General features: G+C 53.6%; 5 protein-coding genes and 1 non-coding gene across 10 annotated transcripts in view; all 6 read left to right on the top strand.

The window, feature by feature from the left end:
• LRRC23 (leucine rich repeat containing 23) overlaps positions 1 to 3,872 on the top strand; it is a 7,040-nt gene extending 3,168 nt beyond the window's left edge. Inside the window, exons 5-7 of one of the 2 annotated variants that reach the window (XM_074592269.1) lie at positions 2,264 to 2,400; positions 2,991 to 3,210; positions 3,497 to 3,872. In XM_074592269.1, the coding sequence (XP_074448370.1) occupies positions 2,264 to 2,400; positions 2,991 to 3,210; positions 3,497 to 3,535 (396 nt within the window). In that variant the 3' untranslated portion in view covers positions 3,536 to 3,872. The remainder of the gene's footprint in view (positions 1 to 2,263; positions 2,401 to 2,990; positions 3,211 to 3,496) is intronic. The other variant, XM_074592262.1, reaches the window with a different exon arrangement.
• A 63-nt stretch (positions 3,873 to 3,935) lies between these two features.
• Positions 3,936 to 14,001, top strand: ENO2 (enolase 2). Of its 2 annotated transcripts, XM_074592245.1 has the most exons (12): positions 3,936 to 4,208; positions 7,344 to 7,435; positions 8,387 to 8,482; positions 8,772 to 8,830; positions 9,881 to 9,950; positions 10,140 to 10,273; positions 10,965 to 11,187; positions 11,645 to 11,842; positions 11,974 to 12,175; positions 12,387 to 12,495; positions 12,633 to 12,691; positions 13,031 to 14,001. In XM_074592245.1, exons 2-12 carry the CDS (start codon positions 7,351 to 7,353, stop codon positions 13,098 to 13,100), a joined length of 1,305 nt encoding a protein of 434 aa, XP_074448346.1. In that variant the 5' UTR covers positions 3,936 to 4,208; positions 7,344 to 7,350; the 3' UTR covers positions 13,101 to 14,001. The 2 variants fall into 2 exon arrangements, with proteins under 2 accessions (XP_074448346.1, XP_074448352.1); XM_074592251.1 differs by lacking the exons at positions 3,936 to 4,208; positions 8,772 to 8,830 and having other exon boundaries at positions 7,348 to 7,435.
• A 7,572-nt stretch (positions 14,002 to 21,573) lies between these two features.
• Positions 21,574 to 49,084, top strand: ATN1 (atrophin 1). Of its 3 annotated transcripts, none has more exons than XM_074592186.1 (10): positions 21,574 to 21,968; positions 39,695 to 39,888; positions 40,089 to 40,226; positions 40,611 to 40,724; positions 42,031 to 44,057; positions 44,257 to 44,479; positions 44,588 to 45,305; positions 46,585 to 46,728; positions 46,976 to 47,156; positions 47,725 to 49,084. In XM_074592186.1, exons 2-10 carry the CDS (start codon positions 39,811 to 39,813, stop codon positions 47,756 to 47,758), a joined length of 3,657 nt encoding a protein of 1,218 aa, XP_074448287.1. In that variant the 5' UTR covers positions 21,574 to 21,968; positions 39,695 to 39,810; the 3' UTR covers positions 47,759 to 49,084. The 3 variants fall into 3 exon arrangements, with proteins under 3 accessions (XP_074448287.1, XP_074448296.1, XP_074448306.1); XM_074592195.1 differs by lacking the exon at positions 21,574 to 21,968 and adding an exon at positions 22,684 to 22,878; XM_074592205.1 differs by lacking the exon at positions 21,574 to 21,968 and having other exon boundaries at positions 39,847 to 39,888.
• Positions 49,085 to 49,657: 573 nt separating this feature from the next.
• Positions 49,658 to 49,717, top strand: LOC141738130 (U7 small nuclear RNA). Its single transcript, XR_012585309.1, has one exon. It is a non-coding gene; the product is annotated as a U7 small nuclear RNA (small nuclear RNA).
• A 4-nt stretch (positions 49,718 to 49,721) lies between these two features.
• Positions 49,722 to 50,561, top strand: C1H12orf57 (chromosome 1 C12orf57 homolog). The gene is made up of 3 exons (XM_074592337.1): positions 49,722 to 49,873; positions 49,949 to 50,125; positions 50,230 to 50,561. Exons 1-3 carry the CDS (start codon positions 49,816 to 49,818, stop codon positions 50,376 to 50,378), a joined length of 384 nt encoding a protein of 127 aa, XP_074448438.1. The 5' UTR covers positions 49,722 to 49,815; the 3' UTR covers positions 50,379 to 50,561.
• A 5,402-nt stretch (positions 50,562 to 55,963) lies between these two features.
• Positions 55,964 to 66,216, top strand: PTPN6 (protein tyrosine phosphatase non-receptor type 6). Its single transcript, XM_074592217.1, has 15 exons — positions 55,964 to 56,973; positions 57,248 to 57,370; positions 57,669 to 57,863; positions 60,709 to 60,931; positions 61,652 to 61,768; positions 61,936 to 62,049; positions 62,458 to 62,554; positions 62,964 to 63,043; positions 63,141 to 63,290; positions 63,410 to 63,541; positions 63,825 to 63,979; positions 64,261 to 64,328; positions 64,730 to 64,881; positions 65,630 to 65,727; positions 65,848 to 66,216. Exons 1-15 carry the CDS (start codon positions 56,966 to 56,968, stop codon positions 65,954 to 65,956), a joined length of 1,821 nt encoding a protein of 606 aa, XP_074448318.1. The 5' UTR covers positions 55,964 to 56,965; the 3' UTR covers positions 65,957 to 66,216.
• The last annotated feature ends 592 nt before the right edge of the window (positions 66,217 to 66,808 follow it).

The raw sequence follows: 66,808 nt of genomic DNA, 5'->3' as shown, positions 1-66,808 counted from the left end.
ATTGTCTGCTATTTTCTGGTAGAAAACAGATTTTAGGGTGAGAGGTGCTGAAAGAAGTGACGAAGTGGATAAGTCACTCAATACAATACAGAATTTCAAACTAAAATCAGTGACTTTAGTGAATGATTACAGAAGAGCAAGCACTGCATTTGCGTTTAAAGAAGGTTCCTGGCATGACTGAGGAATTTCTGAGCTGCACATATGAAGTGGGCAAATTGCACGACGTGATTATTAAAACTGGAACTGACTCATTTCTCAGGAATCTTTGGGGCTTGAATTTGTCTCCCATGTCTGCCTGCGCACTAAATCATCTCTCCCAGTACTGCTTTGCTTTCTGTGTAAAGATTCTGGTATTACTTGAGCCATGGGTAGATGAAGCTGATGCCCTCAAGGACAGGGTTCAAGACAAAGGGCTAAATTGAAAGGACCTGAACTAAATTTGGTTAATGTATGACATAGTTGCAGATGAAATTTAGCATTAAAAAAGTTATACCAACTAGCAGGAAGACTATGAGCTGGCTCCGTACCACGTGGCACTTGTATCAGTTTGAGGATCACTGCTGTCAGTAGGGCTGTGTTGGTTCCTGGTCATTGTGCAGCAGTGGTGCCGAAGACTAGCTAGAGCAAGGTCAGGTATGCAGGAAGGGGTGAGGGAATTGTGAGGAGCATAGTTATAGTAGCTGTCCATAAGAAATGGTGGCATCACGTCTACGTGAAGGTATCTAAGGTAGGGTGATGATGTGAGCATTTAATTAAAACAGTCATGTGGAATGTTCTTTGATTTAGGGGAAAAAAAACAACCCTGAAAAAAATCCATTCTGTATTTGTCCTGTTAGTGCTTGCAGCTGTTAAAACTGTTCACACTGAAGTAATGAAGAAAGTGAGAGTGATGGGAGGTTACTATTCATTTTACAGACCAGTGGCCTGTGAGCTCCCCACCCTATTTCCCACACCAGCTCCTGATTTCCTCTGAGGTACTACTCCTTCCTGGTTGTTAAAACTGTTTGCACGGCTTTCGCTACATCTCCGACTTTCCTTTTTTTGTCCTTGTGTTACCCTCTTTACTTGGCCCAGCTGGTCCAGACTCTTCCTTGTCCAGTTTCCATGAGAGTCCACCTTTTCTACAAAACGTCCTTTTCCTCTTACCTCACCAGTTCAGCCTGTGCCCCTTTCATTAGTCTCAGGCATTGGCCACATCACTGCCTGGGTTCCAACAAGGAAAAGAGAGCACAACGGTAGCTCTCTCCCCATTTCCCGTGCAGGTATCTGCACCCTTAGAGACTGCAGCCCAGAGCCACGATCCCAAGTGGAGCCCTGCGCAGCTCCGGGCTGGAGAACGTGGCGTGGAGGTTGTAGTTACCAGGGATGTTCCAAACTCGGCTGCAGAAGGCGATGAGCGGCCTGACCTCTCCTTGGTGCGGGCACTGCGTTGAGCCCGGCCTTGGGCAGGAGACATCTAGTGGTCTTTTGCAGCCGAAATCCTGCTGTGAAACTATGGCTGAAATTCAGGGCTTCGTTTTTCCCCATCTAATAACTCACATCAGAGTGAAGTGAATGAAATTCAGTGATGGGGAATTTTGAACTGATAGGACACATTCTTCCTGCTGTACAATTGTCAGGTTTGTTGCGAGAAGGTGCACCTATGGATGGAAAACAGCAATTATATCTGGAAAAGCTTAAAATTAAACCAGCCAACAAGCCCCACGCCCCCCGGCAACCTCTCTTAGGAGCACACAGCCTGCGTCTGCTCCTAGAGGAGTAAAAGAGGAGAGTAGTATATTTCCCCCACAACAGAAGCTGCGGACAGTGGAAGATGCCTGGACTTACATGGACTACGTGACTAAGAGGGGCTGGTTATTCATCCTTTAAATACACTTGTTTCAGGCTCAGGCCGCCGCTTTCCCCTCCACACTGTCGCTCTCTGAGGCCTTAGGGACTCAGATTCGGCACTGCCATGGAAGGGGGTGCTGTGCTGGCAGCTGAGTATTCATCTGGGGTGGTTTTGTCCCAGTCACCAAGTGATGCTACTTTGGTCCTTCAATCTGAAGTTTTTGGTGCAGCAAACTTTTGGTCCCTGAATCTGAATACTTAGAACCCATTTGGCCAAGCCGATGAGCAACCTGATCTAGCTTCAGAGAAGGCTGCGTTATGAGTGGTAGGGAGTCTGAAGGGTAGAAAGAGCTTTAAAGGCCAGAAATAACTGCTGTTCCCTCTCTTGTGCGTCCCCTTTTCCCTTCTGTCTTCCTGCCTCCCTGGTGCTCAGGCCCAGAATGCCATTCGGAGCCTTGAAGGCCTTGAGGGGCTAGGACAGCTGACAACTCTGCACCTGCGTGACAACCAGCTTGAGACCCTGGATGGATTCTGTAGTAGCATGAAGTGCCTGCAGTACCTCAATCTACGGTGGGTCCTCCTTGCTCTGTGTTGGGACCAGAGACCCCTTCATCAGGCTGTACTCACATTTAGATCTTTAGGATTTTTCTGGTTTCTTTGGAACTTGAAGACCCGATGGGGATGTGTTGATCTTTATCATTCTTAACTGGTGTTCAGCAGTCAGCTGTCTAAGAGTATAACAGCCAGCGTCTTTGCTGGGCTTCTCAGAAAAGATCTGCTCCTCCAGTTACTCTCACATCCCACCTCATACTTTTTATTCCTTGCCATAACTCCTTTGGATCCCTCTAAGTGTATTCTCTGTGTCCTGGACGTGACTGCAAGTGCCCTTTACTTCTCAGCATTTGCCATACAGGGTGATGGCGATATCACACAATACTGTTTTGAGGACAGAGAAATCCAGAGGACATGTTCTTTTTGTCCCTTAGTCTGGGGAGCTGCAGGCAGCTCTGGACCTTAGATCACAGGTCTGCGGTCTAAGGTCTACGGTCTATCACGCTGCTACATTTTGCTTTGTCTGTCTTGTCAGCTTACTGTTCCAAAACGACCTCACTACTTGCATGTGTCACTTTCCCCTGCTCTCTGTCCTTCCTCTTCTTCAGGAGCAATGGGATCAGTAGCCTTCAGGAGGTGGCAAAACTGCAGGTCCTCCCCATGCTGCAGGCACTGGTGCTGTTGGACAATCCGTGCTCTGATGAACCCAATTACCGGCTGGAGGTCCTGGTCCTGCTGCCACACCTGCAACGCCTCGACAAGGAATTAGTTGAGCAAGATGAGCGGGCAGAGGCAAATGAAATCCGTCAGAAAAGGCAGGAAGAAAAGGTGAGAACAGCACAGCATAGGGAGAAGAAGGAAGTGAAGGGAAAGAGAGAGGATCAAACATGCTGACCAAGCCTCTCCTCCTCTAGATTACATGAGGAGAAGGCTAAGGGAGGTCAGTCCCAAGGGCAGAGGAGCCTGCAACAGAGGCTGGGCCTCGCAACATGATTGGGATGGCCAGCATCGCAACCCTACTGCCATTCCCAACCCCACCAGCAGAATTCAGCGGTGAAAGGGGAAAAGAAGCCAGGCATGGAGTCATTTAAATTCTCCCTCTTTCCTTCTTCAGGAAACAGTAGGATTTCTCCAGGCTGATGCAACTGAGTGACCGCTGGTTTTAATACCTGTTCCCAGAACCAGTCAGGATTTGGAGATGCCTTCCTTCCCTCACAAGTGCAGCTGGAGAAGTGAGAACTGCAGGTATCGGAGCTACCTTCACCTCATTTTACCCCTGGAGAAAAGAGGAGGGCTACCCACCCTGGTCCTGGAAGTTGCCCTGAGGTACTGCAGTGTTTTTGCAGTCACTGCACTCATACGCTCTATTCTCAGTAGGCCCAAGAGGGAAAAGGGGAAAGGGGAGAGTTACAGGTTCTGCGGTTCGATTTATGGCTCCCCAAAACCCTACAAGAATTTCTGATTTGAATAAAAATAATTAATGAGCCTGGAGTGAGTAGAATTGTTTATCCTGCACACCCACTCCTATTCCCTGGCTCTCTCAACCCTCGTCTGTGTACGTCTATCCCCTGTCTGCCTCTCTCTCTTTCTCTCTCCATCCTCTACGTGCTGTTTGCAAAGCTTTGCTAAATCCTGACTCATCGCAGCTCTGGGTCACATGCTGCTGTCCCGGCCCTATCAGGGGCGTCTCCATCCTGCTGCTGCCGCCGCCGTTGGCTTAGAGGACACATCATCTCCCCTTGAGGTCCTGCATCCTTCCTCAGCTTCGTCCTCTCTCCTTCCTACCAGCACTTTCTCAATCTCTCGTTCACCCCTGCCCTAGGAAGGTAAGTCTCTCCCCACGGCCAGCACACCACCACCCCCCGCCTCCCCGCATGCATGTTTCTGCTCCCCACCCTGTGCCCTCCAAACCCCACACGCACTTTGGGGTCCCCGCGGAGAAGGACCACGGTGAGCGGCATTAAAAACTAAACTCCCCTCGCTTCCTCCCCCTGCTCCTCCCACCTCTTTCTCCTGACATTCTCACCCCCCCCCCCCGCCGCCTCTCCCCCACTTCTCACTTTTCTTTCGTATTTTAATTTCAGGTACTCCCTCCTTCCCTACCCCCCCGGCAAGCATCATGTCAGATGTGAATCTAGGGAATTGCAGGAGGGGGGCAACCCACAAGGATAGGTGGTGCTCCCCAAGGGCATTGCCGGGAGCTGCTGCGGGATGGAGCTTTACGTGGCCGGGTGGGGGGGTGGGTAGCGGGGAGGAAGGAAAGCTCAGTTTGGGCACTGCTGGGGAAAGGACTCAACCTCAGTGCAGAGTGCCCCCCCCCCAAGTCTCCCGAGGTGTTGACATAAACACGGGCGCTCAGCCGGGTCCCAGGGAGAGGGAGGGAGGAGAAGGGGATGTTTTCTTATCTGCCACAAACGGGGCGGAGGGGGGGGCAGCAGGGAGAGGAGGTGACAGTCAAGCGAGCAATAGCTGCATCAGCCACGACACTGCAGCAGTGCGGGCTTCCTGGGAGCAGTGCCCAGCTCGGGGGAATCGCAGCAGCACGGGGGGCTGGTGGCGGTGGCTCGGGGGGCAAAGGTGTTCTCCACGCTGGCCTGCCCGGCGGGGAGGGGGAATCTCTGCGGCGCGAACTCCAGTGAGACGATGCCCTGGCGACACGCAGTGCCACGAAGCAGTGCCCACGGGAAGGCACTGCAGCAGTGACAGTCTCCCCAGGTGCCCTGCCCAGCCTCCAGCCTGGCTCCTCTTCTCTTCTTCGCTGTGGTCTATGGGCTGCCGGCTGTGGCTCCATCCCAATCCCTTATCCCGGCTTATCCGCCTCTGACCTCCTTTCAGGACAGTGCAGCTGATGCCAGGGATTTCAGGGTGGTTCTTTGCGCCATTCAAAGGAGGGCAAACGCGGGGAGACATGGGGCAGCAACACAAGTGGAGAAAAGGGTGCGAAGGACTAGAGAGGAGAAGAGGCCAAGCGAGTGATGGGGTGGGACATGCACGGCTGGATTCGGGCTTGTCACTGGGCTTCCTCGCAGATGGCCCCCAACCAGGGGCAGGTGGATGTGGGCAGAGGGATGTGACCGTGGGCAACACGACCACATTAAGCAGAGAGGCACCGCAGCCGGCACGGTGTCTTGCTGTCAAAGATCACATTAATGGGGTCCTGTTCCTCTCTCCCCCGTGGAGGCTGCTCAGGCATGGCCAGGGCACTGCTGCAAAGGAAGATCGCAGCCGTGCGGGCACGGCTCTGGAGGAAGCTCCCGCAGCGTGTGCCAGATGGCGTGAGGAGCCCTGCCAGAGCGGCTGATGGGGGATCCCAGCCCAGATGGACATGGTGGAGGGCCCTGCGCAGGCTCCAGAGAGCCCCGGTGTCGCGGACTGAAACACCCCAGTACGGGAAGCTCTTGCCGAAAACTTCAGAGCAGCGCCACCTCCTCACGCTTCTGCCATTTCCACCCACCCGAGGCAACGGGGTCCAGAGCTGACCCCGGCTTCCCCCAACCTGCTTCTCAGCTCCCCTCTGCGCCGTGATGTGCTTTTGCAGCATCCCACCCCCGCCCCTGCCCCGCACGCAACCCCCGTGCTGAGCCCCTGTGGTGGCCGTACCTCTGCAAGGTGCCACCACGGCCTGGTTCTGGCTGGGGCCCAGCCTCTGCGCCGAGTTCTGCGTGTGGGGTTGAGGGAATGAATCATCCGTGGCAGCCAGGGGAGGAAAAGCTGCCGGGGGCGTGGGGGTGACACACACCTCCCTGCTGCTCCCTCTTTTTGGGGGGACGCAGCTCCCCGGCATCGCACGGCCCCGCGGCCGGGGGGAATAAGAAGGTGGGATGGGGCGGGGGGGACATGTTGTTTTGGACCCCATAGGGAGCAAACTTCATGTCTTTCAAGCAGCCGCCCTCAACCCCCAGCCTGTTTTCCACTTCAGGTTTAACCAAAACGCCAGGTTTCCTCACCCGACAAGAGACGCCCCCCGGCCTCATCCGCTTCCCCGTCTCAGGGGCAGGCGCGGGTCCCCCCTCCCTTCAGAGCCCTCTCTCCCACGGCCGAGGCACCGCGGCCTTCAGCAAGATGGCTCCCCTGGGCTGCCGGCCTCCGCCACGCTCCCGTCGCCTCAGCACTGCCTGACGCTGCAGGGTGACAGGGGAGAGGGGAAGGCTGAGACAGGCTCTCAGATGGGGGGACGCGGCGGCTGGGGGTCTGTGAGACCCGGGCTGGGGCAGCCCCCCCCCGCCATGGGCCAGAGAGGGGCTGAGGGTCCCGGAAGGCCGGCCACCCCCCTGCCTTGCCCGGCTCTGCCCCAGGCAGCCATTGCGCCGGGCTGGCTCCCTGCCCGCCGCGCAGGGACACGGCGGCCGCTCGCTGTCTGGCCCTGGCGGGGACCGTCCTTGCCTCCCGGCAAGGGGAAGGGGGACGCCGGGAGCCTGTGCCTCGTCCTTGGTGCCGGAGCCGGGGGCACCTCCTGGCTGCGCCAGCTGCAGCACTCGGCCATGGTGCAGGCAGAGAGGGAGAGAGCTCCCAGTTTGTCATCTGCAGCAAAGGGACAGGATAAATTCAAATGGATAACCAGTTCCTGGACAAAATGTGGGTGCATTCCTACCATCTGGGATTTAATAGCAATTTCTAAATTTTCTTGAGCCAATAGTTTTAGCTCCAGCTCCAAAGGACGCTATTCCTTGAGCTCCCTTCTCTCTGTCGGTGTCTTGTGTAGATATTAGAAAGGTGAACACCGCATCCTGGGGCCTCTCAGAGCTGAAAATCTCTCCTCTCCTCTCCTCTCCTCTCCTCTCCTCTCCTCTCCTCTCCTCTCCTCTCCTCTCCTCTCCTCTCCTCTCCTCTCCTCTCCTCTCCTCTCCTCTCCTCTCCTCTCCTCTCCTCTCCTCTCCTCTCCTCTCCTCTCCTCTCCCTCTCCCTCTCCCTCTCCCTCTCCCTCTCCCTCTCCCTCTCCCTCTCCCTCTCCCTCTCCACAGACTCACCATGGCAGTCGAGAGGATCCATGCCCGCGAGATCCTGGACTCCCGTGGGAACCCCACCGTTGAGGTGGACCTGTACACGCACAAAGGTACGGGGGTGACAAGAAGAGATGGAAGGGAAGTCCTACCCACCCCGGCGGAGCTGGTGCTGCACGGCAGCCTGGCACGCTCCGCCGAGAGCACGGAGGGTCTTCTCAGGTGAACCCCCGGTGGACAGCAAGCTGGGGGAAGAGGCAGAGACCAAAACTCTGCTTGTGCGTGAGCCACAAGCTCAGCGACTCCACGCATGTGCTGGGCAAATCACGACGAGACAGCTGGCTGCCATGTGTGTGACTTGAGCCATGTGTCTGCTAGTAGCAGGGACGGAAGGTTTCATTAACATAAATATATTTACCTTCTCGCATCCCTGCGATGCCCTGCTGCAGCTATGCTTTTAGTCACACAATACAAGTTTGGAAACACATCCATGGTCATGCATGTGAGGCAGGGGAAGGTTTGTCCCCGAGATCGCTGTGCCGGCATGTACATCCACACGTGCCTCAACTGGAAGAGCTGCATCTGAGCTGGGCCCAAAGCGGGGTGGGATGAGGAATGAGGAGCAGTGAGGGGCCAGAGCAGGCATACGACCAATCTTTTCCTTCTTCACGGAGGCAGAAACCCAGCCCCAGTCTGAGGGGGAGGAAGCCCCTGGAGGCTGTGGGTCAGGCTGCCTCTGGAACCAGGAGGAGGGCTGAGGAGCCAGACTTCCACCCATCATCTGTAGTTCTGGGATCAGTGGGGACCTCTGGGTGCCTGAAATCCAGGTTTCTCAGTCTGGAAGCCCTGGGTACATTTATTTCTTGCCACCCTGGTGCTCCACCTCCAAGAGGTGCTCTACCTCTGCGAAGACCTGCCACAAGCAGCCAGCCAGCGGGGCCATCCATTTGCACAAGTGGTTGCCACATCGTGTCCCACGAAGGCAGGACAGAAGCGGGTACACGAGGGTTTTCTCTCTGTTTCCCCCTCTGCTCGTCTCACACTCATGTTTTGCTGTTTCCCAGGCATGTTTCGAGCAGCGGTCCCCAGCGGCGCGTCCACTGGTATCTATGAAGCGCTGGAGCTGCGAGACAACGACAAGTCGCGTTTCCTTGGGAAAGGTGGGGAGATGCCTGCTCTGCACCCCGTCCCCGGGGCTGCCTATGCGTGGGGCTCCGCTGGAGGGTACCGCTCATCCACTGGCGTGATGTGGATGTGTCCCACTGCCCTCAGGGAGACCACGGAGGCACAGACCTAGCGTAAAGTGAAAGATCGGGCCTCCATCTTCCCTTGCTGTCTCCCTCTCAGTCTGTCTATCAGTCCTCTCCCTCCCTCTTTCCACTCTCCTCTTTGCCTCACTCTCTCTTTCTCTCTCTCTCTCTCTCTTTCTCTGTCTCTTCCCTTCTTTAGGGGTCCTGCAGGCCGTGGATCATATCAACAGCACTGTCGCCCCAGCTCTCGTGGGCTCTGTAAGGATTTCTCTTTGTTCTCCCTTGTCCAACGCTTACTCTGGTCCGTCTCTGTCCCCCGATCTCTGTTTCTGCCTCTCTTCATCTCACTGGGTTAACAGCCATAGTGATGCTCTCTGTGAACCTTGGGCACACCCCTCCTGCCCTCCATGCCTGTACGTGTCCACAGCGATCTTTTCTCTGGGCGGAAAGGATTTAACGCTACCTGGTCCACCGCAGCACCTGTACCACCTAGCTAGTCCCCTTGATGCTCCCTGTAGAGCGCTCTCCCTCTTTCAGCTGTGCTCCTCCTCAAGCACTGAACCTCATCCACATGCCTGTGGCCTCACGCCCGTTCGTCCCACCCAGCACTCATGGTGTGGTGAGCAATGACCGTACCGTGCAAGGTCTGGCAGCTCCCCCAGCACAACCTTGCGGAGCGGTGGTGTCACTGTCACATCTTCAACCCGTTCACACCTGAAGACCTGGAGCCTGCTCCGACGAGAGCTGAGCTGAAGCCACATGTTGCAGCCCGTGCAGCCTGTGGTGGGGTCTGGCTGAGAGCCCAGCTCTCTCCACCCCTGAAAAACACCCGGCCTGGTGAAGGGCTGCCTGTGTTGGGTCTAATCCTGCTCTCCACCTTGCTCCCGGGGACGGCTCTATGCAGTCTACATTCGCTTGCTTGGGGTTGAGCATGTACTGTTGTTCTGCCTAGCTTCTGTGTGGCCACAGCACCACAAAGCTCCTTGGAAGATGCCAAAAGGCTGGGTAAATCCCCAAGGGAGTCCTGTATCCCCAGCAATGCGTGGCCTTGCCTGGGCTGCAGCTGATCCCCTCTCCAGCGTGGGTACATCTACACTGCACTGCAGCAACGTCATCGTGGTTACCTAACTTGACTAAGGCACTAATTTCCAAGGCACTAACTCCCAGAGCTTTGTGTGTATATGTTCCCCCATGAGCTAAAAAGGTCCCTGTAACCCCCAGCTTCTCCATCAACGCCTCCTTTCTCGCACGCCGGAGCCAACAGCTCTTACCAGCCTCCCCTCCTGAGGAGCTGTTTCTTTCTTGCAGGGCCTCTCTGTTGTGGATCAAGAGAAGATAGACAATCTGATGCTTGAGATGGACGGCACAGAGAACAAATGTAATTCATTCTTCTTTTTTTTTTTTTTTTTTTTTTGGCCTGGGAAGTAAAGAGCATGGGAGGCTGCAGGGCTGGAGAGTAGGGGGGCACTGTCAGAGCTGTGGTGAGCCCAAGGCTGGGCTTGCAAGGGTTACCCGCTGGAGAGAAGGTTGTTGCCTGAGAAGCCTAATTCCTTGGTTTTGCCCACAGCCAAGTTTGGTGCCAATGCTATCCTGGGAGTTTCGCTGGCCGTGTGCAAGGCGGGAGCTGCAGAGAAGGACGTCCCCCTGTACCGGCACATTGCTGACCTGGCTGGCAACTCCGATCTCATCCTTCCTGTGCCTGTAAGACTCCTTTGTCCTTGACATCCACCTTCATAAATTCCAAACGAAACTTCAAAGGGTGTGTTGGGAGGTAGAGAAGGAAGGGATATAGGACTGAAACATCATCTGAGTGCACTGTACTTGTCAAGGAAGCAAACCAAGGCGTGAGATTTGTCAGGTTTCAACACAGAAAAGAGGGGCCTGAGGAGGATATGGCAGAGGTTGTGGTGGGGATCGGTGAGGATCTCCCTCTTGGCACAAGAACCAGAGGGCATCATGTGAACCCTCTGGGGCATGGTTCAGAACAAGGGCATATGGGCCTTCACACCAGGGGTAGCTGCCCTGTGAAACTCCTTCACAAAGGGTATTATGGATGCTAAAATTTTCTCAGCGTCAAGGAGAAAGGTCCTGGAAGAGAGACTGATGTAGCATTGCTGACAAATGCATACAGATAAACACAGCACAGATAAACACATATAGCTCGGGAGATGTCTGAGAGGGAAACAGGTGGGAAAGTCTTCGCCAACCATTTGTGTTGAGCCACTATTGGAACGAAGACCCTGGGCTTATGTGCCGTTGGCCTTTGTAGTTGATGTGTTACGCTACCCTGTGGGATGTGGCATGAATGGGCATGGTGACTCACCTGAGAGCCTCCTCTAGGTGGTGCCAAGACTGGTTCCTTCAGCTCTGATTCTCTTATGGACTCTTCCAGGCTTTCAACGTGATCAATGGGGGTTCCCACGCAGGCAACAAACTGGCCATGCAGGAGTTCATGATCCTGCCTGTGGGAGCTGAAAGCTTCCGTGATGCCATGCGCATCGGGGCTGAAGTCTATCACAACCTCAAGAGTGTCATCAAGGAGAAGTATGGCAAAGATGCTACCAACGTGGGTGATGAGGGAGGCTTCGCCCCCAACATCCTGGAAAACAGTGAAGGTGAGAGCCCTGCAGAGACGGGGTGCCCCAGCCTGCAGTGCTGTGGCTTCCTACACCCAGATCACAGCATTCCCCAAAGACCGATTCAAAATATGATGCATCGGTGTCATTGACCTCCTGTGTTAGGGAATGGTTTCTAAGCTCCTTCTCCTTGGGGTGCCCCTGATCTGTCACTGCCTTTCCATACAAACCTTTCATGTACGTGCAGACTTTTCCAAGGCCTTCCCCCAACTTGTCACTGAGCCGTAGATTGTATTCTAATTCCTCCTCATCCTTTTGGATATGGCCTCGACAGGCCCTTGGCACGTTTCTGTTGCATTCTGTGCTCCCTTCTATCTCTCCCATTGCACCATTAGACTCTCAGTGGCTCTCAGGACCCTCCCAGGGGAGGTTGCCACTGAAAGTCAGAGCTCCCTGCTCGGGCTGACTCTCATGACTGCAACTTTCCTCCTCCCAGCTCTGGAGCTCCTCAAGGAAGCTATTGACAAGGCGGGATACACAGACAAGATTGTCATCGGCATGGATGTGGCAGCCTCCGAGTTCTACCGCGATGGCAAATATGACCTGGACTTCAAGTCCCCAGATGACCCAAGCCGCTACATTTCTGCGGACGAGCTGGGCGACCTCTACCAAAGCTTTGTACGTGATTATCCAGGTGAGCTGCTTTGCTCGGCAGTAGGGAATCAGCACTGGTGTTGCATACTTAACAGGAACATCTCCTCTCTTGTGTTTTTGGGGTGGGAAGGGAGGCAGCTTTTGCTCATGTCTCTTCTGTTGTCCCTTCAGTGGTCTCCATCGAGGATCCCTTTGACCAAGATGACTGGGAGGCCTGGTCCAAGTTCACGGCCAATGTGGGGATTCAGATAGTGGGAGACGACCTGACAGTGACAAACCCCAAGCGCATCGAGCGAGCTGTTGAAGAGAAGGCCTGCAACTGCCTCCTGCTCAAAGTCAACCAGATTGGATCTGTCACGGAGGCCATCCAAGCGTAAGTCCAGCCCACTGCCCTTGTTGTCCTGTGAAAGGGTCGATAACAAACCACAGCAGGGTGTCCCGCTATCCATTGGATATCCATTGATTTTTGTCTCTACCAGAGTGCAGGATGCTGAGGGTGGGAGCAGAGGGTGCCTGGATGTCACCCTGTGCGGGTGGTGGTTATAGGAGTGGGAGCTAACGACTGCCTTTCTCACTTCTTGCAGCTGCAAGTTGGCCCAGGAGAACGGCTGGGGTGTGATGGTGAGCCACCGATCTGGGGAGACCGAAGACACCTTCATTGCTGATCTGGTTGTAGGACTGTGCACCGGGCAGGTAAGTGAGACCCAGGCCATGCACAGGCCTGGAAGAAAGCAAAAAGGTGTGAAGACAGAATGCCCCGCCCCACCACGGGAAACTGGTGCAACTCATAACAGTGTCTTACAGTGTTTGTTTTGGGGAATGCTTTACAGATAAAGACGGGTGCTCCCTGCAGGTCTGAACGCCTGGCTAAATACAACCAGCTCATGAGGTAAGGGGCTCCGGGGACGGGAACGCAGAAGAGAAACGGGGGGAGTGACTAACTGGGGTGTGAGAAGCTGAAAGCCCAAAGGTAGATGGGGCTTGTGGGGGGGACTGTTATGAAGATGAGGGGCAGAGATGACAGTAGGATCCCGGGGAGATCTCTGGAGCAGACTCCCTCCCTCCTCCGTGGCGTGAGGGTGCAGCCCCGCAAGCGCAGCAGTTGGCAGGAGCTGAGCTCCTCTGGCCCCTGTCAGCTTCTCGGCCGATGCGCTGCTTCTCCAGTGCCCTGGTGCCTCCGACGCTCCCTCACAGCAAGGGCCTGACGCGTGCTGTCTCTTTCCTGCAGGATTGAGGAAGAGCTTGGCGATGAAGCACGCTTTGCTGGACACAACTTCCGCAACCCAAGTGTTCTTTGAACATTGTTCCCAGGGCACAGCTACCCTGCTGCTCTTTTCCCACCTCACAGACTCTGAAGCCCCCTTCCCTCCACTGCTCCCTTTTTTGCTCTTTCTCCCCCCTCCGCCACCCGGTTCCCTCTCACCTCAAACCCCCTCGAGTTCAGGTGTCCCCGGCTAGTTGTACCCAGGTGAAGGATGAGAGAGCGGCCTACACCCTGTCCCTTGCTTTGGGGTCGTAAGCATTTCTGGATCTAGGCATCGTGTGTCTTTTGGTTTGTTTGGTTTTGTTTGGTTTTTTTTGTGTGCAGGGCCGCGTCTGAGCCCCTCTGTTCACGTGTTGGACCGCGGGAGCATGCTGCCCGGTGTGTTCCCCTCGTACGCCGAAGCATGTGCGGTGAACATATGTGCGTGGGCTGGTGTGTTTGGACAAGTGTCGTACCTGTAGCTGTGTTTGGACGAGTGTCGCCAGTGGCTCGCTCTCGTTGTGCATGTGTGTAGGTGTATGTGTACTGGCCTACGGCGTCCTTGTTCCCCAGGCGTGTGATCACACTGAGCCGTGGTGGGGACCCGAGCGTCCCCTCCTTCCACCCCAAGTGCTGTGCTGTGTTGGGCTGTGCTTGCCAGCAGCTTAGCGTTGACGTGCACTGCTGTCCCTCACTGGGTGTGCGTGTGTGTGCGTGTTGTCAGTCTCCGGGTCAGCACATAGTACTGTGGGGCGATATATTAAAACACATCCGTGAACAAACCCATGCTCTCGTTTGCTTCTCGTGACCTTTTTCTCTGTTTCCTTCCCTCTTGCACTCCTTCACCCTCTCCTCCGCCCACAATGTCTGCTTCACCTTCTGGAGAGCCCATGCTCAGCTGAGCAACTGACAAACTACAGACCCCTAAACTCGATTAAAATGTATTTCACACCTGAGTTGCCTGGCTTGGCCTGATGTTTCTCTCTATACACCAGCATTTGGGAAATGGGGACATTTTGCCATGAAAGCAGGAGAGACTCGCACAGAAAAGGTAACTAAAACAAGCAGAGGGGACTGGAAAGAGAAAAGGCAAGGCCCAGGTACCTCCACCTCCTTTCACAGCCTTGTCCCACAGCCAGACTGTCAGCCACCCAGCCGGGGAACGCCAAAGGGGAAGGCAGGTGGGAGGGTGGGAATTGCCCCCATCCTCTCCCCCAAACCACGCTGCACGAAGATCTGCTCTGCGGGGATTTTAATCGTGTCCTCCTCAGGGTGGGCCACTGGCCAGCTGCCCACTGGACTCAAGTGATGATGAACTGGAACCGCAAGCCTTTGGGAGAGCAAAAGCTGATCCTCCTCCCCTGTGAGGGGCTTGCAGAGCGGTGAATGGAGGGGTAGGTGGGATGTCAGTCCCTCTCGGCTCCACCTTGTTCCACAGGGGCAACACAGCAGTACTTGGGGAAAGCAGCCCGTGCTCCAGCGGGTGCCCCAGCAGGCTGAGTGCCAGCAAACCCCAGTGCCTGCTCAGCAGCCTTACTCTGGACAGGCTCCAACGAAGGCGGGAGGCTGGGGGGGGTTGCTACTGTGAGAAATCCAATCCAAGCTATGACGGAGAATAAACGATAAAACCACCTTGCCCACCGTTACCGGTTCATCTCAGAAGCCCCTCTCTGTACTTGGGCGCGCTCAGGTCCTGCAAACCTCCTGCCCCACTTCACTACAGAAAGTTTCCAGACCGAAGCCACACCATGATGAGCGCGGACGCCAAGGGTGGAGGCCGAGGGTGCTCAGCAAGTCCCAAGCCCCCTCGACTAGATCCCAACGCAGACTTTAAAACCGCAAGACCACACTTTAAAACACTGGCATTTCACTGCTGCTTCTTTACCAAACAGCACAGAGAGGGGAGTAAGTTCAAGAAGAGAAAACAAAGACCCAGAACAGAAAAGAGGGTGGGAGGGAGAATGCAAGGGTAGAGCCAGGATTGGTTTCTGGGGGAATCGCTAGTGAATACAGAACAAATCCCGGTGGCAATGAACAGCTTGTGTCCTAGCTGCAGGCCACCTCTCCCCCATGCTCTCTGCGAAGTCGCCCCCCCGCCCCCCCCCCCCCGCAGCCTCTTGGACCAGCAAGCGCAGCTGCGGAGTGAAACTCACCCCAAACTCAAGGGCTGGAGCGCCTCCAGCTCCACACCTCCTACCCACCGGTGAACAAACCCACGCACGCCCGGCAGATGCCGGCAGGCACGGGGAGGCCGCCGCCGGCCACCACGCCGGAGGATCGGCGACAAAAGGAGGATGCTCCCTCCCGCAGCCGGGCGGCGGGGGCTGCCTGCCCGACGCCCGCCCCCGGGGCAGGCAGCGGGGGACCGGCGCCGCCATCTCAGACAAGGGGACCGGGAGACGGGGGGATCGGGGTTGGGGGGGGGGGGCGGGAGGGCCTGCGGGGCCCCCGGGGCAGGGCGGCAGGGCCGCGGCTGCCTTCTGGGAGCTGTAGTGCCGGAGCCGATCGGGGAACGCTCCATTTTCCCCTGCCGGAGCCCGCTCCCCTCCGGCGGCAGCGAGGACGCGGACGGGGGACGCAAGGGCCGGGGTACGGGTCGCCCCCTGCCGCGGTCCCCCGCCGTCACACCGCCCGCAAAAGCACGGCAGCGGCTGGGTTGGTTTTTTTGGGGGAAGGAAAGCGCGTTTCGTGCGTGTCTTTTTTTCCCCAGTTGCACACTGAACTGCTGTTTTCCTTTGTTTTAGATGCTGGGGTTTTTGCAAACGGTATGGCTGCTGCTTAGCAAGCAGGGCAGGTTTGGGTTTTTTTGGAAAGAAAAGTTTCTTAGCTTTCATATTCCCAAGACCGTTCCCCCTCCCCCCCATTTGTCTGGTTTTTTTGTGGTTGTTTTTTTTTTTTGGTGCAAGGAAGGAAATTAAGTACCCAAGGTAGTCCGAGTTGCCTATTTAAATGCAGCAACGCTGTAGCAGCAGGGAACCGGTATATACGTCCCTAGATTGTGGGAACAATTTGTTAGCGAAGAGCATTTGTTAATGAAGAGTATCAGAGAGGTGCTGCCACGTCCCTGTGGCACAGAAGACGCGTGAAAGCACCGAGGGGATGCAAATGCGTTGCGCCGTAGCACGGCCTCACCTTGGTGCCTTTTCCAAATCAAAAGAGTCTGTCATTTGATGGCACAATGTGCATAAGGAATATAGGGCCCTGGTGTGTTTGCTTGGGTCACTGCAAATATTTATCCTTTGCCAATGCATCATAAGATACGCGCTGCTCTCTCTTTGGCTCGGTGTCAGGGATTTGGTTACGGTTTCTTTGTGATAGAAATGCCCGAACGCTTTGCTCTCCCCGCACCTGCGGGCTCCTGTTGTATAAGCTGATGTCTCCATCGGATCGCTGGGCTACAACGTGCTCTCAGCCAGAGCACGGGGTGGAGACGTGACAGTATCTGTGAAGGGAAACATCTGTTGGATTGGTTTTCTTTTAACTCTCAAATCATACTCGGTTTAGATGACATTTTCAGAGCAATGTCGAGGTGTAAAAGGGGTAATTTAACACTAGTGTCCCGTCCCGGCCTGTCCCGGCCCTCCCACAAAGCTTGCAGAATTGTTCTTTCATTTCTAAATAGGTGCGTGTGCCCATAAAGGAGCTGGAAGGGGAGATGTCACTGAACTAGGCTTGTCGTAGCGTGCATGGGGAAGCCTTAACGATGAAGAGCCACTTAATTTCTCTGGTATCTCTTTGTCTCTCTCAAGAACGACGGGGTGGTATTCAACCTCGGGAAACCAACATCTTTAACATAGGGGGCTGTCAGAGACGCTCTTCTGCTGAACACCTGACAAGAGGTCCAAAAATTTGGGTGCTGGGTAATTCCTATAAGGTGCTGGCCACCTCATTCTAATGAAGACGAGTCTTAGGTTCTGTTGCTGGAAGACTGGCTGCAGACAGGTTGCCAGGAGGACATTATGAAGCTCGCTCTCTGGACAAAGATCCGCTTGCTAGAGCATTGCCTGCCTCAGCGTGGAAGCAGCGGCAACTGTGTGCTGCGCCATGTACGGGGGAGATAAAACACCTCTGTAAATGCTGCAGGTGCCACAGTTTTGGATAATCGCTGTGCATCTTCGGGGTCTCTGCTGGCACGGTGCACATCCTGCTGTGCCTCAGAAATCAGCCGTGCAGCTGTGACGCACTGGCACGTCTAGTGGACAACCGAACTGGGGTGATGGGTAAGGTTGCCACCCTTGCCCCTCACTTCTAGAAGCTGCTGGAGTGGCACATGAATGAACCTCCACAATTAACACCTCCCTGAGCTGTAGCCCAGGCCCAACTGGCTTTGATTAAATGGTAAACTGAAGCAGCTCACTGTTTCATTACCAGTCGCTGAGCCATCTCAGCCATGGGGACAACCATTGCTGGGAGACTGGTGAGACTGGGCAAGGGTCTTTATAACCTTCTCAGCGTCTCATTTACCAACACCCACCGGTTTGCTGGTATCGTTTGTCTGCGTGTGAGAGAGCAAGCCAGGAGAAGCCATCCTGGGTGGCTCTGGCTGGGTTCTGGCTTGGAGAAAGACTTTCCCCAGGCCTAGCACAGGCTAGAGGGCTGGCTTCATTATTCTTTTAATCAAGGAGACTACTGCGTGCTGTGCGTCTGCACTGTCGAAAAGGAAAACCGTGTATTTTTAGATTCAGAGGAAGACTGGGCTGGGAAGGGATGTCTGGAGGTCTCCACTCCAAACTCCTGCCCACAGCAGGGCTAGCCCCAGAGCTAGATCCAGCTGCTAAGGGCCTTGGCCAGGTGTTTCCCGAATATTTACAAGGGGGAGATTCCCCAGCCCCTCTGGGCACCTGTGCCAGTACTGAGGCACGCTCAGGGAGGAGGTTTTCGCTTTATCTAGTCAGCATGTCCCTTGTTGCAAATTCTCTGACCATTTCACTGTGCTTCTGTCAGAAGCGCTTGGCTCTGACTTGTCTATAAACCCCCCCCCAAAAAAAAACCCAAAAGTTGAATAGAGTAATTAGTTCCCCCCTAACCTTTCTCTACTCCAGGCTGAAAGAATCAGCTCCTTCAGTTTCCCCTTGTATGCCACGGGCGCCAGCATGTGAACTATCTCATTATTCCCCTGCAGGACTTTGGTTTATCAGCATTTCTCATGCAGAATTTCTGTAAGAAGGCTACGTCCCAGCCAAGGCCTCTCGTTTCGCAGGACACTGTTTGTGTGGGATGAAAGCAGTGGGATGAAGCAGCCGGAGAGACCTCAGGAGGCAGCGTGTCCCACCTCCCCGCTCCGAGGGAGGACCAGCTGCACCCTGTCAAGCTTGGCATCTGCTTGCCCAGCCTCCTCGGTGGCTCTCAGGCTCCCCAAGTCATTTATCTGTCCTGAAATGGTACAGCTAATAATAATGCCGTATCTTCTATCTGTCCGAGGCCTTCAACTTGTTGATTTCAAAGGTGAGGTCATTTCATTTCCTGTGTTCTGCAGCCAGTCCAGCTTGGTCTCTCTGCAGGAGCCCACACGACCACTTGTATTTCTCTTGCCTGTTTTCCGCTTACGCTAACTGCCCTGCACCAGAATAAAGGGTGGTTTTACCTAGCAGCAATTTGGCTAGGAGGATTTCCTAGTGGGGAAGGGGAAGCTGTTTGTCACCTTTGGGAAGGCTGACAAGCGCCCGTGGGGACCCTTCTTAAGCCCTGCAGAAGCTTCCTAGTCACATCCTCCACAGCCTGTCCTCAGCTGGCCATAGACCCAGCAAAGGTCCTGACCAGCTGCACTTGTCTTCAGTCACTCATTGTTTTTCATTCTGCTGGCCAAAAAACTCGACCTTATTAGTGGAGATGCCATTTTTTGTCCACGAGTAAGCCCTCGGAAGTCTGGATTACCCAAATGCAAGTTATTACCCTACCCCCTGGTCCTGCTTCTCTTTTGAATCCCCTCTGATGTCCTTTCATAAAGTACGCCCAGAGGCTTTACAGGAGACAGGCCACCTTGGCTTCTTGAAATAATGCTAAACCCAGTAAGATTTTCATAAGGCATTGGGGTGTCTGCATCTTCTGTTATGGAAATAATAAATGACACTAAAATCTCAATATTAGGTTTAACATTTGTTTAAGTCAAATTTTTTAACTCAAGCAACTGACCTGGTTATGGGAGATGATGACATGAAAGCCATTTGGGGCTTGACTTTGTGGTTAAATAAACTTGGTGTCACACGTTAGTGATCCAGAAGACCCTGGGACTAAAGGGTCCAACCTTCCACTTTCACAGAGGCTTTTCCCCAAATCACAAGCCTCAGGGATCTGGATATTATGTTTAGCATCCAGAAAACAAAGATTTGGACAAGATCTTCCTCCTTCATGAATCATTACCGTGGCCTCTAAGGATCACACTCATTATGAGCTCGGGATGCCAGGTGTCAACTCATAAGGTAACAGTTTGAAGCAGCCATAACAACTGCGAATACTACCACCTCAACAGCAATAATAATATTCTTTCATGTTTTCTGAGGCTCAGCTCGGTGAGGCACTTTGTGAAGCAGATAATCCTTTCCTCTGTGCTTGGGATCAACAGGGCGTTCTCTTCAACGTGGCACCTCTGCAAAACAATATTCTGAAATGTTTCAGACCGACCACCCAAAACCAGCGGGCATTTTTGCAAACGTTAGTTAGGCAGGGCTTTTTTCACCCCTCCCTGGCTCCACGTGTGGAAACCAGAAAGTCCTAGGGAACAATAGCACCCCGGGATTACTGCTGACAGGGCGGAGGCTCTCGGCAAGGGTCAAGACAAAGAGGTGGGCTGGGGAGAAGGGTGGATGAAAGAATGAGTGAAGGCTGGAGACATGAGGCATGCTTGCGTTGTGCAACAGGGTGCTGCGTGCCAGCGGGGCTGGCTCTGGAGCGAGAGGCACCAAGAGCCACACTGGGTCCAGGATAAATAGGGAGGCCCCGAAATGGTACAGTAACCGCTGGGAAGAGGGTGTGGAAGAAACGCGTTGGGAGCCCGTTGGCTTACAAGGCTGTTGCAGGGACATTGTTATTAATGTTTTTAAAGTGTTTGGGCGATTAGCACTACAGAAAAAAATCCAAGAGGAGATGAATGCATCTTTATCCAGCGCCGAGTTTGGATGCCGTACAGTAAATAGTGCTTGGAGCCATGTAACGGACAATAAGAATTACTGAATAAAACCCCATTGAGAGCGCACCATCCAGCCTGCTCAGTGAAAGGTCCTGGCGAGGAAATATTTTGTGATTACACTTAAAGGCTATCAGAGCGTTATACAGGGACGTGCCCATACGCATACCAACCCTCTCTTATTTAAACGTGCGGACAGACGTGCCCGCCTCCGTACGACGCAGCCCGGGTTGCGCTTGTACCACCAGCCTTGGCTTCTGAATCTAAAATGGTCAGTAAGAGCGCAGTGTCTGGTCACTTGTAGCTTCTCCTGGGCCCAGGCTCCCCAGCTCCCGCTGGCTGTGCCCCCCCAGAGCAACCAGGCCGCAGCTGGAGCAGACCCTTTCACTGACTTACCGGGAAACAAAAGCAACAGCCTCCCCCCGTTTCCCGAAAGCCTCCCTTCCACGGCAACTTTTCCAAAATGGCCATGAACTTTGCCAGCGAGGGGGGAGGCAGCCGCTTTCCCAACCGCTCCCCCGCACCGCACCTCACGGCCGCCTTTCTGCCGGCGGCGGCGGGTGAAGGGAGTTGGGGGGGGGGCGATGTAGCGCCGCTCAAGGCCCGCCCGGGCGAGGCCCGCGCCTCTCCGCAGCCCCGCCGCTGCCGTGACCGCGCTTTGAAGGGGGGTGAGGGGGGGGGGTGGCGGTAGTGGGGGAACGGGTCCGGGACACCCCCTCCCTCAGTCCCCGGCGCGGCGCGGCCTCCCCCCGCGCCCGGGCTCCTCTCCCTTTGTGCCGTTGCCTGGCAACCGGGCGGGGGATGGGAGGGAGGGAGCGCGCGGCGGCGCGCGCCCGCCCCGCATGCTGATGAGCGCCAGGCAGGCGGCCGCCGCCCCCACCCCCCCTCAACTCCCCCCCCCCCGCCCGGGGAGGCCTCGCCGCAGGCCCCGGCCCCGCTACCCCGCCTCGTCCCCTCCCGCAGCCGCCGGCAGCCTCGGCTCCGGCCCGCAATTCGGTGTCTCCCCCGGCCCGGGTGGGGGCTCGGTAGCCCCGGGCCCGTCCCTGCCCAAAAAGGCCTCTCCGGGGGCTCTCCCCGGCCTTTGTGCCGGCGCCGGGGCGGGGAGGAGAGAACCGGGGGAGCTGGGCGGGGGCCGGGGCGCCTGCTCGCCCCGCGCCCGGGTCTCCCCCCTGCTCCTCCCCCCCCCCCCCCCACGCCGTCCCGCTGCCGCCCCCCGCGGGTGGGCTGGGGCCGGGGTAAAGGGGGGTTGGGGGCGCGGGGTGGGTGTTTGGCGGGGCCCCCGCGGGGAAGGGAGGCGGGGAGGGGCGGCGGCGAGCGCGGCTGTGGGAGGGGGGTCTGGGGCGGGGGGGGGGGGGGGGGACGGAGCGGAGAGGCGGGGGAAGGGGGGGAGGCTCGTTCTGGGCTCTTCGGAAATGGGAGGTGGCTAAGGCGGGCAGCGGTGGGAGCGATGGGAGGGCGGCGGGGCAGAGGCGGCGGCGGCTGAGCGCGGGGTGCGCGGCGGCGGAGGGGGCGACGAGAACCCGCGGGGCCGGGGGGGCCCCGCTCCCCGCCGCACCCCCCACCCCCTTCCCCCCCCCCCCCGACCCTCCACCGGAGCCGCTGCCCCCCGCCCCCTTCTCCGCCACCCACCGGTTATTCCGGAGACGCGAGAGGAAACGAGGGAGCGCGGAAAAGGAGGAGGAGGGAGGAAAAGGGGAGAAAAAAAAAAAAGGGGGGGGGGGGAGCAGCGTTTAAATCCCTTCCCCCGCTCCTCGCCGCCTCCATTCCTCCCTTCATTCGACCTCCCCTCCGGAGCCGCCGGTGAGTCCCTCGCCCGCTCCACAGCCGCTCCCACCCCGCTTGTCATTTTCGCCCACTCGCTGCGTTCTTCCGCGGGTGGGTTTGGGGTTCTCCCCCCCACCCTGCTCCGGTCCGTCTGCGAAGGCGGGGGGGACACAGCAAAGTTGGGGGGGTGGGGGCGGGATGGCGGTTAACCCCCGCGGCGCTGGGGAAGGGCCCCCGGCGGTGCCTGCCCCGGCGAGGGGGCCGGGCGCCGCGGGCCACGGCGGCGCGGCGCGGCTCGGCTCGGCTCGGCTCGGGGTGGGGGGGCAATCCCGTTCCCGGCGGCGGCGGGGCAGCGATCGTAAATCACTGCGGGGGGGGGGGGGGGGGGGGGGTACGCTGACCGCCGCCCCCTCCCCGCCCGGGGCTTCTTTGCTTTGGACGGTGGCGGTGGCGGGAGCGCTTTCGCTCCGGAAAGGGGCCGGGGGGGGGTGATGGTTGGGGGGGGGCAATGGGAGGTTGGGGGGGGCTCCGCTCCCGCTGCCGGGGGTCCCGGGGCGGGGACACCCCCCGCCGCGCGCCCGGCCTGACGTCACCGCCCGCGGAGCCCCCCTTCCCCCCCCCCCCCCCCCTCGCCGCGGGAAGTTCGGCGGGGGGTCCGGGGGGCGAGTCCCCGGCGGCGGGGGGTGCGGGGCGAGGCGGGAGTTGTGAGTTTGCGGGTCGGTGCGGGGAGGGGTTCGTACGGCGACGCTGGAGGAAGGGGGGGGAGTGTCACTCCCCCGGCCCCGAAGCCGCCCTCCCAGCCGCCCCCTCCTCCCGGGGAGGCTGGTATTGTCCCCGCTTTCCCCGGGGCGGCCGGGCAGCGGGCAGGAATATTTGGAAATCGTGTTTCCGTCGGGATCTGAGCGCTGAGGAGTGAGTCTGGCTGCCCCTCCGGTTCTGTGGCAGGGTGAGTGTGTGTGTGTGGGGATTCAACCCCTCCCGATGACACCCTCGGCCTTGGGGACCCGCCGCCCCCTCCGCTGAAACGCCAGGTTGCTACTTGGGGACCGGGGAGCGGACAAGATCCGTACGGTTGGGTGGCATCAGGATGGCGTCTGCGCTGCCTTTGAACCGGCCGAGATCCCTTGGCATGTCGGGCTGGCTGTCCGTTTGCTCTTTAGATGGTTTTTTAGGGGAGGGGGAAGCGGCATCCGTGTTTCCCACGCTGCCCTCCCGGCTGTGCCACCCAGCCGGTGACGGTTCAGCCCCGCTGGCTTGTGCAGGCTGCTGGCCCCCGTGGCTGCCGCGGCTGTTGTTGCCCGGCGAATTGCCGGGTTGTATTTTGCCGAGTGGCCGCTGTGTGCTGTTGAAGTGGCAGCCATTTGGTCACCGTGGCATTACTTTACAGGCTGCCTTTTGCTTGCCGCCGGGTTCTGCCTCGATGGCTATTGTACGTTCCTGAAGTTGCTTCCGAGACAGTGTCTCTCTCTCTCGCTCTCTGCATTCGGCTCAGTGCTGTGGCTGCCTCTGGCGAGTTACTTAGTTGCCAGGATGGCTACTGTAACAATTTCCATGGCTTTTGTCTGCAGGGTCTGTTTTGCAGTGCTGTGGTTCTTGAGGAGCAGCAGCATATCCTTACCGAGCTAGCTGCTCAAATCTGTTATCTCTGATTGCACTGGGTGGATTGCACGGGGACCGCTACGCTTTCCAGCATTGAGAAAGTGAGGAGAAAGTCGTGGGCCATTATCCTAAGGCGTGTAGCAGGAGAGCAGAGGAGAAGGAGCTGGAAATGCCGTTTGTTTTGTGTCCACCTGAATGGTGGAGCACGGTTGCACGTCCTGCAGGTGTGCATATGCCTAAAGCTTCAGAGTTCAGCCCTGGCTTCCCACCAGAATCAGTGTGTTGGTGTCAGTGCATCAGCCAAGTCCCCCAAATCCCACAGCGGTTTAAGTTGAAAGCTGGACCCTCCTTTCTTGTAAGCCCGAGGGTATTGTGCGTCACTGCTGGGCTGCATATGCATCCCCGAGGGGCTGGAGCACTAAGAACATCACCCATGGATGGGACGCTTGTAAATGTGAATGGTCAAATTGTTGGTTGGAATGAATTTCGTCCTTTTCCCCGCTGTTTCTTGGCCGAGTTGTTATTTTTACGTTTGTTACTGGTGACACAATCGTTTGTGTATTTCCCCAGCTTCTTGGGAATGAACTGGTCTTTCAAACCAGGCTTTTCCGATTGGGATTCATGATGGAGCTTTTCAAGCATGGCCATTAAGAAGTGAACATATAGTAAGTAGTACCATGGTTCATGCTGGAAACGATAAAAACCCTCCAAACATTTGAAAACTAAATGTGCAGTGAATCCTAATGAAGAAGATTAACAGGTTTAACCTGCTGCGATGGCCTGCCTTTACCTCTCTTTATATGCGTTTACCTCCTCCCCCAGATTTTGCACCCCTTGGATACCTCTGAAAAGTTCTGGCATTCTCACCTTTAGGTTTGTCTGCTCAAGGAATTACAATGAGGTTCCTTGTGGGCATACTTGTATTCCAAAATAATAACGGGCATGCAAGGAGCTATGATTCTATAGCATAGTGGGATCACTAGATGAAAAGCAACCTGATCTGTATTTTTCTTCAAGAAGGGGAGCATCTAGTCCAGTTGGACTAGATGATCATTGTAGCTCCCTTCCAACAGAAGTATTCCGTTCTATTTTTATTCGTAGCTGAAATGAATCAGGTGGGTTTTCCTCTTCCCAAAGCTCAGCCTCTGTCACTCCTTGTATACCTTCCAGATTTCTCCTGGAGCTCCCTCATGTTCATCAGCATTTTTCTGGGGGACGGCAGTGGAGTCGACAGGAGCAGTTGCTGTGTAGGAAGAATTATTTATTTACCAGATCTGGGGTGTAATACTTTTGCAAATGCAGTCTCCGGCATTGGTCTGAGCATTTATTTAGCTGTGCCCCTCCTTAAATATCTACCTGACTGTTTACCCAATCTTGTTTTTTCTCTTTGTGTGTCTGCCTTTTCTGTTGAGAACCTAGTTTCCTCCTCTGTCAGATTGTGTCTTCCCCAGTTCTGTTTTTTCTTTCTCCCATTCTCTTTTGGACAAATAAACTATTTTCTTGCCTCCAGTGGATTTTTTGATCTCTTTCTTCCCCCATTAGGAGATGCTATGGAATTATATTTCCTGCATTTATCACTTCATCTCTTCCATCTGTACTTCTTGAGGACTGTTCCTGGTGAAGTACAGAATAGCAATGCTTTACAAATTTCTTAAAGGCCAAAGGAGAAGGCATCACAAGTCCTGAGTGTGTGTAAAAGTGGAGGCATCTATGAAAAAGTCATGCCCTTAACCAAGTGAGCTACACCTAGGGTATGTATCCTCTGCGGAATTCATTCACGTGATCACTGCCTGAGTTTGGTCACAGCGGATGGTTTAACGTGAACACAAGATGCTCCATCTCAGTGCCTTGCCTGAGTTACTGACGTTGCAGCAGTGCCCAAGACACGTGTCTGTTGCCAGGCTGGCCAGGTACATCTCCCATGGCTCTTTATGTCACTCTGAGCTGAACACTGGAGAATCTTTCTGTCCTTCCAGTCGTGTGGTGGGCAATCATGGGTCCACAACCCATGTCCTCAGTGAGACACGTATGGAGAACGGTGAGGCAGAAGGGGATGTTTCCATCTCAAGTGGTGTGAGCTTCACCTCTGCTTTACTCTGGTTGGCTGATATGGACTTCGAGTGCTTAGAGGTGAGGATTTGGCATATGCTAGAAGTTTAACGCAAGACAACTTGGTAAGGAAACAATCCCGTCAGAAGCATTGGCTTGTTTCAGAGAATGTTCCTGGCGAAATCTACGACTCTTCTGTGTTTGTTGTGGCAGCAAACACTGATTTGTTATTGTCTCCTGTAAAAAATATCAATGTTTGATTGATTGCTGTGGCAGTATTTTCACCTACAAACCAAAGGGTAACCGCAGTATCTTCTCTGAGCAATTTTAGCCAATGATGGTCTGTCTGGGCTTTGCTGAAGAAGGGTAGCTGGTTGCTTTCAGTCTTCCTTCATGTCTCCTGCCCTGCTGACATTGTTCATCATAGATCAGTTTAGCTGGAAATTTTTAGTCTTGTACTTCCCTGCCTTACAAGGCACTTGGTGATACCCAATATCTTCCATGAGGTCTCTCTGTGTTATAGATCACTTAAGCGAAGATTGCATTTGAGCAACCTTCATCTCTTTGGACAGTGGATTGGATATACTGTGTGTGTATATATATATTTATGTGTGTGTATATATGTCACAATATCTGTAAAATAGTCTACATAACATAACATGTATTATATAAGATATATCTTATATTCAATTTTATATTGATATATATAGCGTAGTGTATTGGATATAAAGTGTGTCTATAGCGTGGTATTTTGGGTACACTACTGCTTTCGGGCAGTGCAATAGATGAAGTGATTATCCCCAGAATTATTCAGAGTTTGGCAGACACGCAAAGAGGGTCCATCCTCTGTGAAGGGTGGTTTATCCAGTCACGATTATCCATCGAGCTTTCCTTATGCGTTGCTAGACCGTTGCTTTCAAAGCACATTTCCACCCAGAGCTAGACCCCATCACCTCTTGGCCAACCTCTCTATGACTGCTAATGACTTTTAGCATTGAAAAACCTGTTCTGGCCAACTGGCTGGTCCTCTCTCCTGCCCAGCACATAGCAGAGAATGTCACCTGGCGGTCTTTGCAAGAAATATTAGAGTATTTATTTTAGAATAAAATAATAATAAAAAACCTTAAAGATTTCCAGTGATACGCTAGATCCCTGTGCAAGTTTTTCAAGTGATTGATTGCTCCCATTTTTCAGATTTTGCACTATTTCTGTGTGGAATTTGTCTAGCGTCAGCTCCTGTCCATTGAATCTGGGGTCTTTGTCTTGTAGATTAAAGAGCCCTCTGCTGTCAGAAACCTTCTCCCTTTGTAGTACTCATAGGCCACCATCTTCAAGCCACCTTTTAACCTTTTCTCTGATAAGCTAAACATACCGATCGTGTTAAGGCTCTTACTGTAAGGGGGAGGAATTATCAGACTTCCTTCTTGTTCTTTTTTGGAAGTTTTCAATTTGTCAGCATCCTTTGGAATACGCAGGTAAAAACTGCATGCAGTACTCCCATAATGGTCCCACCAATCCAGTATATAGTCAGGTAAAAACTCTCTCTCTATTCCTGCTCCTGAAGAGTATTCCTCTCTTTATGCACTGGAGGGTTTCATTTATTCGGGAATAGCCCCCTTAGAAGTCTCGTGCTGGGGACTCGTGTTCAGTTTGCCATCAGCTGTTAATTACAAGGCCTTTTCGGAGCTTCTCTGAATACTTGGATTTTAATCCTTGAAAGCTGTCTATGTTCTTCTGTTCTTGATGTGAAAATCTTCCGTAATTAGAACGCTTGTCTTTCTGTGTGACCCTGTTGCAGCAGTAACACCAGCTGGTCTGTGCCAGAGTTCCCATGCCATCATTTACCATCTCACCTGCCTCAGCATCACCAGCAAATTTTACCCATGCTTCTGCAAACTTTCCTCAGCTGGTGCCTTCGCCAGCAACCAACAATATTCCATGATGGGCCACTGAGGCCTCTCAACAGCAGGCTTTGGGCAACTTGCTTTTTAACAGAGGATCCATGCATGAGGTCTTCTTTGCCGGTGCCGTAGCTGTGCACCAAGCTTTAGCCCACAGGTTGTCACGTGCTGCTATACAGAGAGGACCCAAGGCATTAAAGATTTCTTAGGCAGTGGTTTCACTTGCCGTTGTGTGTTCTCTCCTGGCGGTCCAGTCTGAGCCTAATTTGGCCTCAGTCTCTTGGCTCAGGTGCCCACTTGAGAGGTAGAGGCCTGTGTCTCTGGTTGGTAAGGCAGGTTGGTGGTAGAACTTTAGCATGAATTGCTTCCTTTGAATTCTCTTGGGACGGGGGAGAATTTTAGATACTTCTGACTTTTAATCCTTCATTGTATCATGAATTCCTGAAACCAGGAAGACCCTGATTTAGCCATAGCCGTCATGTTTTCTGATTTCATAAAATTGTAAGGACTAAAATCATACTTCACCATGAACTTGGTGGAGAATGTAAGACAAAACCTCTCCTTCCTCCCAAGGGTGGTTCAGCACTGTCACAGTTCGCACGGAGGCTGGGGAGACTCTGTTCTCTGCAGTGTTCAGGACAACCTCATCTAGCTTTGCAGTGTACTATGAACAGGGTTTTTGGGTGGAGACCTCCAGTGATCTCTTCCCGTGTAAATCTTCCTGTTACATACCGTTGGGTTTCCTTCCCACAGCCCCACAGGTGAGGGCAGGATCATCCCACGTGGCCAGTTCTGTAGACCGAGGAAAAGCTGTGGGATCCCAAGCTTATCAGTGTTTCAGGTCTGTTGTATGGTTGTTCCTGTGCCCATCTCCCTGGCCCTGGTTCACTCGTTTCCTTCTGGATTTTACTGTTCATCTTCATCCTGTGCAGACACTTGCCCTTTGCACAAATGGCTGTCTCGTTGGTTTCGTCATCAGTCATGAATCCCTAGAAACAGGAGAATCCAAAGGGCATCCTTGGGTTGCTGGCTGCAAAGTCCTTGCGTCCTTGGGTCACTGTCTCCCTTTGAGCACCATGCCGGCTACGTTCTTTTGCAAACTTAGTGAATAATTGATAATAATGATTTTCTTTTGCCCCTGTTATGCTCCAGGGACAGAGCTTCACCAAATGGCCAGGAGTCTTCTCATTTCCATCTTAGAATTGTCGGTGGCCTTTTTATACCCATTTGGTCTTATACCAACCTTCGCTCTTAACTTAAATACCCCTTCTGGACTCCATTGTGTTTAGTTTCTGGCATTTTACACGCGGTAATCACATCACCTCAGCTTTTATTTTGTGAGATTAAGAAAGTAAAGTCTTTATAGGCCTTGTACGTAACAGAGAGACTCTGCGTGTCCCTCAGCATTCTGGAAACTGCTTTCTGCACCTTCTCCAGTCCACTTTCATCTTTCCTGATGTTGGGTAACTGAAGCATTACGTGGTCTACCAGAGGATGTTTGACAAGTGCAGTGTCCTGTGGTGTTAATACTTTTTCTCATTTCTTGATAATACCTTGTCTGATACCTTCAAAACAACAATGGTGCCCATAGCTGTCCTGTGATTAATAAATCCCTTTCCTCCTCAGCTGTTCCTACGGATGAGCAGAAGTTCCTAGGATGGATGTGCTTCTCACTTCTCTTCAGTGTACCACTCAGCACTTTGTACTATTGAACGTGTTAAAAACATACCAATGACCCTACTAGATCCATCCAGAGTTCGCTGCTCCAGCAGCGGTCACTGCCAAGTCCTTAGGAAAGAAGGTAGTTTAAGGCAAGCTTAGGTGCTGTTTTCCTCTGGTATTCCTACAGCTTCCAACTGTTTTCAGTGCAGGGATTGCCATAGCTGGATGTGGTTTCTCTCTGTTCAGTAAGAAGCAGTTACTGTCTCTTGCATGAAACTCCCCACTCTCCCCTCAAGTCCATGCCAACTTCTAGCACCCGTACTGTCCTTTGTCTGGAAATTCTGCACCCACACATTTCAAGAAGAACTGTCTCTTTTTGTTTGTTTTGAGCTTGTTTCTTTGTAGCATTACTTGATGATCCTCAGTTCTTGTACAAGGCAAGGCAGTGAAAAAATATTTCCTACCCAACCTCTACTTTTCATATATGGTTTTACAGTCCTTGATCACATCCTCACATAATAACGTTTTCTCTGGACAGAGATGTCTAACCCACTCAGTCATGCCTTTTCGTTGCCCTTTCTAGTTCCTATGGAAGGAGCAGAACTGCACGCACTTTTCAATATGTGGGGAAAAACATGGGTTTGTCCAAGGGCATAATGACATTCTCTGTTTTGTTTTCAGTTACTTTGTTAGGAATTAGGTTTGCTTTCTTGATGGTTGGTCAGTGCCAAGGTGACATTTTCCTGGATCTGCCTTGCATATCCCAGGGGTATCACTCTTGAGTGGCACTGGTCAACTCAGAGTCCCATATTTTACATGTGGAGGTGGAGTTGTTTTTCCTCTGTGTGCATTGCTTTGTGTTTATCTAGATTGAAGTTCACATGCCATTTAATTGCCCAGTCACTCCTCTTGGAAAGTCCTTCTGCAGTTCTCCTCAGTTAGTTCTCATCATCGTTATTACCCTCATTAATTCACTCTCGTCAGCCACATTGGCTTCCCTTTGTCCCTTTTCTGTATCCATCCTGGTTTTACTTCTTGTTTTATTCTCTTAAGTTCTCTCTTAAATCGTGATCATCTGCGATACTGACAGTGTCTCCTAACTTAATGCCATTGGGAGGTAGGACATTGATCCTTGTGAGGATCCACCAGGCTTTTTTTCCATCCAGACTGATACTTTCATCATTTCATTCATTCAAATCCATTTGCAGAGTTTGATCCTTCTAGCTACTGAGCTTCTCTCTGGTTCTTCTCTACACACTGGCTAGTTTGCCTGGGACTGTGGGCTCTGAGCAGCGTCGTATCCTTGCTCGGACCTCCCTCTGCCAGCTTCAGAACGATATGTGTCTTAGCAGAAAGAGATGACCATGCTTTTCACTGGTCTGTTATTGAAGGAAGGGACGGATGGTGTGGCTACTCTGACTTGGGATTCAGCTTCTGGTTTCCTGTATTCTTATATATGTCCTGCAGCTGCAAAGTTACCAGCAATCTTCCCCAATAAAGACTTGCAGCAGAAGTCTGGAACCATAATGGTTCCAGGTATCTAGAGTGAGGAGCTATGGTATGTGGAGTCACGGTCACAAGTTGCAACAAGGAAATTACGACTGATAATGGGTGTTTCAGCACTGGAATGAGTGTCCTAGGTCAGCTGGGAAAGTTTCGCTCCTTGAGATGTTCAGAACTGGCCTGGATGAGGCCCTGAGCAACCTCTTCTAGAATGGGGGTCAGCCCTGCTGTGAGCAGGAGTTTGGACCTGCAGAGGTCCTTTCCAGCTGACATTGTTCTTTGGGTAGCCTGTGATGTCTTTGGGTAATTTACTTTGCATTCCTTAGTAAAGGGACTTCTATGGGTAAAACGGGGGAGTTACGTATTACAATAGACCCTTAACCCCTATCAGCTCCACAGGTGAGGTGTGCTCAGGCATTGCAGATACAGAAGACGCTGGACTTCTTAAAATAGCGAGTATGGAGAGTGTGATGTGTCCTTCTTCTGCGTCACGCGTTTGTAGGCCTCCGCCCCACTTGCAGAGGGAAGAGCCCAGTGTGTTGCATTCTGTGATCCACTGGGCTCTGCCAACCTGTGTCTCCAAGAGATCCAGAGGCCCTCCTCTGGGGAGACTAGATGATTCTTCTGAGGTTTTTAAGTAAATCTGTTACATACTTACAGTCATTTTAGTGTGCCCTCAGGGAATCGTTTTACGATTAACGTAACCTTCTTTAGTACATCTAACCTTCATTTAGTGAATCAAACTTTATTTTCAGTTGCTTCTGCAAAAATTAGTATCTTCTTCTATGCTGTAAATTAAGCTGTTGTTAAATGGATGAGTGTTTTTATTATTTATCACCTTGCTTTAGCTCTAATTGTTTTTATTTCACTCTGCTCATCAGGAAATATTTTTTTTCTCATATAAGTTTTTCATTGAATGAAGGTTCCAGAATTACAGCTTTCGTACTTAAAATAACATTCTTGCTCCTCATGGCTGTGCAGAATTAAGAAAACAAAACATTAATATAGACTTAATAAAATGTAAACTGGCTTTATCTCTTAAGACTGCCAGCACTCTGCAAGTTTATTTTTAGTACTCTTATTTGGCACCCTTTCCTGAAATGTGAGCATTTTAATTTTTATTTATCATTTTAGCGGGGAGAATGAGCACCTAGATAGCACGACAAGTGAATTTGTCAACAAGTACTGTTGACAAATAAGTCAGCAAGTAAGTACAAGAAAAGGATTAAAGCTGTTGGCTCAGATTGAGTCTGGGAGGTGTTATTTTAGGCATAGAATCATAGAATGGTTTGGGCTGGAAGGGGCCTTTAAAGATCATCTAGTCCAACCCCAGTGCCATGGGCAGGGACATCTTTCACTAGATCAAGTTGCTCAAAGCCCCGTCTGACCTGACTTCCAGGTCAGACACTTCCAGGGATGGGGTATCAACCACTTCTTTGGGCAACCTGTTCCAGTGCATCACCACCCTCATCACAAAAAATTTCTTCTGTATGTCCCATCTAAACCTACCCTCTTTCGGTTTAAAACCATCGCCCCTTTTCCTTTTGCTACAGGCTATGGTAAAAAAAAAAAATATAAAAATCTCTCTGTATTTCTTATAAGCCCTCTTCAGGTATTGAAAGGCCACAATAAGGTCTCCCCGGAGCTTTCTCTTCTCCAGGCTGCACAGCCCCAACTCTCAACCTGTCCTCATACGAGAGGTGTTCCATGCCTCTGGTCATTTTTGTGGCCCTCCTCTGGACCTGCTCTAACAGGTCCATGTCTTTCTTGTGCTAGAGTGGAGTAGAGGGGCAGAATCACCTCCCTTGACCTGCTGGCCACGCTTCTTTTGATGAAGCCCAGGATGTGGTTGGCTTTCTGGGCTGCAAGTGCACATTGCTGGCTTACGTCCAGCTTTTCATCCATCGGTACTCCCGAGTCCTTCTCCATAGGGCTGCTCTCAATCCCTTCATCCCTCACCCTGTATTGACACTGGGGGTGGCCCTGACCAAGGTGCAAGACCTTGCACTTGGTCTTGTTGAACTTCATGAGGTGAGGTTCATATTGGCCCACTTCTCAAACCTCTCATGGTCCCTCTGGATGGGCATCCCTCCCCTCAAGTGTATCAACTGCAGCACTCAGCTTGGTGTCATCTGCAAGGTTGCTGAGAGTGTGCTCAATCCCACTATGTCATTGACGAATATATTAAATAGTATTGGTCCCAACAGGGACCCCTGAGGGACACCACTTGTTACTGGTTTCCATTTGGGCATTCAGCTGTTGAATGTTACTCTTTGGATGTATCCATCCAGCAATTTCTTATCCGTTAAACCTATATCTCTCCAATTTAGTGGCAAGAATGTTGTGGGGGACCATATCAAAGGCCTGAGAGAAGTCCAGGTAGATGACATCTGTAGCTCTTTCCTTGTCCACTGATGTAGTCACTCCATCGTAGAAGGCCACTAGCTTAGTCAGGCACGATTTGCCTTTGGTGAAGTCGTGTTTGCTGTTGCTAATCATCGCCCTGTCTTCCATATGCTTTGACTTAACTTCCAGGAGGATCTGCTCCATGATCTTACCAGGCACTGAGGTGAGGCTGACTGGTTTGTTGTTCCCAGGGTCCTCCATATTACCCTTTTTTAAAAATGGGTGCAATACTCTCTTTTTCTCTAGTCATTGGGGACTTCATGTGACTGCCATGACTTTTCAAATGTGATGGAGAGTAGTTTGGCAACTACATCAGCCTATCCCTCAGGACTCTGGGGTGCATCTCATTCATTGGGTTTCATGGACTTGTGTATGTTCAGGTTCCTCAGGTGGTCTTGAATCTCGTCTTCTCTTACATACATGGGTAGATGTAATTCAAGAGGGTTCATTCAGCCTGTCTATTAAAGTGTGCGTAATTCGCCCTTCAGTACAGAATGAAGTTTCTGAAAGCGTATGTAAACATTGCATAGTGATTCATTTTATGCAATATTTTGAACGTAGAAGAATCCAGTGAGATTCCAGTATGTTGCCAATATAAAATCAATTTACTCATAGAAAATTACAAAAATTGGCAACTCTCACTGGTTTTATACTGAATTTTGGTTACTGTATTTTTATTTTTGAGCAGTAACAGCAGTTTCCACTTCAGTTACAGATGGTCGTTTCATGGTATTTCTGTCTAAGTTTGCCACGTAACGCCGTGCTGCCAAGCCTCCTCAGCAGGGCAGGTCTCAGCCCTTCCTGGCCGTGTCTGACAGCTGCTGGTGATTGGATGCTCCTGTCACACATGCAGTGTTGCGGGGCTGCAAGTGACAGGGAGGTGTGAGCTCCGATCACGGGGTGCGTGTCTGCGGTGGTGCAGGAGTGGCCTGAGGGAGCAGAGCGAGCAGGTGAAGGAAGCTTTAGCTAATGCTCGCTGCCTTCAGCCTGGGCTCGAGAAGATTTCGGTCCCCTGGGATCCTTCAGCTTCACGTTAGTGTTGCGGGAGGGATGCACTTAAGCGTCATCCACTGGGTAGGCAAGAGTTTTAACTGGAGTATGATTATTTGACCAGGTCTGCAGTCTTATTCCTAGATTAATCCACCTTCCAGCCTGAGTTCACAGCCCCTGCATCTACCCACTGTTGTAATTGTTTTGTAGGAGACAGAAGAATGCCCGTGTCTTAAAATTACTTTTCATTTGGTGTCGCATAAATATATTTCTTCTTCACAAAGTTTACTGTGTAAAAAAAAAAAAAAAAAAAAAAAAAAAAAAAAGGCAAGTCATGGGAATAGTTGTGCCCAAGATAATATTAGCTGCAAGTGTTTGCTCACCGCCATCTTGGTATTCAACCATTTTGGCATCCCTTTGCTCACACAATCATTTTTCCCTTTTACAGTAATGTCATGCTCAATCAAAAGGCTGACAATAAGACTGTGACATGCAACCTGAACCCTGATCTATTCACTTATTGCTATCTAATGCTGAACGCATCACCCTTCCCCTTCCTTCCCTCCCCGTCTCCCCCATGCCCTGTAGAAAGACACCAGGGTTCAAACATGAAGTCGGGTACTTAGCCATTGGGAAATGTACTTCAGGTTGTCTGTTTCCAGTATTCTGCATGAAACTTTGTGTTTTCAAGATACTACGCGGTTGTTAACCCAGATTAAATTTCTGGGAATTTTTCTTTCATTTTATAAATGAGGGAAATGGAGACAGGAATTAAAAATGTATTGCCTGGGACCGTCATTCACTGGGCAGTATGTATAAATATGCCAACTTCTGACTTTCCACTCATGGTGCGAGTCCTCTGGCTATGCTGCTCCAGTGGGCATTCCCTCCTGCGTCATCTTTACCTGTCAAGGGGGATCCACTGATTATCCTCCCATCTTACTTTCAGGACACTTTCCAGCATCTGCAATGTGTTAGAAAGCAGCTGTGTTCGCTTTGCTACCCTGGTTCCTCCCTCCAGTGCTAAACCCATCCATTTGCAGAAGGGGGAAAAGAAAAACCAGGATGGGAACACAGAGCTAATGAATTGCAGAGAAACAGACTCAGTTTGATTCTCACATCTTCTGACTTCTAAATCCCTGCCTTTGCAAGCCAAATGCCTTTGATTTCATGTAGGACTTTGGATGTAGTTCCTACACTTCAGAAAATGACTTAAGGAATAGTCACTGCGTACTTTCAGCAACTCGCAACTGAAGAAAACGAGAGGTTTGAACTTCAGAACATCTGTACTTACACCAATGGAGGAACCGACTCCTCACTCCAAAATTATTTTCCACGGACCGGCATCTAGTGGAAGATAAGGCTGGCTATGTCTATGGTAACAACTCTGGTGCGCAGCGCTGGCTGTCCATTACCATGGCCTCCCTTTGTACAGGCTTTGGTCTGTGCCAACAACGGCTCTCCCAGATGGTGCCTGAGCGTGGTTTAGGAGTTAGCGTTGGACCGTGCTGATGGCCAGTGGCCAGGTTAGATGTTTCCCTCCCCTCTTGGAGGGTAGGAGAATGTTGCCATCCAGGTGCAAGCTGTGTAACGCTGACCACCCCCAGGACCAGAGAACAGGCACTGTCCTGTTTTATTTAAAAGTACCAATGGTGTCAAATTGTCCCTTCTTGCAGCATGTGTGGTCCGGATGGGTGGCAGAGTTTTTAATTCATTTCTTCTTTGAGACTGGATGATCCAGCCATGCACCTTGACATCTTTGCACTCAGTGCCTCCAACTAGGTCTACCAGGAGAGGAGGCTACATCGCTGCTGTTCCACTCCATCCCCAAATCATCACTGGGTAGCTCAGGGGGCACTCCTCTGTCACGTACCGTAGTCATGTTCTGCCTGCTGCACCTCCGCTCCTGCTTGGACCAGGTCTGAATCCACCTGAGATTATTGGGATGCTACAGTTGGAGAAGATCAGGAGTAGTGGATAATAAAAACAAGTAGATGTTTTGGGTTTTTTATTTCCCCAAGAGAGGAGGCCTTAAATGTCTGATAGCTAAAGAAACACTGCTGAAATAATGGTGGTGGTAGCTTTTTTTCTTAAGTGGCAAGGATGCTAGGAGCCTTCAGCTCTTCCTTCTTCTGTCAGTGGCCCCAGGGAGGGCTAGCTGGACCTTAGCTGGCTTTTAACCTTCTCAGGCACACTGGAATTACAGATTTGGGCTGCCCATCCTGGAGCTTGCTCGGCCGTTGAGCACCAGCCACCGCAGTAAAACCTTTCAGCCCTCCGAGGATTTGGAGGCACCTCCCGGACTTCCCTGTGCCACTGGAAATTGCCTGCCTGCTGTTGGAACATGTGGTGGGTGTACCTGTGTGTGCAGCCCGGGCATGTGCAAGCCTTCGGGGCACATGACTCATTTGTCATTTGCAGCCCTGGCCAACCACCCAAACACCATCCCAGACAACTTGGTCCTGTTCCCGTGTCCTCTGCTTCTGCTGCCATCTAGGAAAGTGTATTTTCTCAGGCCCTCAGTCTAACGTGTAAATGCTATCCTTCACCCGATTTTTCTAAGAGAGGCCAAGGGTGCATACTGAAGTAGGTAAAACTTGGGTGCATCTCATTTGAGATGGACTTGATTCCTGTTTTGTTACCCGTGAAGAGTTGCTCCACACTACAGCCTGAAAAGGAGAGAGATTAGCTGCCTCCTTCAACAGAAGAGGAACTGGAGCCCGTGATCTCCTGGGTGCCTGTGCAGGACAGTCCACCTTTGGCAAGGAGATTTTCTTGAAGCTGGGGAGGAGGAGGAGGAGCGGGATCCATTTTGGATCCCGTGTGGGGATGCCTGTTGAGCGCGCGTTGCTCGCAGGAGACTGCACCAGGGCTTACACGAGAATATGGAGGGGTTTGGGCAGGAAGCCAAACCAAGCTGGGTTGTACGAAACGCAAACAGAAAATAGCAATTCGCGATGCCTCATAACTCAGTCAAACCTGCAAAGGGCTTCACAGGGCCAGGAAAAGGTTATCCCTTCAACAGCAGCCCTGCCAAGTATCTTATTTCCTTTCCAAAACCACAGAGCCCTAATAACTCTTCAGAGACATTTACAGGGATCTTCGGTGACAGGAAGAGCTAGGTGTAACTTTGTTAATTGTTAAGGCTCGCATTGCAAGCTTTTATTTCATAAATGATAAACGTGGAAGGCGGTGTTGTGATCCTGTCGTCTGGCCTCCGACCTAACAGTTGCTGTACTGAGCCTAATAATGTGTGCGTCGGTTCTGCTTTATATTTTAAAAAAGTCTTCACCCTCTTAAGCGGTAGCTTTATATTTTAGAAAAGTCTTCGCTCTCTTAAGCGGTAGAAGCTTCTGCCCTATGGTTAATTACGTCTACTGAAACATACCTATTTGTTCATGGCTTTGTTTGGTGCTGCATGTTCAGCGGTTGACATAAGTACCGAGTTGGTATTTCTTTTAAAAAGGGAAGTTTCACTCTGTGGTTGGCTGCATTATTATTTCTCTGACTGACTTCTCTGGAAAGAAGACCATAATTGTCATTGCAGGGTTACTGGAAAGCTGAAGTGAGGCCTGTGCACCGCGCTGTGATGTTCGGTTCTTTGGTGTGGGAGGTGTGGGTGGCGCCCCCGTTGAATGCAAAGAGCAGAGACGCGTTGGCAATGGGCTGCTGCTGCTTCTGTGCGTTCAGGGCTGAGCTGGTACTTGAAGGTTGCCGACGTGGTGTGTGTTGCTGAAGTTGAGTTAAATTAGGATCGCCTTACGTACCACGTTTGTTCCGTGTAAGAAATGTTAATTCTAGATGCTTATCTAGAATAGCATCCTCGGTCTAACTGGCTGAATTAGCAACCGAAGGCCGAAGTATGGCAGAAATGTAAGCCTGTAAAACACGTCAACTGGTGGGGATTAGGAGAGTGCTCTGCCTCCATTAGGTCAGTTATAAACCGTCACGAGCTATTTTTCTATTAAAGAAGAGGTCTCAGTTAATGAATTGTTGTGTGTGGGAGTTAAGGCTGGATGAGTCCCCCGTGGCTTTCATGATGAGGGTCAAATAAAATATTAATGAAATTAAAACAAACAATCCCCTGCTCATCCCAAGTATCTTCCAGATGGGTTTCTCTAAACACTGGTCAGGGAAGATGTGGACCCTCACAAGATGGGCCAGTGTCATTTCTCCCTTTTCACAGGTAGGGAGATGGAGGCTGTGGAGAGCAGCGACTCCAGGGCCTCACATTCCAGCAGCAGGGCTGGAGGTCCAGGAGTTCTCCTGTCTGGTGCCTTTGCTCTGATCCCTGGTTTCAGCTGCCTTCTCAGAGAAATGAAAGTGCATCCAGACTGCTCCTGCACTGGCTCATCTTCCCAGGTCTGGGATGGCCCTTAGGAGTCCCAAATCTCAAGTCTTCTTATACTTACTCAAAAAACTTCCCCACGCTTCCAGATCCGATAATATAACCCAGGAGATGTGGTTCTTTTCTCCTGATGCATCATCCACAGGACACATTTCCTTTTCTTGCAGATTGTCCGTTCCAGAGGCCGAGTATAGGAGCTCGAATGGCAGGCTGGGGAAGGAGTGTCTCTTTTTGGTTCCACCTGCGTAGTACAGTGCAGTGTAAAACATCTTGAGCTGGATGGAGACGAGCAAACTAGCTCCAGGAGCAGCATCCCTGAATCACTTCAGTCCAGATCCCAGGCTAACACAATCACAGTGCTTTCATACTCCAAACTCTAGGAACTGTGGGGCATAACAGGGCGTTAAGTATCTACGGTGCTTTTGGACATCGCGCAAAGCTGTACATTTATTCAGAGGGAGCTGAGAAATCTTCCCACTGCTGCAAAGTGGAAGGACGTACTCTGCATCTCTGGGCGTGACTCTTAGGTGGTACAGAGAAGCAGTCCAGTGTATGGAGAAGGAGACCTAGGCAGGCACTCCAGGCTAAACAGAGTTGATTCTGTTTGCGTCGTGCAAAAATCAAAGCTAAATGCCTTTTCTCGCACCTGTTTGCGTACCTTGGGCACCGAACAGCCTAAGCAAGATTTGTCACATTTTCTGCGTCAGGTGCTGGTGCATGTATGTACGTGCGCGTGCTCTGGAGAGGGCAGGGCTGTATAACACCCCTTCAGCGAAGGCCACGGGGGGCTCGTTGTGCAGAGCTGGCTAATGACAGCACGTGGCCAGTTAAGGGTGGTGTGACATACTGCACTGACAACAGGCGCAAGGAGGAACTTACGAAGTCAGAGAAGTTGTAGTTAGGAACATTTTAAAACACTTTCCCGTTATTTCCCCACCACCACCACCCCCCGTCTGTCTCTAAAGATCAAATAAACAAGGAAATGGAAATACTAAAATGATTTCAGAGGGCAATCAACATACTGATAACCATTCCTCCCTGCTTCCTCCAAAAAATTGGAGGGCTGCCTGCCTCGCATCGTGTGGGTATCACTGCTAGGAATTGGAAATCAGATGTGACAGTGGCCAAATCTTTTCCCTTTCGGCTGGGGAAGTGTATTGCCTTTTTGGTAAAGATCCTTGCATCTGTAAATAATAATAAAGGGAACGTTAATAATTTTGTCATATTTCTGTAGCAGACCACAAAAGGGTGTCCTGCAGTCTGCTCGCTCTTTCTCCCCTCTCATCTTCTTGTCTGCCTTTCAGGATTCACCGGGATCTTGTTGCGTTGCTGGTATAAGCCCCCCTTTCAGCAGAAGTGCTCTTGCCCGTCTCCACCTCCCCGGGAAGAGCCCAAGGGGGGTGCGGAGCGATAAAAATTTATGTTTTCATCAAGCCGGGCCAAGGAGAATGGGGGTCCCACACCCAAAAGAATGAAGACACGACAGAACAAAGACTCAGTACGTGAGATGGGAGAGGTGGGGTGGGACACTGGAGCCAAGCTGGAGCTGTGGGATGGGGCTGAGGCTCACGGCAAAGCTCAGGGACAGGAGTTTGGCTTAGCAGAGTGCCAGGGGTTCGGGCGCTTTGAGGGACTGGGGGACGGGGCAGGAGTGCGGGGAGATGCAAAGCAGGACTGATCCGGTGATCCCTCTCTTAGATGTCGATGAGGAGTGGACGGAAGAAAGAGACTCCAGGGCCCCGAGAGGAGCTCAGGTCACGGGGTCGAGCTTCCCCCGGGGGCGTCAGCACCTCCAGCAGCGATGGCAAGGCTGAGAAATCCCGACAAGCGACAAAGGTAGTATAAGCTCATACGCAAGCGTGGGGTGCCTGAGGACTGCCCACTCCGGGTAGGATCTATATGGGGATCCAGGGACATATACCAGAAGGGATCCACCGAGGAACCCATGCCAGGCTAGCTCTGGAATGGATGGGATCCCTCATACCTCTCATCCTCAGCATCTTGCACTTCCCATCATCTCCCAAACACCGGTCTTCAGTCTGACCAGCCCTGTTTTATGCTAATTTTTGCCATATTCTGGCTCAGTGTTGCACTGCTAAACTCTTCAACACATGCGCCATGGTGACAGTGTCTCCCCTGCTGCAGTCTCTGAAGGTCTGGCAGGGTGGGAAGTTTTCCTGTGACCCTCCCACCTCCCTCTTCTCCTTCTTTGCCTTGCAGAAAGGCCGGGTGGAGGAATCCTGCACCCCCAAGGGCAGCAAGCAGAGCCGAACAGAAGAAATCTCGGAGAGTGAAGGGGAGGACACCAACGCTCCCAAAAAAACAAAAACTGAGGTGAGTTGTCCCTGCTGTGATCGCTGGCATGTCCTGGGTCCCGGTCAAAGGAATCTCCTGTTCCCTACCTGTGCCGCTCACACCTGCCCGGCTTGAGGTTCCCACTGCTCGGGAGCCCTGGCACCTTGAGTTCCACACTGCAGCTCTTCCAACCTAAATGGCATCTGCCTGGCTATAAAAATGCCACCAGGAGTGACGACTGAGCCAAACGGAGGCTCTCCGTCTCTTTTGCCTTGTCTGGGGAGAACTGCCACACTCTCGGAGCTGGGCACGTGCTCTGCTTTTCCTGGCTCAGTGGCAGGAGCCTGGCTCCGCACACGGCCACAGGTTGGGTTAGACTCAGCTTCTTTTGCTCCCCCAGAGCAGTGTGAAACGGAGGTGCTTAAGTCGTGGTGGGGTCTGGGTGATGGCAGTGCAAAACCTGCTCACGCACACGCTCTGCATAGTTGTGGCAGGGCTTTTCCGAAATGCCGGCAGCACCGGGCTGGATCAGTGGTCAGATGGTTGGAGGAAGACTCAGCTCTTGCTCTTCTCAGTTCCCCATTAGCCTGTTCAGGGAACTGGCCTTAAAGGCCTGCAAACACAGGGGTATTTGCTCACGTTAATGAGGTTGTCGTAATTAAACCACTGTGGTTACACCTATGTAATTTCTCCACGCGGACACTCTGTTTAGCTCAGCAGTGATCTTTTTTCAGTTTAGCCTCTCTTGTAAGCCCCGCGGTCCATGCTAACTGTTCAGTCGCCGAAGCTTTGTTGCCTGAGGCGAGAGGTGGTGGGGAGGAGGGAGGGATTGGGAAGCACAGGGAGGGCTCCGGGAGGCAAGGAGTGAGGCAGTGAGAGGGGGCCGGGGTGGGAGTGGGTCTCCTCACCCAAGGGACAAGAAAAGCGACTGTGGCTGGGCTGGGCGCACTGTGGTGGGTGCTGCTCCGTGCCACCTGGTGGTATCATACCCTGGCCAACAGCCCATCACTGGTGGTGGTGGTGCTAGGACCTTTTGTCTCTATTCACTCTAAACCTCACCTGTAACAGTTCCCTGCCCTCCCTTGCTGCTTCCGTACACAAGGGAGGCCCATCATTACCTCCTTCCCGAGCGTGGGATGCTCATGAAGGACCTGAGAGCACTGGAGGGGAGGCAGGAGGACCGGTGTTATTTATACCTTGCCAGATGGTATCTCCTTCTCTCTTTGGGGTTTTCTAGTGTTGGGTCTGGCAGAGAAAGGTCAGAAAGCAAGTTCTCTGGGAACTTGAGATGTGTCGTGCATGGTCTGGGAGGCTCATAATGCCTTCCTCCTCCTTCCTACTTCAGGAGTTGCCCTGTCCTCCATCCCCGTCTGATGTTGACAGCCTTGATGGCCACAGCTTCAACGATGAGATGAGCAGTGACCCACGAGACATTGACCAGGATAACAGGAGCACCTCACCCAGCGTCTACAGCCCTGGCAGCGTGGAGAATGACTCCGACTCCTCCTCCGTGCTGTCCCAGGGGCCGTCTCACTCCTACCACCACCCTCCGCTCTTTCCCCAGAGCCCACCGGTAGCTCCCCCACCCGACAGCCTGGCCCGTCCACCCGAGCCCAGCTTTGGGCTCCCGGGCGAGGTGCACCCCCAGGGAACCCCGTCAGGGAGCTACCACTCCCAGCTGGAGGGCCAGGCGTCCCGCATTTTCCAGGCTCAAGCCCCGCAGACACCCGCCGCCTCCTCCTCCTCTTCCTCCTCCGCCTCTGCTGTTGCTGCCCCTTCTGCTCCCCCTTCCTCCTCCTCTTCCTCCTCGTCGTCGTCCTCCTCCTCCACCCATGCTCCTCTTTACCCTACGGCCAACGTGGTCCAGGTTGGGGCCAAAATTGCTGGTGGAGTTGGGGGTCTCCCCACACCGGGGGGTCGCGAGCAGACCCTCGGCGCCAAGCACAATCCGCCACCCACCACCCCCATCTCGCTGGCGTCGGTGGCCGGGGGGCTCCCCCCTCAAAAGACATCCCCCGCCAACCCTCCGGCTGCCCCCCCAGCTTCGGCCCCTTCCTTCCCTCACGTCTCCGCCAATTTGCCTCCCCCCCCGGCCCTGCGCCCCCTCAACAACGCGGTGGCCGCCTCCAGCTCGCCGGGGATGGTGGGGCAGGCCCTGAGCGGCCATCTTCCCTCCCCACACGGCATGGGGCAGGACAAGGCGCCGGCCCTGGCCCCCTCCCGCTACCCCTACGCCCCGCCGCCGCTGCCCCCCTCCAGCTCCTCGGCCCAGTACCCCCCGGCCCAGCCCCTGCCCAGCTACAGCGCCTCCTACGGCCATTCCTTCCCCCCCCCCAGCGGCCTCTCCGTCTCCAGCCAGCCCCCCAAGTACACCCAGCCCTCCCTCCCCTCACAGCCCGTCTGGAGCCAGGGACCCCCCCCCTACAGCCGCCCCCTGGGCAACGCCGCTTCCCACCCTGCCGCCCCGCCATTCCCCGGCCAGCCGCCCCCCCATCACCAGCAGCCGCCCCAGCAGCACCACCACGGCCATGGCAGCGGCGGGGGGGTCTCGCCGGCAGCCGCGGCTCCCCCCCAGCCCCCCGGGGGTTACCCCCACGGCCTGGAGTCCAACAGCCATCACCCCTCCCATGCCACCTACGGGCTGCGCCTCTACCCCCCCCACAGCCAGGCCGCCTACAGCCAGGCCCCCTCGGCGGCTGCCGCCGCAGCCCCCTCTTCCTCCTCTTCCTCCTCCTCCTCTTCCTCCTCTTCTTCCTCCTCCTCTTCCTCCTCTGCCGCCTCTTCCCAGGGAAGCTACGCCGGCATGTGTGCTCACCCCCCGGGGCAGAGTCCTGCCACCTACACCTTCCCCCCGCCGCCGCCCCCTTCCCCTGCCCATGGGGCCGGCCCTCCCGTCACCTCCGCTGCCACCACCCTCTCCACCGTCATCGCCACCATGGCCTCCCCCTCCGCGGCCCCCTACAAGACGGTCTCGCCCCCGGTGCCCCCGTCGGCCGTGGCCCCTTATGGGAAGCGGGCGGCCTCCCCCGTCCCCACTTTCCAGCCCCCAGCCCCCTACAAGCCAGGCTCGCCCCCTGCATCCTCGGCTGCCCCTTTCCGGGCAGCCACCCCTCCCGGCTACCGGGTGGCTTCTTCCCCCGTGGCAGGGGGCTACAAAGCCCCCTCGCCCGCCCCCTCTGCCCCACCACCCCTGCCGGGGACCATGGCCGCCCCGGCCCCCCCGCCGCCCCCGCTCCCCCTCAGCGCCGCGCAGATCAAGCAGGAGCCGTCGGAGGAGTATGAGCCCCCCGAGAGCCCCGTGCCCCCAGCTCGCAGCCCCTCGCCGCCCCCCAAGGTGGTGGACGTGCCCAGCCATGCCAGCCAGTCAGCCAGGTGAGGGGCGGGGAAGGGGAGGTCACCCCAAGTGCGGTCTGTAGGTGCACCCTTTTAGCTTTTCGATGATGGTCTTGCCTTTCCTGCAGTGTTGGGCTTGGCTTTGCCTGCCCCTGTCCCCATTCCTGTCCTCATCCCGGTCCCCATCCCTGCCCTCCATCCCCTTCTGCGCTGACAGGCTTTGCTTCTCGCCCCCCAGATTCAACAAACACCTGGACCGTGGCTTCAACTCCTGCTCCCGCACGGACCTGTACTTTGTGCCCCTCGACGGCTCCAAGCTAGCCAAGAAGAGGGCAGACTTGGTGGAGAAAGTGCGGCGAGAGGCTGAGCAGAAGGCGCGGGAAGAGAAGGAGCGGGAACGGGAGCGTGAGCGGGAGAAGGAACGGGAGCGGGAGAAGGAGCGGGAGCTGGAGAGGAGCGTGGTAGGTCTGGGGGTTCCACTGCCGCAGCACAGCCGGGGCGGGTGCTCAAGGACCTCCTCGGCTGCTCCCTGCTGGTACCCTGACGCTGGTTTCTCTGCTCTCTTGCAGAAGATGGCCCAGGAGGGCCGGCCGGTTGAGTGCTCGTCCCTGGGGCCGGTTCCCCACCGCCCCTCCTTTGAGCAGGGCAGTGCTGTAGCGACTGTTCCCCCGTACCTGGGCCCTGATACCCCGGCTCTGCGCACCCTCAGCGAATACGCACGGCCCCACGTCATGTCCCCCAGCAACCGCAACCACCCTTTCTACGTGCCGCTGGGTGCTGTTGACCCAGGCTTGCTGGGGTACAACGTACCGGCCATCTACAGCAGCGATCCAGCGACACGGGAGCGTGAGCTGAGGGAGCGGGAAGCCCGTGAACGAGACCTGAGGGATCGGGACCTGCGTGAACGTCTCAAGCCCGGCTTTGAAGTCAAGCCAGCCGAGTTGGAGCAGCTCCACGCCGTGCCGGCTGCTGCCATGGATCCGTTCCCACGCCATGGCGGGCTGAGTCTGCAGACGGCCCCCGGCCTTCATCCTGCTTTTCCTTTCCACCCAGGGCTGGGCCACTTGGAGCGGGAGAGGCTGGCGCTGGCAGCCGGCCCGACCCTTCGTCCCGACATGTCCTACGCCGAGCGCTTGGCGGCTGAGCGCCAACATGCCGAACGGGTGGCTGCTCTCAGCAACGACCCTCTGGCCCGGCTGCAGATGCTCAATGTGACCCCTCATCATCATCAGCATTCCCACATCCACTCCCACCTCCATCTCCACCAGCAGGATGCCATACATGCAGGTAAGGATACCACGGTGGTGGTGCCCTGCACAAAGCCCTGCTCACCCTCCTTGTGCTCCCTCCTTACGCTCCCTCCCTCCGGCCCTGGGGAAGCCCAGAAGCTGCCGAAACTAGACTTTGAGGCCCCAGATCCACCTCTTCAGCCAGAAGTGGTCAACATCACGGTCATTCAGCCTTGATCTCACTCCCATCCCACCAAAGACACCAACCTCTATTGCAAGCATTGGGGTGTCTGTGAGTTTGCTGCTTAGTGGCGAGCAGAGTTATCTGCACCATGTCTTTAGTTCTGGATCTCTGGGGACACAATACAAGTGCTGGGATCCTACTAGCTACCAGGGTGACTGTGGACTGTATCCCTCACACTGTGGTCTGCAGAAGGAGTGGGAGCCCTGCTAACAACAGTTGTGACCATATCCTTAGGACTAATGAAATGTTGGTTCTCTAGTTTGCTCCTTGCTGCAGGTGGTGGGGTGGGATGGGATGGGATGGGATGGGATGGGATGGGATGGGATGGGATGGGATGGGAGAGAAGATTGGCTAATTGTAAGGAGCTGGTGGTCCCTTCCATTTCCACATCCTACCAGAAAGTAAAGTAAAAAGATGTTTAGGGATGAAACTCTTGGGGAAGCAAAGCCCAAACTACAATATGGTAGGAGAAAGTGCTGTGCCTGCTCAGGTCCTGTGAGTGGTCAGTGGGATCTGGTGGCAGAGTCACAGTCACTCACTCTAAGCAGCCACAACTACTCAAAGGTGGCATCAGGTACAAATGAATGTCCATTCCCCCACGGTCCGTAGCTGGGCACCTCTGGCAGTGAGTCCAAAACACTGTAAAAAGCAGTTTTTGTAGATGCAGTACCTTGCATTTCAGCCTTGGATAGTACTTGCAAACTTGAGTGCCTGGCGCTGAGCGCCTGTGCTGCATGAGACCTGGAAATGGAAGCACCCAATATGAGTATGCACGTGAGCGACAGCCAGGGTGGCAGAGAGGCACAACGCTGGGTACAGAGCAGCTCCTTGCAGAATCAACTTCAAGGAGCAGTACTACTTCTCCCTGGGGAGTGTAGGGACAGAGCTATTGCCAGGCTGGTCCATGTGAAATTCGACACAGGCAATAAGAGTAATGCTCAGAAGGACGTGGTGCTCCATTGTCTAGCCTTGAAATCATCCCATCCCTAACACATGCCGACCCTCTCCATGTCTCTCGTGTTGTGCCTTGCACCCTTCTCCATGTTACCTCTTACAAAGCGCGGGACAATTGTCTTGTATCTTTTCTTCCCAGCCTCAGCCTCTGTTCACCCTCTTATTGACCCACTCGCCTCGGGATCACACCTCACCCGGATACCGTACCCAGCTGGAACCATCCCCAACCCTCTCCTGCCTCACCCTCTACATGAGAACGAAGTGCTGCGCCACCAGCTTTTTGGTAAGGATGCTCACAGGGACTGCCGGTCTCCTCTGAAAAGCATTGGCAGAGCCCCAAGGGGCAGGGTGGCCGTGAAGGGTCCCGGGACCAAACTGAGGTCTATGAAACAGAGCTCTGGCATGGCGTAGGACAGGCCTACGCTGTCAGTGGACGAGTACAGTAGAGTCTTGGCCAAGCTGTGGGGCCATGGGTGAGGACGGAGCTGTTGCGTTAACTTGTTTCTACTCTGTTTTGTCTTTGGCTGCAGCTGCACCCTACAGGGACCTGCCGGGCTCCCTCTCTGCACCCATGTCAGCAGCACATCAGCTCCAGGCCATGCACGCCCAGTCGGCTGAGCTGCAGCGCCTGGCCCTGGAGCAGCAGCAGTGGCTTCACGCCCACCACCCTCTGCACGGCGTGCCCCTCCCGACGCAGGAGGATTACTACAGGTGCGTAAGACCTCCTCTCCCCCAGACCACGGCTTCCTCACAAAGTACAGCTCCAGGCCTAGCCCTGGGGATGGCGGAGGCAGTGGGGACAGGGAAGCGTTGCCCCTGGCGTGGGTGACTCGGACGGAGCCTGCACTTGGGAGCAGAGATGCTTTGCCACTGGGGCACAGCTGTGGGTTGGCCACCAGGATGGTCGCTCTTGGCAAGCGGTTGTTCGGTGGCTGATCTCATGTGGGGTCCCAGCTCCTCTCCTCTGGGCGGGGTGAACTTGCGTGTTTCACCCCATGCTAATACAGTTATGACTAATATACCCTTGCCAAAATACCAAACAACGCAAGGGTTGAATGCTTTTGCCAAGATGAGGCTTTCACAAGTGCATGGGGAAGCACGTTGGGAAGGAGAGGAGTGCAATGTGGTACCTTCTCGGTAGCATCTCCTGCTTCAAGGATTTGCAAATCTTTCCAAGCCAGCAGTGTGTTGTCCGGGTCTAGACTAACAAAAGGCAGCGGGAGGTACTAAATTGCTTTTTTCTCTCTCACAATCGCCTTGTTCCTCTTCTTTACCCTAGCCACCTGAAGAAAGAAAGTGACAAACCCCTTTAAATGGACTTCTGCTGTCAATGTGACATCATCATGTCTTTCTCTCAAGAGGAGCAATCAGTCAACCAAATCCTGGGGGAGGGGAAGCTGCGGAGTGACACATCCTGATCCCACCATGCAGTAGAGTGCAAGAGAAGACGACGGGACGAGAAGTACAGGATGGCATCCTGGGAGCAGAAGGTGGAGGAGAGAAAATGGGGGGGGGACTGAAACGCCACTAACGGACATGAAAAACGATCGGTACGTGATTTCAGCAGAGCTCTGAGAAAAACCGAATCGGCATCGCACCGAGCTCAAAAAGACAAAAGACTGACGTGAATGCAGGGTGGCAGCAGCTCCATCTTTTGTTTGGGGGCAACGGTTGCATTAAATCCGAAGAGCATCGCATCGCAGGACTCCACGTACGCGATGCTGCTGCCTTTTCTGCTTCTGCGAGGAGGAGCCGCGGCCAAGAAGTAGCTCAAAACCCCACAGCGCCTTTTTTCAAGATGCCTCCTCCCACCCCACCGCCCCTTCCTAGGTGTAAGATAACTGCTTAGCGATACAAGGAAAGCAACGCGGAACTTTTTTTTTTTTCAGATTAGCCAGAGCGGCTTCCCGTTCTCCGACATCCCTCCAGGTGCCAACAAAGCATGACGGGACCCCTTCAGAAGCTCCTGCCTGCCTGGAGGGGACCGGTCCCAGCCATCGGGGGGGTGGGGTGCAAAGCACCGCAAAAGGACTCGTTTGCAAGGTGGTGGCCGTGCTTTCCCAGGGCTGGCGGGGAAAGGGGCACGGCCACCAGGTGCAAAGCACCGGGAGACTTGTTTTCCAGCCCGCCGTGTCACCACCGCCACCACCACGGCTCCTTTGAGCCCGGCGGGGAGAGGACGACGATGACGACGTGGCCGAGCGTCCTGGGACTGAAATCTTTAAGATGGCGGCTGCCCTTTTCCCCTCACCCATTCCAAATTGATGTACTTTTAACTCATGCACATCCTATTAGACGTGGCAGTTTTATGTAGCAACTTGTGACTCCCTCGCCCTCGTCCCCCCGTCCCCCCCAGTCCCTCCCCAGCGTGCGTGTCTGATTTCACAGTTGTATCTCTCTCGATTGGTCCCCATATATATATATATATATATTTACTTAACCATTAAAAGGAAAAGAAAACCAAACTGACAACCCAGCTATGGAAAAACACCCAAAACGAAGTTTTCCCCACGCACTCCCAAGCCCCAACACACATTCTAATAATTTATATATATAAATATATATATGAAGCTCTTAAAAAAGGAAAAAAAAAAACAACACCAAAAACAAACAAACAAAAAAACCCTTCCAGAAACAGACTCCATTGTCTTCATTCATTTTTTTTACCGCGGAGGGGCCAGGAGGGGACCCGGCTGTGCGGGGCCGCGGGGGTGAAAACCGGGGCCGGGGAACCGGAGCCCGCCGCGGGGCCGCTGGGAGCGGGCGGGGCCGCAGGAAACGCCGCGGAGGAACCGGTGAACCAGGCCCCGCCGGCGGAGCGGGGGGAAGGGAGAGAGGCCTACCGGTGCCCCGCTGGCGGGCACTACCCCGGGAAAGCCGGCGGGAGGCGCGCAGGGCCCCGGTCGGGGGACAGCTGCCGGCGGGGGCGGTGGCGACAACGGCGAGCTCCGCCCCTTCGGCGGGGCGGGGCGTGGTCGCCGCGCACCAATGGGAAGCGGTTGATTTGCATACAGCCCGACCGGCGCGGCAGGGCCGGGCTTTGCCGCCGCTGCCCGGGGCGGAGCGGAGCCGGGCGGCGGTATCGGGCGGGGGATATGGGGGCAGCTCGGGCGGAAGGCAGCTGGAGGCGTCTGGACGCATGCGGGGTTTCCTCGCCCTCACCTAGGGGCGAATCGGCCCGGGGGGGGCCCGTCGCTGGGGCGCAAAACCGGCAGTGATTTCAGCTCTTTTAGTATTTGTCCAGTAGGTTTCCCGCCGAGCGGGAAGCCTCACCCACCGGTGTAATGGCAGGAAAAGGAGGAGACGCGCATGCGTGTCTTCGGCAGGGAGTTGTGAGGGGGGTGGGAGCGCGGCCGCCCCGGCGGGCGCGATGGCCGCTTCCGCTCAAGCGCCGGGGGCCGTGTCGCTGAGCGCGGAGCAGGCGAAGGGTGAGTGTTGGGGCCGGCTGAACGGCGGCCCGTCGGGGCGGGCTGGCTGGTAGCTGTGTGCCCGTTTCCCGGCAGCGGTGCTGGCGGAGGTGATCAAGGCGTTCGGGGCGCCGGAGAACGCGCAGCGCATGGAGGAGGCGCGGGACAACGCCTGCAACGACATGGGCAAGATGCTGCAGTTCCTCCTGCCCGTGGCCACCCAGATCCAGCAGGACGTGATCAAAGCCTACGGCTTCAGCAACGACGGCGAAGGTGGGTTGTGTCCCCTTCCGCCTACCCCCGACGCCGGGCGGGGAGCTGCGGGCCCGCCGAGGGGGCGGGCGGGCTCCGCCTTTCCCAGCCGCCGTGTCTTGCAGGGGTCCTGAAGTTCGCCCGGCTGATCAAGTCGTACGAGTCGCAGGACCCGGAGATCGCCAGCATGTCGGGCAAGCTGAAGGCCATGTTCCTGCCGCCCATGACGCTGCCGCCGCATGGGGCTGGGACCGGCGGGGTGGCGGCCACCTGAGACCCGCCGGCCTGCCTTGCCCTGCCCTGCCCCGCCGCCGGCTGGCCGTGCCCCGGCCGGAGCTGGCCTCCCGTCAGCCCTGGGAACGGAGCGCTTGAAGAAGGGAGAGGCTGCTCTGAAGGGAATGGACCGCTCTGTGCATGCTTGTGTGTGTCTGCTCCTGAATAAAAAATGTCTTGAAAATGCCTTTGTTTTATGGAAGAACGTGCGGTGCTCCTGGGGCGCAGCTGCTGCTCCCCGGTGCAGAGGCAGTTGTAGCACTCGTGCTATACCTCACGCCTGGTGAAACCTGTGCTAGTGTTTTGAGGAGCCCAGCACATACCCAGTTCTGCAAAAAGGTCATTGCTTACGCAGTCCTTGGTGTGAAGCCCTAGGACTTGATCTCAAAGTGATTTTTTTTTTCTTTTTAAACATTTCAGAGGTGCTAAGCCCTAAAAGCAAGCATTTACAAAAGTGGTGTTTGAAACATACCAGGTAATGCGCTATTTGAAACATACTGCGTCCATAAACACAATCTAGTGCTGTTCAGCAAGTGCCATAAATGCAGCTGAGACCCCTGTTCCCAGCAGCGTCGGTGCCGCTAACTCTCTCTTACCACCGGTGCCGTGTCCGCATTGTTTTTGGGCTGAATGTGCCATCAAACACGTCAGCCCTAATGAAAAAGATGTCAGATATGCGGCAGGGAGCGGCACGGTGTGGAAGGACGGGGCTTGCCCCGTTTGGCTGCAGCCTGAGCTAGAAGAACGCGATGTAAAACTCTGTCTTGTGTCTTCTGGGACTGGAGGGAGACAAACCCCGCGGAGCAGCCGTGCTCCAGTGTGAGGTTTTGTGTTTATGGCTTGATTTCAAACGAAGGGGCTTCAGGTGCGTCCGCTTGCAGCCTCCTGGCCGGCGTGCCTGTTGCCCTTGGAAGCGTTGAGATCTTTGGGGAGGGTGGTGGGCACCAGGGTGGCAGGGCTGGGGGTGAAGAAGCAGAGCTAGGGAGAGGGGGGAGCTGCGTGCCAGGTGTGATAGGCACGCGTCCGGTTTTGCCTTCTGTGCGTTTAGGTTACAAACCAGGCAGGAATGTAGCCAGCGAGGGCGTGAGCTTAGTGGATAGGAGGCAGGAAGAGCCGTCAGTCCCTTCCGTCTCCATCCACCTCTCCCAGCTTGGCCTTGGCCTTCCCCCACCCCTCTAATTATTCATTAACTACAGCCCAGGAAGTGCTTTGCAAATGGTGAGAATTAAGCCTTCTGGGTGAGGCCTGCAGTTTGCCTGGCCCAGAGCTATCTCCTTCCCAGTCCTCCGAGGAACAGGGCAGAGTCTGGGACTGTGCCTGTGCGGATTGGACACAGGTGAGTCACGGGAGGTGCCACAGCCCCAAGCGCTGCCAGCTGCTCCTCCAGAGCCGTGGCACTCACTGCCATGAGCATCCAGCTCTGTCGGGAGGGCGCGAGTCCACCTCTCTCAAGGGCTTTGATCTCTCTCCCAAGTCCGTCTCAAGATACTGTCATGATAATTCCAATATTGCTTTATTTTCTTTAGTAGGACCCCTTGGTTAAGGGCTGTGGTACTTCCTTCACTAGCTGCTGTCAGTCCCCTGTCAGTGGGGACCTGAGCTGATGCCATCCTGTGGGTGAGTGCTGTGAATGCAAGTTAGGGGAAGAAAACAAGAATTGTTGGTGAGAAAAAGAAAAATACCGCCAGTAGGGATCAGACACAGAAGGGGAAAAAAAAAAACCCTCACCTTCTATTAAGAGCTCGAGGATAGCTGAGGACTGGAGTTCATGGTGGTTTAGATTGTTACTGCTGTTACCAATGCTCCTTCTCACTTTGATAAAGAACAAGCAGGATTTGTGTTGCCCAGTCCGCTACAGGTAGTCTTCCAGCCCCGCAGCTGCTTCTCTGAATGTTTTTATACAGAGGGAGAGGTCATCAGGTGGCTGACCCTTTTTAATCCTGGTCGTTTCTCGATTTGCTACGGTCTTCATAGCTCTTTATGGAGCAGCAGGACATAAAATCTTCACGGTCAGTCCAAACAGGTGCTGAGCTCTGGGGACTGCAGTGGCGTGGTGTAAGGAAATGGGATTGGCAACAGCATTATTCTGTGGTAAGGATCTGGGCAACCACGGTAGTCCAGGACTGTCCTGGTGTCCCATGGCCTGACAGAGATCATCTTGGCAAGTCCCCGGAAGGTGGTCTGTCTGCCTGTTCCCCAAGCCCAGGTGGCCCTTCGCTCTGCACTAGCAAGCGAAGTACGATGTGCAGAATGGCAAAACCTCCTGCCTCAAGTCGTCTCAGTGCTGAGAATTAGAAGCGACAAATGCAAAGCCGATTCTCCGAAAGGGCTCCAGGTGGGATGCCCTAAATGTGAGGGAAACACAGAACAAGGAAGTTGGTGTCTGGGCAAGAGGGTAGGCAGTATAATGGAGGAAATGATGAGTGAGATATTGAAGACTCAGCATCTGCTTTTGTAAAGGCAAATCCTGTCTTGTAAAAATGAGTTTTTTGAGGGACTTAGCAAGCTTGTGGATAAAGGAGGCCTGGCTGATACAGTTTCCTTGGATTTCCAAAATAAATTATTTGACAAGATTTTCTCACCAAAGTCTTTAAATAAAGCTAAAGTCGTGGCATAAGAAAGAAGATGATGTTTTTGTTGGGTAAATAATTAGTAGAAAATAGGAAATGGAATGTGGGAATAAACACCCAGTTTTTACAGCAAAGGGAAGTCATCATTGATGAGATCACAGTGGCCTAACCTGAAATATACGCTGTTCAGTATATTCCCAGGTGACCTGGAAACAGAGCTTGTGTGGTGAGGTGAGAAAATTGGCTGATGGTAGAAAGTTATTGAGGATAACAGGTTGGGAGCTGACTGTGAATAACTGCAGAAGGACGTTATGATAACGAATGAGTGGGCAATAGAACCGCAGGTGAAATAGAACTACAGGCGTATGGAAAACCGTGTTCATGGAGAAGAATAATTCAAAATTTACATACAAAACAATGGACTGTGAACTAATTGTAACCTCTCTGAAGTAAGCCTGTGATCATATGTAAGTCCACGCAATTGTTAGCTTAATGCTTGGTTATGGCGAACAGGTAGCAGAAATCATCACTGTGTCTCTCTCTCTCTACGTATATGTATATGTTCATGTCTCACCAGCATCTTGAGCACTGCAGTTCTGTGCCACCCTTCATCTTTATCTCCAAAACAATACAATAGAGTTGGAAACATCTTGGAGGCGGACAGCAAAGATGATCGGAGGTGTAGAAAAGCTCTGTACGAAGAACACCTACATAGGGTTGGAGTCTTCAGCCTGGCAAAGAGCTGAGGAAGGATATGGGTGTTACGGGTCCAGCTTGGAGGGGGCAAATAGGAATCAGTCGTTGATTTTTCTATCTTTACAACAACCAGATATTAATAAAAATGGGCAGGGAGCAGGGTATAAGCAAGCCAGAGGAGGGAGTGTGTTTCTGTAGCTGTGCAGTGATGCTAAATTTGTTATGGATTTGACAGTTGACTCTACAAGTAGCTGCTAACAGAGACTTAGGGAGTACAGGGGGAAAAGAAACTCTATACAGGGCCTCTTCCTCTACCCTTCCTTCGACAACCATTTTGACCCATGGATCACCTCGTCCAAGCCCCTGCTCGCAGCAGAGCTAAGCCCAAAGCTAGGTCAGGTTGCTCTCGGCCTTGTTCAGGCGAGTCCAGAATGTCTCCAAGACTGGAGAGTCCTCAGCCTCCCTGGGGACCTGCGGCAATGGCTGAACCCCCCTTGGGGGGGGGCGACTGTGCAATTTTTCCTGATCCCTCATCAGAATTTCCCTCCCTGCAAGTTATGTCTGTTGCCCCTCGTCCGCTTGCGGTGTCCCACAAAGAAGAATGTGGCTCTACGACCCCCAGTCCCCCTCTAGGTAGTCTCAGACGGCTGTCAGATCCCTCCTTCAGCATCTTTCCTCCAAGCAGAACAAACCCAGCTTCCTCCGGCTCCGCTGTGCTGCAGGCTCCTCACCGCCTTAGTGGCCTTATGCTGGATTCTGTCCAGCTTCTCGGCATCTCTTTTACAGTAGTCCAGATGTGGGTGTCTTTTAATTAGCTATTTCACTTATCTTCACCTCTAAATTTCTTCCTGTGCTAGCTGTGGCTTGGCTCCACAAAGGGATTTACAAGATGAGGTTCTACCATCTGTGTTGCACTGAAAGCCAAACAGCAGCGTAAGAGTAGTCTCTTTGCTGAAATCTCTTGACCTGTTAATTATATTAAGAAAGTATTTTAGCGGCTCAATTACAGTCTGCTGTTGCGTGCTGCAGCCATTTGGGAGAGCAACCTCAAAGATACGCAACCGATTGCTTCTCTACCGTGGTATTTCCCTCCCTTACCAGCAGGAGCTCCTCACTGGTAGTTTTTAATTAGGTGGCCCCGATCAAAAGACGCCGGTGGGCAGCTGCGTGCATCCAGTCCTTTCCGGAGCTGAAAGCAACCACAAGTATAAATTCATCCTGTAAATTATGTGATTTGGGATTTGTATCCACACAAATACTGACATGTGGGTTACGCCGCACCCCGTGGCTTGTCCTGCTGGAGGATACGGGATTCCATGAGTTCAGTGCTAACTCACCCTTTCTGTTCTGATCCCGACTCTTTGCTACCTTGTTTTTTCCCCTGTTCCCTGGTGTCTCACTAATGTTCTCTTCCTCGGACAGATTTGCTGCTTCAGCCAGTTCATAAGGTGTAGGAATGCCCAGGTTTTATTTTTGGCTGCCGTGGCTTCATATCCACCCTACATAATCTCATATTCTTTTGATATCAGGAGTTCTCTTTTGGGACTTCTGCCCAGAAGTTCCCGACATTTCTCCCCGAGCACTAAACGGTATTTCTTTCCCATGCCAGTGCTAGACTGGCTCTGATTTAGGTGCAGCAATTTAGGTGCAACTTCTACAACTTTTTGTAGAAGTTGTTCCCTTGAGCCACAAGTCTCTGTGCCTTTAAAGTCTCATTATGATTTTTTTTTTTTAAATATCATTTTGAAGTCAGTACAGCTGGATCCCTGCAGCTCACCACATCCCAGCACATCATGTGTGTGAAACCAGAAGTATTTCAAACGAAGCTGTTGTTAGGTGCCTGGGCTGCCTTTCTAGCAATGAAGTTTAGCTTCCCACTTGTCTCTCCTCTGCTTCCCTTTGTTGTTAGTTTCTGTCTTGGCCACGAGTTTTGTCTCGATCGTTGCTACCAACCTGTTCAGCTTTTTGCGGGATTTCCCAGTCTGGTGGTGTGCAGGGAAGTCTGCAGCTGCTGGTACTTGAAATGAGCAAGTGTCTCACCGTTCCTGCTGCCTGCACCACCACGCAGCGGGGGCTGAGATGGCCACAGGGAACAGCCTGGCTCCTTTGCCAGCGGGATTGCTCTCTTTGGCCACTGCTTAGCTTCACGAGCCCTGCAGACCTTGAAACCAGTCCTATGGGAAAGGGCAGGCAGGGGCCGTGTCTGGAAATGGCTAGGTAACTGGAAATGGTTAGTTTTCTTTCTTTTTATCTGGCTGTCCAGGTTGACAGCTTTGGCCTCATCGGTCTGCTGGGAGCTTGAAGGTCCCAGGCTAAGCTCTCTTGGTGCTGCGTGGGCCCGCTGAAAGTAGCCTTTCAAACTACCTCCCTCCGCTCGAGGCTGTCGCGTCCCCCAGCAGGCTCTTTTCAGGAAGGCAGCGGCTGTGCTTGGAGTGCTAGAGTGCCTGCACCTCCAAGTCTGCGCCTCTGGGTCTGCACGGATTCCCCCTGCGGCTCTACAGAGCCCACGTTGGGATATTTACCTGCCCGTAGGGCTCATCAGCTGGAGTATGGAGGCTTTGGTCGGGTAGCTGAGGGCAGCCCAGCAGAGCCGAGCCGCGTGGCTGGGCGGTCGTAACCTGTCCTAGGGTGCTTCGTTGCTCAATGTTTGCAAGCCTGCGCTACCCGCTTCAGCCTTGACGCTGTGTGGGTGACACCAGGCAGCCGCGGTCCCCTCGGCACCACGGCGAGGCCTTGGGAGTGGGGAGAACTTGTGGCTCTCGCTGGCCTTTTGGGGAAGAAGGGGAATGGGAGGATGTGCAGAACTGAGTTTTGTGAGCATGGCCGGGAGCTGAGATGCACTCGTGGAGTCAACCCTGGTGGGGACAGGAAAAAAAAAAAAAAAAGAAAAAAAAAAAAGACAGGGACCCAAAAACAACAGGGGGGATGGGGAGGAAAGAGACAAAAGGAGAAGCAGAAGTGTGTGCAAAGCAGCTCAGGGCTGGGGAGCGGATGGCTCAGAGAGCTTCCTGTTCCTGGCGCCGCGCGTGCCCAGCTGCGCAGGGGCTTGCGCCTGCCTGTGCCCACAGCGCTGCGCCGGGGACCAGAGATCAAGACGTGCATCCAGAGAGTGGTGGATGGAGAGGGTCTGAATGGACTGACAGTAGACGCCTGGAGAGATACATGGCCAGCTCCCAAGAGGCGCAGGAACAGCTTGGCATTGGGTGCTCCAGCACGGACCTCCGACTTCCCTTTTCTCGCCAGCGCGAACTGATTTTTCCTCTGTGTTTTTTGAGTTGCTCTGGTGGTAGCCACTTGGCCTGCTCTTCTTTCGCCCTCCACGATGGTGAGGTAAGAGGACACGAGAAGTGTGTGTGTGTAGGGAGGGGGACCGTGAAAGTAGGACAGATCAGAGGGCGGGGGGATCATCCTAGAAGGCATATCCCAATAGAAATCTTTCGTAAGCTGGGGGAGGTATCAGGTAGGAAGGGATGCTGCTGGCCACTGTCACCTATATGAGCATCTCTAGGGATGCTGACTGGGGACCATTCTTCACTGTACAGGTCACCACAGTAGCACCTGGCCTTTTTTATTCACTTGGGCTTGTTTTTATCTCCTCTCCTAGGTGGTTTCACCGTGACCTGAGTGGGCTGGAAGCTGAAGCCTTACTGAAGGGACGGGGTGTCCATGGCAGCTTTCTGGCCAGACCCAGTCGGAAGAATCAGGGGGATTTTTCTCTTTCAGTTCGGTACGTAACTTAGACCCCAACTTCTGTCTTTCCAGAGTTATATACGCAGAATGCTTAGACCCTCACATGTCCTGTGGCACCTTCTTCACCCTGTCCTTATTCCTTTGAGTTCTTTCCAAGCTGTAAAAGGACCTGAGCTTCCCAGCATCTTCTAGACCCCTCCCTCAAGTTGCCCCAGGAGCTTCCTTTTCCAGTCACCTCCTTTCACTGGGGTGGTTTGCTCTGGTTCCATGGCAGGAGGTAATGCAGAACATTTTCTGCCTCTTTTCTAGCTGCCTCACTGTGCATTATCCCACAGGGTTGGTGACCAGGTAACCCACATCCGTATCCAGAATACTGGGGATTTCTATGACCTGTATGGAGGGGAGAAGTTTGCCACCTTGTCAGAACTGGTGGAGTACTACACGCAGCAACAGGGCTCACTGCAGGACAAAGATGGAACCATCATCGACTTGCGATACCCGCTCAACTGTTCCGACCCCACTACAGAGAGGTACGGCGAAGGCAAAGCAGCTGGTGTGTCTGTGATGAGACCTCCTCTGTGTTTCATGGCCGCCTTTGTGCCTTGCCTGCATCCCCAGGGCAAACCCTGCAAAAAGTTTCTCCTCCCTCCCGTATCCTCCTGTGCTTCCATGGGGGCAGCATCCCCAGGAGTAGCTGGACGTACCTTAACCCATCACAGCAGACCAAATAGGGCTCTATTTTTACTTGTGGTTTCCTGTTGCCCTTGCTATTTATATACTGTTCCTAAAAGCAAAGGTTGTGGCGTTAGTTATGGGTCTGCCGCGGTATGGAGAGTGACCTGTTACGTGGAAGCCCTCAGCCTTGCCCCAAACCTCCTTGGTTATTCCAGGCCTGGATGACTCAAGTAGATGAGAGCGGGACCATGTTCCCCTGCTATTCCTAGCCTGCTTAGTCTCCTTCCTGTCCCCGCTTTGCATATGTCTCTGACAACCAAGTTCCTAAATCAAATCAGGTGGTTTTGCCCTTGCGTTGTGCTGTCAGGCGCTTTGATGCAGCGCGGGGAGCCGTCGTGCCCCGGCTCTGGGGCGGGCAGCTCCTCCTTGTGCTCCTGCAGACGGGGAGCAAAGATGGCCGGGGGGGACGCTCCTGGGTACACCCCTGCTGGCTCTGGGGTCAGGCTGCAGAGGGGCTCGCCTCTGCCTGCCGATTGTCCTCTCCACTCGCCCGTTGGGTTGTGGCCCTGCAGTTTCCTCCCTTCCTCCCTGCGGTTGGAAACTTCTGCTCCCCCCCCTCAGGCTCTTACGAAAGCTCCTCGCACTCGCTCCCCAAGTGATTTTCCATCACGTGTCTTCGAAGAGCTGGGCTCTACTGGGGGAAGGGAGGGAGGGATGGGAGCCATTAACCACGTCCTACCTGCGGAGGGGAGGCCCAGAGACCTCTTTGATGGGCAGAAGGGGTCAGCCATTCCCTGGGGGGCGTGTCTGAGCGCCGGCACATGGTGGCTGAACGCTTCTTTGGGGGGAAGTTCCGAAATTAATCACTGCCACGGAGTGAAAGTCACTGGCTACTTCTTGCCGTGCGTGAGGTGAGGATCAACAGAAGTTACTTGCCGAGGCACGATAACTGTCTGCCACATCTTCCTGTTGCAATGGGTCCTGGATGTTGTGTGGAGAGAGGAATGCATTGCCCTGGCCAGATGCAGGAGTGCATGAAAGCTTCTGTGACTGGGGCATGGCCTCCTGAACTCCATTTCAGTTCTTGGGAACCGATAGCCCTAACGATGTGAAGCTCACTGTAGATACCAGTACCGCCCCAGGCCTCCACTGTTAGCTGCTCCGTGGGCAGCAATCCCGCTCCCGCAGCTCTAACCAACACTGGCTCGTCTACTGAGCTCCAGCGTGGCCTTGATGGCAGTGCACGTGGTGACGTATGGAGCGTGGCTGGTCCTTGTTTCGGTACCCGACCCAGGCGGGAACAGGGAGGGGCGTTGCAAGTCAGCCCGATGCAACAGCTGCCTGCTTTTGAAATGCTGTTCGCCAGGGGAGATGGCCAAAACGGCTGTGTCTCCAGGTGGCCCCTGGGCTGACATGGGTCCAGACCCAGCAGAGGCTCCACCAGAAATGGGTACCAGGAGGAATGGGATGATTTACAGCATCTCTCAGCTTTCTACGGTTTGCATCTCTAGCTCCAGCTTCCAAGGGAGTTTTGTGGAGGCAGGACAGAGCTGCTATGAAATGGCCTTTAGCATCTCTACTTGGCAGCTCAGCAGCGCCCCCAGGACCTTCTGGTGTGGTCCAAAGAGACTGTGGAGCATGGGACAGGCGTGAGGAACTAGAGGATCTTCACAGAGACAACCTGGGTCACATCTGGAGTTTCTGCAGGGCCAGAGCCCTGCAGGAGGAGGAGAGGCCAGGATTATCCCATCTCCCAGCCTGCTTCTGGTGACCATCACTTGTACCCACACCACACAGTGCAGTGAGATCCCACCAGGCAGGCATAAACCTCCCCCAGCGACCTTTGTAGGTGGGAAGGGGCTTGGCAGCAGCTGTGCCATTTGCTTGTATCCCTCTGTGCCCTGGGTCCAGTCCTGCAGCAAGGCAGGGAACACCTCGGACAAATGGGGATGCTCCTCACCTTGTGCTGAGAGGAGAGAAGGAGCTGCTGACTGGGTGTTTGCATTGACGACAGGAACGCGCACATGGATCGACAACAGCGGTAAGTACCAGGAGCAGAATACGGGCTGCAGGTGGCTCCTGGTGGTCACTCCCACGGCTAGGCTGATTGCTGCACTGTGATGTGCCCAGAGAATGGGAATTATCCTTTGACTGAAGAGGTGACTGAGTTTCAGAAAGAGGGGTCACTGGGATGGTTCTTTAATGGATCTGATCTCAACACATTCATCTGGGTGCTGCTAAACCCAATGGAAGAGTTTCTGACTCATTGGAGGTTTATTTTGGTTTCCCTAGTGTTTGAGTAATGCTAAGAGACGCTGAAACCCAGGGACTACTCTCCCCAAACTGGTCTTCAAGCCAGCAAGCATCGCTTACCTGTACTTGTGTGTATCACGCTTGGTGTTTTCCCTCTGTATCCTCTGCTACCAGCATTCTGCTCCCTGGGTCCCTTCTACCTCCACCTCATCCCTTGCCCTTTCCTTTTCTTGTCAGCTCTCTACTTCTTTCTGTCTCATCTGCTTTTCCCAAAACCCTGCTCCTCCCTTGGCTTCCTTCCCTCTCTCTTTCCCTCCCCCCTGTCTCCCCTTTCTTTTCTTCCTCCCTCACCCTTCCCCACTGTTGCTGTCCTTCACCCATCAGCTAAAGGGCATCCACTTACCTGCATCTCCGCCTCTCTTCTGACCCTCTCTTATTTTTTCGTAGGTGGTACCATGGGCATCTGTCAGGCTCTGCAGCTGAGTCACTTCTCCAGGCCAAAGCCACCCCTTGGACTTTCTTGGTGCGGGAGAGCCTCAGCAAACCTGGGGATTTTGTCTTGTCTGTCCTCACTGACCAGCCTAAACCTGGGTCTGATGCCCCACCAGCTGGGGCGACCAGTGCCTCTGGGGCCCGGCTCAAAGTCACGCACATCAAGATCATGTGTGAGGTGAGCAGTTGGGAGAGCAAAAGGAAAGGGAGTAGAAGAGATCTCTGCTGATCTCTGACGATCGTTCCTCAAAAGCACGGGCCCTGTCAGCTTGAACACCACCAGCAGTGTTTCTGAATTTGGATCAAAGTGCTGTCACCTTTGGAGGTTCCTTATGCCCTCGCCCCAACCTGGGCGACCATGGGCAGTGCGGGGTGCTCAGACACGGGAGGAAGCGGGGCTCAGTGTGACTGAGTGCCCCAGTACAGGGAGCTTGTGGTGAAAGAGAGGGGAGGATTCACAATCTAATTATGAGTTCGTTGAAAGAGTTAAAAGTTCTTGGAGGAGGAGAGGGAGGAAGGGCATCTGCAAGGCCTCCACACTTAGTCTGAAGGATGTTACCAACCTGGCTGTCACAAGTTCTCCTATTTCTTTCATGTGGGATGATGCAGAGAGTGGAGGGAGATTTCAAGGACGGAAAGCAACTGACCTTAAATGAGAGCTGAGGGCAATATACCTTCTCTGGGCTTCCATCCACTGAGAACAGGAGTCGGTTCTTCAGAACTTAGTGTTCTCAGGGCACGCTACCATTTGACCTCCCTGCCAGATGAAATGCTTTTCTAGATAGCACAGGATGCTGCCCGTGGCTTTGCACCCCAGCGTTACCTTTTTCCTGAGCGTTAACAGCTTTGTCTATAGGAATGTTATGAGTGGGACGTTACACGTTCTTCCTCCATTTAGAATGGACGCTACACAGTTGGAGGTGCTGAAACGTTTGACAGCTTGGCAGATCTGGTGGAGCACTTCAAGAAGACTGGAATTGAGGAGATGTCTGGCTCCTTTGTGTACCTGAAGCAGGTAAATCCCATTTCCTCTCTTTCTTAGGGATCCTTGGGAGGGACCTGCTTGCTGTTTGTTTCTGCTTTGCGTCCCTTTCCTCCTTTTCTCCCCAGCACACAGAGGAGACTTTGGTCTCCAGCAGAGTCTCTCGTTCATGCTGACCCATTGTGTTTTCCCATCCCCAGCCCTACTATGCTACGAGGGTGAATGCTGCTGACATTGAGAATAGAGTGCAGGAACTGAACAAGAAGAGTCTATCTGAGGAGACATCCAAGGCTGGATTCTGGGAGGAATTTGATGTAAGAAACTGCTGAGGGACATTATTCTGGCTTTTTGGAAAGTCTCTGTGCACCGCCTCATTCTCCACCCTTGATTTCTCCCTGGACACAAACTCCCCAGGTGTCTTGTAAATTCTCGTCAATTTATCTCTGAAAGAAGTGTCTGTTTGGAATCTGTTCCTCTGGGGAGTGAGTGTCATCTTTAAGTGAACCCCGTAAGGTAGAAATGTGCTTTTTCATGTTTGGGAGAACGAGTCACCAAGACAGTAAGGGTGTAAACCTTGGACTTTTGAAGTCTAGGTTTGCTTTTCACTTCTCTGCTTCCCCCCAAGCATGCCCATGTGTCCCCAGCGTCTCCACTGTTCCTCTGAGTGCCCACCTCCCCTGTCATTGCGATCTTGCCATGACTATTCTCTCTTCTGCTCTCAGAGTCTGCAAAAACAGGAAGCCAAGCACCTGTTTGACCGTCATGAGGGCCAGAGACCCGAAAACAAGAGCAAGAACCGATACAAGAACATCTTGCCCTGTGAGTCTTCTCCACTATAAAAAAAACCAAACCAACAAATAGACACAGACAGGCAACGAAGAGCTGTCCCAGTCATCCCTGGCCCTGCCTCAGCCCACTCTGTCCTCCTGGGCGGGTTACGAGGTGTGCAGCATTGGGGATTTAAGAGATGATGAGAGAGGTCACATGTCCTTGAAGGAAGGAGGGAGGGATGTATCAAATTCCTCATGGTCCATCATAGCGGTAGAGAGGTGGGAGGATGGGGTGAGATCAGTCTGACTCCAGAGAAGGAGAGGTAAAGCTATGGGTCATGCTGCATGCACTTGGGTTACGTGAATGTGGTGGTGTGGGGCGGTGAAGGAGCTTCGGTGAAGGATACCCTGGGCACAGAGTATCTCATCGTTCTGTTTATTCTTTCACTGCATCCCAGTTGATCACTCCAGAGTCATCCTCCAAGGAAGGGACCCAAATATCCCTGGATCTGACTATATCAATGCCAACTACGTCAAGGTGAGACTCTTGAAAGATGGCTGTATGCCCAAAATGGGGGAGGGCCTGCCTGCTCCTGAAGCCCTTCTGATCCTGATCTCCCCTTGTCCACACTCAGAACAACCTGATCAGCCCGGATGAGCGCACCAAGACCTACATCGCTAGCCAGGGTTGCCTGGATGCCACAGTCAATGACTTCTGGCAAATGGTGTGGCAGGAGAACACGCGCATTATTGTGATGACCACACGGGAGGTAGAAAAAGGGCGGGTAAGTAGCAGTTTGTAGGTGCCTCGGAGCTGCCCTCTTTTCCCGTCCAACCACTGCTCTGCTCTTTATCTCTTCCCTGCCTTCTGCCCGTCCTCACCCTGAGCTCTCTGCCCACACAGAACAAATGCGTGCCTTACTGGCCAGAGGTGGGCAGCACGAAGGAATACGGTCCCTACCTTGTGGAGAACGCTGGGGAGCACGATGCATTGGAGTACAAACTGCGGCACCTCTGCGTGTGTCCGATGGATAACGTGAGTGTGCCTGGTCGAGGGCTGTCATGGAGCCCGTGGGCCTAACGGTCACTGTAGGCTTGGAAGGCTGGGAACTGCTGGGTGCTGTGGTGATGCTGCTGTTGTATCAGTCTTGGGGCTGCTGTTCCCACCTGGTTTGGGCTGGAATCACATTGCTGGAATCACCAAGAAGTGCGTGGGAGACGGAGGTTCCCTCTGGCTTCAGATCCGCCTCCCCCTGGGACAGAGGCCAGGGCTAGGGCTGGGTTGCAGTTTTACCAGTAGGGTGTTTTGTTATTATCAGGGTAAGGCTGTGCGTGACATCTGGCACTACCAGTACCTGAGCTGGCCTGACCACGGTGTACCCAGCGAGCCGGGAGGGGTGCTCAGCTTCCTCGACCAAATAAACCAGAAGCAGGAGAGCATCCCACACGCAGGACCTATTCTGGTGCACTGCAGGTTGGTACAGAGGCTGGGGTTTGAAGCATTCTCCATCCTTATTATAGGGTCAGGTGTAGAAAGTCTGTCCTGCTGCACCAGCTCTTCCCCGGAAGACTTGCGAGCGAAGCTTATGCCAGCCCCAGTATTTGCTTTTTCCTCTTTGATGCCCCCAAACCAACCTCTGCTGCCTGTTGGTGTTGCTGAGCACCTGCTCCAAGCGCCTCGTCCTTCCCCAGAAGCAGCTGCATTTTGTTTCGGCAGCTGCATTGCTCTGACCTCTGCTTGTCCTCTCCTTGCAGTGCTGGGATTGGCCGCACTGGGACTATCATCGTCATTGATATGATAGTGGAAACAATCTCCACCAAGGGTAAGAGGACCCCAAAGTGTCTTGAAGTGAATTGGCCTACCCAGTAGGGCTGTGCCCTTAAAGCCAGCTGCAAAGGGATGAAGGCTATCAGGTATCAGAGGGAGAGATCCTGCCACAGCCCTGAGAATGCTGTGCTGTCCTTGCTATGTGGCAGCTGCTGGACCTCTGCACCGTATCCACTAACCGTGGCTTCAAGCTTCCCTGAGCTGGGGCTCTTCCTCCAGGGCCAGACTTGGAAGATGCTGAGCAGGAAGGAGGGATAGGAGGTCCATACAGGAGTAAAGAGTATGGAGGGAGGTGGAAACCTTTTGATTGACCTCCGGTGTGACTGCTTTTGGTGGAGAATTGGGAGGGGGGGGTCAGTGGACACATCCATAAGCTTTTCTGGTGCCCCTTGCTAGGGCTGGACTGTGACATTGACATCCAGAAGACCATCCAGATGGTGAGGGCCCAACGCTCAGGGATGGTGCAGACGGAGGCCCAGTACAAGTTCATCTACATGGCCATCTGCCAGTTCATAGAGACGACCAAGAAAAAGCTGGAAGTTATCCAGGTGAGGAAGGGGACTCTACTTTCCTGTCCTGCGAGTTCAGGCCCTGCATGGTGCTGCCTCTGAGCCCAAGTGCTCCGTTTCCCAAGCTTTGAGCTAGCACCGGGACCTACACAGGCTACGATGGTGCACCACGGTTTGAGTCCCTTTAAAATTCAGGGGACAACATTAGCAGCTCAAGTATCAACCCCTTCTGAACCGCTAAATAGCAGTAAGATGTTTGGTTATTCTTTAATTTAAACTAAGCAGTTCTATATCACATCTCCGCCAACTGCTGTTTTGTTACAAGCCGAATCTAAGACAGGCGAAGACTTTGCCCTCTTCCTTTCCTTTTTGTCTTTCCCATCCTGGTCCTGCAGTTGCCTCCCATGCCCTTGTGGAAAGGCTTTTCTCCTACTGGCTGATAAGTGGCATCTTTTCTCTCTCCTTGTAGCCTCTGGCAGCATCCACTAGCTGCTGCTACCTGTTTAATATTCTTTAGCTGGCACGTGGTGCTCCCAGGCATTCCGGTGCCTCTAGAAATCTGTTGCCCCACTGTTCACCCCCCTACAAGGCTACATTTGCATCCCTGCTGCTCACCCCTGCGACAGCAGTGGGCAGAGTGCTCTGAGCCAGAGGACTTCAGCACTCCACCGAAATCCGCTGAGATCCTCGCGTGAAGCATTCTGGTTAAACAGCCAGAACTCTTCATGACTCCTCATGTGCTTCTCCCAGACCGCGCTTTTCCCAGCTCGGTTTTTCTCTCCTGTAGTCTCAGAAAGGCAAGCCGAACGAGTCTGAATATGGGAACATCGCCTACCCCCCTGCAGCGAGGAACGTGCACGGCAAGGTTTCACGAAAATCCTCCAAGTAAGAGCTCACCTAAACCAGAGGCCCAGCTACACCTGCCTCTGGCAATAGCCTCCCTGTTGGCTTGGCTGCCTTCTTCCTCTTGCTCACTTTTCCCCTTGTTTTTCCCTGGTCTTACAGGCAGAAAGAGGAGTCAACGGTTTATGAGAACTTGGGGAAAAAGGAGGAGAAGGTGCGGAAACAGCACTCCTCAGAGAAGAAGCTGAAAGGCTCACTAAAGAAAAAATAAGCATAAAAATAAGCAAGTAGCCCCATGGCGGGTTTTGAACCTGGGGTGCAGGGCTGGAGCTCACATCCAGGCTGTCCTGGCTTCGCATTCCTCGCGCTTGGGCCGGAACTAGGCCTGCCCTTTCTCTTCCGCGCTGCCTTTCAGTGCCCTGAGCCAGACTGCTTTCCAGCTCAGCTGACCGACTTCACTGTCCCTTGCCCTTGCCGGCCAGTGGAGTCTCCTGCTGCCCCTTCATCATTCATTAACGGGGCCGGGGTGGGGGTGGGATAAAATCACAGCCCTTCTTTCCTTTGCTCTCTGCACCCTGGGGCCCAAACACACCTCTGCTGTGTCGGCTCCAGCTGACTTCTTGAGGAAGAGCTAAGGACGCTCTTTACGGGAGCTACATCTCTGCCCGCTGCTGAGAGTTCGAGTTTACCCTGGTAGTGTTCCCTGAAGCCTCACCTTTTAAACTCTGGAGTTTTTGCCCCGTTTCAGCTCAGCTCCTCTGCAATTCAACAGGAAAATTCCTCTTGCCTTAATACCAACCCTCTGCCCTATCCTCCCTTTTCTACTTGATCTTTTGACTGGATGCTGTAAATATACCAGAATTCAATGTGATGGCCGTGTTTTCTCCTTTGTTTGTAAATAAACATGTATTTGTTTGAATGCTGAGTCACACTTTTTTTTTTTCCCCTGTAATTTCTCTTTGAGTATAGCTGTACTCCTGGCTTCACTTGCAGCCCTGCAAAGACTTGCAAGAATGGCTCTTGCTTAGTTTTCATCAATTCCTGCGGCCTTTGGACGCCCGAACAGAAGCTGTGACCAATTAGGGTGGCTTCTTGCTGTGACACTTGAGTGTTGGTAGTTGTC

The sequence above is a fragment of the Larus michahellis genome, chromosome 1 (genome assembly GCF_964199755.1).
Source record: "Larus michahellis chromosome 1, bLarMic1.1, whole genome shotgun sequence".
Classification (NCBI taxonomy): domain Eukaryota; kingdom Metazoa; phylum Chordata; class Aves; order Charadriiformes; family Laridae; genus Larus; species Larus michahellis.
The sequence above is the reverse complement of the archived record's forward strand: the minus strand, read 5'-3'. Positions and strand labels throughout refer to the sequence as shown.

Excerpts from the sequence above, each read along its gene's own strand:
- ENO2 (XM_074592245.1), top strand. The coding sequence starts at position 7,351 with ATGGCAGTCGAGAGGATCCATGCCCGCGAGATCCTGGACTCCCGTGGG. Across the intron at positions 7,436-8,386 it reads GGACCTGTACACGCACAAAG|GCATGTTTCGAGCAGCGGTC; the intron begins GTACGGGGGTGA and ends GCTGTTTCCCAG. Across the intron at positions 8,831-9,880 it reads CCCCAGCTCTCGTGGGCTCT|GGCCTCTCTGTTGTGGATCA; the intron begins GTAAGGATTTCT and ends TCTTTCTTGCAG.
- ATN1 (XM_074592186.1), top strand. The coding sequence starts at position 39,811 with ATGTTTTCATCAAGCCGGGCCAAGGAGAATGGGGGTCCCACACCCAAA. Across the intron at positions 39,889-40,088 it reads CACGACAGAACAAAGACTCA|ATGTCGATGAGGAGTGGACG; the intron begins GTACGTGAGATG and ends TCCCTCTCTTAG. Across the intron at positions 44,480-44,587 it reads GGGAGCTGGAGAGGAGCGTG|AAGATGGCCCAGGAGGGCCG; the intron begins GTAGGTCTGGGG and ends GCTCTCTTGCAG.
- C1H12orf57 (XM_074592337.1), top strand. The coding sequence starts at position 49,816 with ATGGCCGCTTCCGCTCAAGCGCCGGGGGCCGTGTCGCTGAGCGCGGAG. Across the intron at positions 49,874-49,948 it reads GAGCGCGGAGCAGGCGAAGG|CGGTGCTGGCGGAGGTGATC; the intron begins GTGAGTGTTGGG and ends GTTTCCCGGCAG. Across the intron at positions 50,126-50,229 it reads CTTCAGCAACGACGGCGAAG|GGGTCCTGAAGTTCGCCCGG; the intron begins GTGGGTTGTGTC and ends CGTGTCTTGCAG.
- PTPN6 (XM_074592217.1), top strand. Across the intron at positions 63,291-63,409 it reads GGGAGGTAGAAAAAGGGCGG|AACAAATGCGTGCCTTACTG; the intron begins GTAAGTAGCAGT and ends CTGCCCACACAG. Across the intron at positions 65,728-65,847 it reads GTTTCACGAAAATCCTCCAA|GCAGAAAGAGGAGTCAACGG; the intron begins GTAAGAGCTCAC and ends CTGGTCTTACAG.